Source organism: Echiichthys vipera, assembly GCF_963691815.1.
Source record: "Echiichthys vipera genome assembly, chromosome: 12".
Lineage (NCBI taxonomy): Eukaryota > Metazoa > Chordata > Actinopteri > Perciformes > Trachinidae > Echiichthys > Echiichthys vipera.
In genome coordinates, this window is record NC_139837.1 from 11413152 (window position 1) to 11478550 (window position 65399).

General features: G+C 41.1%; 1 protein-coding gene across 1 annotated transcript; it reads left to right on the forward strand.

The window, feature by feature from the left end:
• The first annotated feature begins 4358 nt into the window (after nucleotides 1-4358).
• Nucleotides 4359-58633, forward strand: cdin1 (CDAN1 interacting nuclease 1). The gene is made up of 12 exons (XM_083923775.1): nucleotides 4359-4418; nucleotides 4701-4838; nucleotides 14641-14686; nucleotides 15648-15712; nucleotides 16541-16601; nucleotides 19703-19775; nucleotides 27073-27152; nucleotides 27545-27594; nucleotides 29132-29199; nucleotides 30721-30786; nucleotides 31033-31138; nucleotides 57437-58633. The coding sequence occupies exons 2-12, from the start codon at nucleotides 4738-4740 to the stop codon at nucleotides 57570-57572; spliced, it is 852 nt and encodes a 283-aa protein (XP_083779901.1). The 5' UTR covers nucleotides 4359-4418; nucleotides 4701-4737; the 3' UTR covers nucleotides 57573-58633.
• Nucleotides 58634-65399: the final 6766 nt, after the last annotated feature.

Here is a 65399-nt window from a genome sequence, read left to right on the forward strand (position 1 = left end):
GCCAGTGGTGAGATTACAGCTTTGTGAAATTGTGCTTCATTTTGAACTTGCATCACGCCTCAACCCAATTATCTGCAGTTAAAATGGCTTAGTGAGGCTCCAAACTGTGACTGAAGCGAAAAAGTACAGACAAACCAAAAAGTTTTCACCATAAATAAAAGTGATTATTTTCTCAAAATGTTCTAAAAGGCTAAAAGGCTGGACTTCTATTGGATGCATCATTCACACCAAATCTTATTACATTTGGATGATATTAATTCATCTTAAAAGTGTATTCATATACTGGAAAATGATACATTTAAAATATTCAAGTATTTATAAAAAAACACAATTCTTTTTAAAAAAAACTTAAATTGTAAATTTGTAGAGTAATACACGTGACACAATGATTTCATTTTTCATCAGGCCAGTGTAATTAGTGCTAACTAAAATAAGAAATGGGGGACAGGAGAAGGGAGGGAGGAGAAGGAGCGCTGGGTAATCAGGAGAAAATGTTTTTTTCCCTCTCCCTCGGCCAAACCGTTATTGGGTTATCCTTGATTGACGCAGCGTTAACGCTCTGGCCAAATCGAAGCAGATCCAGCAACCTAGGCCGAACGGCAGCATGTGCAGCCACCTCGGACATGCAAATTGCACCCAGGCAACCCGTTGACTATGATTAATGAGCCTGGGCTGCAGCCTTTGTTTCCGCTTGCAGCCGTTTAGAGTGAAATACAATCCCAAAATATTATCAATCCTCTCTTAATCCAGTAAATTTGTTCACATCGCACGTGTTGTTTTGAGCAATTTACAGCCAAATGTGTGCATGCGTGTGTGTGTGTATGTTATGGGGGTGAGCACAATTGCATTTAATTACATGTCCTGTAATTAAATTCATTAAAGGATAATAAAATAAATGGAAGAAACAGCTTTGAAAGCTAGGGTGAAACACATGTGTCTTGTCTCCCATGATGTAAAATATGGATGTGGGATTTTCAGGGGCAGCCATGCTGTTCAGGGGGGAATGCATGAATCCGATACCTTGCTAATACTACAGGCATTTCCTGGTTATGGCTTGCCTCATGTTTAAACTGTGATTTTTAGAGCAGAGATCCCAGACTCCCTGAAGATTGGAGAGCAATTCTGTGGTGCAGAGGAGTGAAGTCACTGACTTCACAAATGGAAAAAAGAGAAACATTATGACAGTAATGCTGACGATCTAGTGTAACAAAACGCTCTCTATGTATTGTGAGTAATATCACTGGATATGGTAAGGAGGGACTAATGTGCCAGACATGGGAGGGCTTGCAATTTCCTTAAACTGTGTGATGAGTAAAGGAAATTACACAACCTCACAAATCTTACATTCATCGACTGAAGATGCTGTCGATAAAAAGCTATTTCTCACGCGCACACACTTTCCCCCCTGCACAGCCGCACACTTTCCCACTGCTGCAAGCAAAATGTAAATGTTTTCCAGGCATTAAGGTATATAAGTGCCATTAGTGGCACAGTGCTTAGCACTACAATGGTGTGCCGAGAGCAGTGGAGCAGAGATCAGTGCAGCGTCTCCTGGATATCAGAGGGAGACATCCTTTGTAAATTCATCTCCCACTGTGAGCAGGCTTCACAGCTGGTTAACGGCACTGTGTGTACCGCTGCCCTGTTTACATGCAGCCTCCAAAGCACTCATCTTTCCCCCTGCATCCTTTCCTTGTATCCCCTCCATCGCCTCACTCTCTCCTTCAGCTCTCATCACAGTGGCCATCAAAGATGCGCACAAACTGATTCAACGCAAGGGTGTGTGTGTGCGCACACAGGAGTACATACACACACAAGTAGACACCTACATACAACAAAATCTCTGATCCCTTAGCTTTTGGAGCCATTACAGTACACTGCCTTCGAACCCCTTCTCTGATTTTTATCTTTTTATACCATCACATTACACTGATCCTTTTATACCTATTACACACGCAGCTCCCTAACCAAACCCCCTGATCCTCTGATACCTAGATGAGTAAACTGCTCCTCCTGCCCCTGACCTCAGCCCTTTGTAGCAATCAGACCAGACTTCCTCAGAGGCCCTGATCTTATCTGGCCATACCAATCCCACTACACAGCTCCCTTTTGTAGCCACCACAGAGCACTGAGCCCTTTCAGATCCAGGGACTGTGCCGGTGAACACACAGCCCGAGACCTCAGCTCATCTCAGACATCATACTACACTGCCCAACAACAATGAGCTCCATTTTCTGATGCACCACAGGTCAGATAGAGCCTTTCTGCTCACCGATGCATTGTTCACCCACAATGGAGGAAACCAGCAATGTTGTTACCACAGAATGGTTTTTATGTCATCATAGGCTTACAGACAATAATGCCAATTTGAGTTGAGATGTTTGCACATTTTAAGGCTAATTATTTGTGGAGATGAGTATGTTGTTTTAATAAAAAATAGAAAAATGTGAAACTCACCATAAAATGACTCCCTGCATGTGTCTGAAAAGAAAGAAGGTTCAGTAGGAAAATCTATTAGGGTAGTCTGAGGTTTAGCACTGTTCAGAGACTAATTACTCAGCAATGCCATTGTAAAATTATATTGATCTCAGGGGATGTATTTGACAAATTAGGTCTTAAAGATTTTAGTCCTATCTAAGTATCGTCTAAGATCAACACACCAGACGGAAACAAATATACGGTTCAGAGGGAGATAAAGAAACAAAATCAATCATTAATTGATCATTGACAATTTTCCCTCAAATATCAATTTGTAACCATAAGACAGGTATTTCCATCATAACGTTTTGGCGCTACAAATGTTACAACTGTAGTCAGAGCAAATATGTGTCCTTTAAATTCTACATTATTCTTGTATGTTTTACGGATCTTTTCTTCAGTACATCCTCAGCCTAATTTACATATTTCTGCCGAGGGCATTTTAAGCACTACCTTCACTGGTGAGGTGAAAGGTGTTGATGATTCTGGGGACTTGAGGCTGAGGATAGCCCCAAAAAATCCTGCAGGATGTAGAAAATAATTAAGGTAAGCCCAGACCAATATTCTCTGCAAATGTAAAAGAATACAATACATACACATTAATAATGTGTCAGGATATGGTCAACGTTTTCTTTCATTTCATATTCCGATAACAATATCCTATCACAATATAGCATATTTTCTGGTAGTAATGAATAGTCTACATGAAATAACCTCACAGTACAGTATACTCCTGTGTGAATTAAACTTGATAAATGGAAAGTGGTTCCTGATTTTATTTTAACTTAGTGCAAAAAAAACATAATGTGCAAGGATCAGAACGTAAAGTGTCGTCTGAATGACGTACATATTGCCATAACGCAGTTTGGCTGTTGGTTTTTCAACATTGCTATAGAAACAGTATAATATAAAATGTATACAAAGGATATCTTTGTATTGTTTTGATGATATATGTTATCATATTGCCCAGCTTTAATGTGTCATTGCAGTAGAATTTGGTAGACTTAAAAAAAATATTGTAACCACTGCGCTTAATTGGAAACGAATCAGTTTTATCAGCAGTTTCAATTGTTGTATTTTGGAGTTGTAGTTCAATAAAATAAATTCATGATGAGAACACTTTTAACAGTTTTAACAGGGCCTGGATGGATGCAGAATATTGTTAATATTTCTTGTTAAGCTCCATGAAGGGGAAGATCAGGTTTTGCTTGGTAATCACAACATTTAATTGATTTAGAATGTATATCTAAATGCGTTTCAAGTTGCATTGGACTGTAAGCTGCATTACCAACTCCACATACAAATGTGACTATTATCAAAGCAAAAACATGTCTTTTGAGGAGGCACCATCTTCCAAAGCAAGCTGTTTGCAGCTTATTTTGTATATTTTGTCATCAGTGAGAGCAAAATTTTTATGCACAGCAAGCAATAAACTAAACTAAACTAAACTGTCTTTAAAGCTCGGTAAATTACCGACAGAGATTGCAGTGAGTAGCTGTAAAATAATGTACTCTACATACACATTCAGAGGCGCTCCATCATCTCTCCTTCTCTGTGACTCTACTTCTCAGTCACGCTCCCTTCCTCTCAAAAATACAACTTTTCATTTCATCATTTTCATTTTTTTCTTCGTTCTTTCGGACTTGTGAGCAGTCAACAAGCGCTTTAGATGTGCCCACTACTCATTTCAAGTTACCTGTCTTTTCTATCGCTTGTATTTGCCGAGAGTACAGTGATGCTTCGGGGATGCAGTGTGAGCAGCAGCACCTTATTCTAGCTGAACTCCGCCTTCGTGCTGCCAAGTGACCAATCACCTGGAGGTATACTCAGTTCCGCGGTTGAATCGACCAATCAGCGCGCTGCTCACAGAAAAGTCTCCTCTTCAACTTCCTAGCGGGAAGCCACTATCGGGAAGTGTCCACAGGCAGCAGGGATAACTGGTAAACAAACCTTTTTACGTGTTTTTTTTTTTATTGCTCTATAGTCAATGTGACAATGTGTTGCATACGATAGTCATTCAGTAATCTTTCGAGGATGAGGCGACATGTTTTATGTTGTGATATGCGTTTGGTGTGTCGGGCTAGTGTCTAACATAAAGCTAAGTTTGGTTAGCAGTGCGGGTGCAGCTGTTTTTGACAGCTGTCAGTCACCTCACGTTGTTTACCTGTCAAAATAAAGAGCATCCGTTAATCCAACTCTCGCTTTGTGTTTGTAATTTACAGATAGATACAGTCATACAGCCATACTAATCAAACAACAATGAGGCTATCCCGAGCTGAATATAAAGAGATTGTGAGATGCACTGATCAACTGAGACCCACCCGCCAATGTATGAAGATGCTGAAGGAAAGATTTCCGAAGTAAGGACTTTTTTTTTTTTTTTTTTTAGCTTTCTTACATCTGTGGATGTACTGTGTGTATATTTTGTAGGTGTTTGGGTGTCTATAACATAGAGTGAAATGGCTGTGCACAAGCATTTTTTTTTTTTACCATACTTTGAATATTGTGAATCAATGATTCATGTCTGAAATGCACTAATATGTAATGTGTTTACATAATAATTTATATACACGAGCACACAATGCAGTGCTGACTATACCATATGTCTATCAACTCCACATAACAGCATCATTTATCCCTGTGTGTTGTTTTAATGTTTTGTTTTTTTGTATCTCCTATTATTAGACATTTATAACCCCATTTAATTCACCACTTATGGTCACTAATTAATTCCACACAGGTTTCTGTATAGGCTTCCACCACAGCATTAGCCAATGTTTTGCCATGCAGCGCCTGCACATCCAGAAATCGAAGAGAGAGGTTAATGGTTGTGTTTGCCTTTCTCCTTGACACTGAGGGCCCTCACTTTATTGAACGTAACATGTGTAATCCCCCAAGGCCACCAGGACACCATGGCTGATCCCGCCGAGGTCACTTACAAAGTCGAATGTACTTGGAGCTTCCTACTTTCATTGTGCCCTAATCACCAATCTAGAAGAAGGTATCAGGTCCCCAAAGGGGACATGGCGGAGCTTGGGCTTGCCTTTGTTCTCACTGTCAGCATTTTATAGAATATGTCATGCGTATAAAGTACATCCAATATCCTGTATGTTTAGGCAACAACACTAGGAGGTCCTTCTCATGTTTATTTTGAGTTTCCTCTCTCCTTTTGGTTTCCTTATCCAAACTGTCTTTAACAAACAGTCCAAATACCACCTTTTCAAAAAGTGGTAATGGTGGGTGTAATAATTAAAGGAAAACATTGGGCCGTTTTCATTCCAATAATTCTGCACGATCTCTCTCTCTCTCTCTCCCGGAGGTGCTGGCTCTTTTGTTTAGTCTTGCTGGTTATTGTTATTATTTCGTTCACCATAACCAATCTTAGGGAGGCCCGTGCTCTTTAAAATCCCTGAGTCTCGTCACTGGGTCTGACAGACAGGCACGGCAGCAGTGTTTTCACAGCCTGCGAAATTATTCTGGTTGTCCAATCAGCTGAGCTGGGCTCTGGAGGGTTAGTGATTGGACTGGCAGGAAATCAGGCTCTTAAGACATAACATATCGACTAGGCCATCCATCATCTCTTAGCATGCGCTCAGGCACGGCAGTCAGCCACCCCCGCCCCACACCCCTCCTGTCCCCTCGGACTGTGTGGGAGCCCTGCCACTGCGTAAATATTGGCCAGGCTGGGGCTGGCAGGAGGGGGAGTTGGAGAGGGGGGGATTAGGGGTTTGTTGTGGACAAGCCTGCACTCTATCTCTCTGACTATAATACTCAGAGAGATAGAGAAAACAGGTATCTGGATATCAAATCATTTCACATCACACTGGGTCGATTTCCAAATCATGCGAGCGATGTTGAGTGAACTGTAGATTTATGTGTTGTGTAGCAACGTCATGGCAGAGGCTGTGGTACTTTTTTTAGGGACATGTGCCATATTTTTGTTTCAGTATTCACACCTATTATTTTGTTATGTGATCATATTTATAATTTGTAATATATAACTACTTATATTTTTACACTGAGTTTTGTAGCATCTGCTAAATCAATATAAGGAAATGTTTAACAGAAAATAAACGCTGATAGTAATTAGTTTCAATTAGGGTTGGACTATAATTCAGTATTATCTGTTACTGACTCAAATGAAATCCTATTGTGATGATGCTGTGGTACCATGTTATCATTTAGTTACATTTCGCTGACTAAATTAGCTCAGCTAAGTTTCCTAGCAAGTTTTAATTAAAACGTAATACTGAAAGGACTTATTGGATACTCTGTAATGTGCAACAATTTTCTGCACGGCATCATAGTGTTAAACATATTTTTTATTATTTACATGCAATTTTCCATATGATGTAAATTCATTTTAGAAAAAATATTTTCCTTGATATCCTGATATTATCCTGATCAGCTATATTGCCCATTTTTTCTTTTGGAATTAAGACATAACAATTGAGTTCTTATGGCACAATGTAGATGTAGATTAATATGGATAGCCATTATCCTCAAATCTCTGAATGCCATTGAGTTCAAAATCATTTCATAATCATTGCTTTCCAATTGAAACTTTAAGGGAGGAAAATTTCAAGTTCTAACAAAATGATTGTTAAAGGCCATTTCAAGGTAATTTCCACGGAAGGTCTGTCATTCTTTCTCTTGTACTTTGAGTATGGGTAGTGGGAGGAGAGAGGGAGTGTCCCATAGACAGACAGAAAGAGAGAGATTGCAATGTAGAGTCCCTCATCTGTAACGGCTGCATAACACAGATGTTGGGAGTCATCTGTCAGCCTGGCCTCTCTTGCCGGGCCCGAGCTGCTCTGGGGGGAAAAGAATTGGACACGGTGCTGTCACTTTTTACCCCCACTCACAATGGAGGCACATGCAAATATCAACCCCCATTCTTGCCCTCTCTTCCTTGCCCTCCTCTTAGCCAGCCGTGGTGTCCTGCCTAGTATCTGGACCGCGACTAGGCAGCGAGGGGGGGGTTGTAGGGCTCAGCGCAGGTCGGTGCAGGGAAAAGTGTGACTTCAGTCCCATCAGGTCCCTCTCTTGCCACGTATTAGAATTGGAAATGATGGGCCGCTCTCTGAGGCCTTGCCTGGCTTCCCTAGGGTCTGGAGGGGTACCCGGTCTTTCCACCCTTTGTCCCCAGAGAGAGTCTGTGTAGGAAGGGCGAGAAAAAGAGGGAGGGAATGTGAGAGTCCTCTGTGTCCTTCTGTGCTGTATTATGAATGAATTTGGATGTAATGATTACCCCCCCTCTCTTTAAAATGCCATTCAGCTCACTCCTCATATGGCTTTCACAGTCATGAAAGTAGGAGGGTGTGCAGGAAGGGGCAGATGCCTCTCTTTTTTGATAATGCTTAAAGAGTAAAGTGGGAAGCTTCCCTTCCCTCTAAACACAGCCACTGCCTCTCTCTCGCTCTCTCTTTTACTCTCTCTCACACACACACACACACACACACACACACACACACACATACATACACACAGCTCCCTGGTGAGGAGTCCCTGAACGTTTTTCGAATCGGGCCCTAATGTGCCGTTTTCATCAGCACTGAGGCGGGCTGCAATATGGTGCTGGGGCTCGCTCTGGGAATATGAATGTTGATTAAGCATGCGTTCAGCCTTTTGAAATTCTGAAGAAGTGTCAGAATAATGGATGTTGAGCAAATGTCAAGCATTTGTTAATTTCTGTTATTTGGGGTTTATCTAGCATGATCTTTGGAAGGAAAGCGTGAGACAGGGTTGTTGTGCCATGTGCCATTGATATGGTGATTTCTTGGCTACAGACACTTTGTTTTTGATGGTAATATCTAGGCTCAGGACGAAGCTTAGGGACTCGCTCATTGATTATTTATTGTGGCTGTAGTGCTTATCTCTTTTTTTAACACGCCGTTAAAGCTAAGGATTTGGTAACAGGCACGATGCATTAAACTGGCAGCTCTTTTTACATGTAGTTTAACTTCATAGCTCCAGAACTCAACAAAAAGCTTGACAGATTATGATTTTTTTTTTCAGCAGAATCCATGTATTTATAAAAAATCCTTTTTTATTATTCCTTTTATTTATCTGTCAGTATTTTACAATGTTAATTTTCGTGAAATGTTATCTTCTTAGGACTCACACTAAGGCTTGGCAACATATCGATATTATATCTATATCGTGATATGACACTATATTGTCGTAATATGATAAAAGTGTTTTTCTGAATTTACCAGACTGTTCTAGCTGTTCTATTATTTGCCATTAACCGCTTAGTTATCATTATTTTCCAAAAATCTCATCTGTAAATATTTTGTGAAAGCACCAGTCGCAAAACCTACAATATCTTTGCAACTTCGATAACTTAATTAGAAAATCAAATAACATTTTTACAAATCAAAAAATGCATTTTTTCCTTCACCAAACCCATCTTAAAACCAGAAAATTCACATTTTTATTTCCAGTTCAAAAACCTTTACTAAAGATCGCTTAGATCGAGGATTGTAAAGATAAACACATGCCTTCAAAGGTGAGAGGGGATCTAAAGATGTAACTCATACTACCGAAGTTTTACGTACAGTATATAACATGTGTAGGCAGTGCTGGTGCTATATGTCCCAGTTGGAGTGTTTCTACATTTAACTGTGATCTCCACTTTAGTCTCTGTGGAATCAACGGAGTTGCTCTGTTGTAGCTCTTGTGAAGGTAGAATTCTAGCCTGAAAGTGGCAATGACATTACCCAGGGACTGATCGAGTGCAGAGCCTGTGGGGGCAGCCCTGACAGCCTCTGGTGCACGGCCTCACACTTCTGGTCGCCCATATTGAACAAAACACAAACTGGCAGTTGGGGCTTAGGGGTACAACCCTTGAAGGCTGAGAGGCTGGCAAACTAATTCCACAGCTTTATGTGGTTAGATGAGCATTGGAAGGGTGAAGGGATGAATGAAGTGTAAGCAGAGAGGAGAGATGCAGAAAGAAGAGAAGGTGTGCTGAGTTTACAACTTCATGTCAGGCTAAGGAGTTCATGAATAATAGATGCAATCAATTACTTGATTAGGAAGCACAGGAAAGACTATTTCCTCTTCATATCTTAGGGACGTTATAAGCACACTATAGATTGTAGAGTCTTTTCGGCTCATTGGGCTAAAAACACTGAGGTGAGCAGCCTTTTGTTAGGTGATTATAAGGGACATTATCTTCATGGTTAAAAATGTTTGTTATTGGATTGGTACACAAAATAAAATGTTAATAAGGGATAGGCAAATTATTGTCACAGGAATATGAGCTATTGTGAGTAAGGCTAACATGTTGTGCACTGTATTTGGTGGTAACATCAGGGTTGCCCCTCAAAAGCCAAAGGCACACAGAAAGACCCTACATGTACAGCGTAGAGCAGCATAGTTCAGCTGGGCAGCTATGGTAGAATCTCTTGCCCTAGGTTCTCTTTTCATACTGGGATCAATTGCAGAAGAAGAATGAAGCAAATTGCCCACAATGGTACAAGTTCCCCAGCCACGCTTGGGGGGAGTAGGCAATTGGTCAGTATAATGTGTTTCTTTGCCAGACCAGTGGACCCTCGCCACTTGACAGATAACATGGACCTCATTTTCAATTTCCACGAGAATTTGCAGGAGCAGCGATGACAATAATTACAATATAACAATGGCAGCGCATGATAATAGTTATAACATGTTTTGTCACACACAGTCATGAAGATCCCCAGCTTTCAGGGGGAATCACAATTAGGTTGGTGATTGTGGGATCTTTCCCGTTCTTTTTGCCACCATTATATAACAGTTCTGACATCTCAGGGCACCTCGGTAGATAGAAACGTTAGGATTGTAATAAAGTGAAGAGGGCTGTGTAGGTTTTTTGTCTATTAGGACAATTGTAGACAGTGAGATGCCCTGTTGTGCTTCTGCTAAAGCCATTTCTGTCCACAGTCCCCCGCAGGCTTGTAGGTCTGTATGGCCTTCTGCAGAGAGAGTTTGGAGAGGGGCCGCTATTCGTAAATGTAATGGAATGTACTGTGAGTCAGGCTTTTGTTAAATCTTTCTTTAGTTCTTCAGCAATTTCTCATGCTCGCGTACTACAAAAAAATATAATTAAAGTTATAACACATCTGAAGCTTCAGTAAATACCATACATGACTGTTGTTACATTAAGTGTAATAGGAAGAAGGCTTTACAGTTGTTTTATGGGGGGGGAGTAAAACTAATTTGAACTGTAAACACGTGTGCTCATTGCGCAAGTATTTGTATGAAGCTGCGTGACGCCCTGAGATTTGTGTTTGTTTCTATCTCCTGTCAAAATATATCACATTTATACATTAACGTGTAAAGATTTTTTTTGGTACACATTTGTTTTGCTGCTGATGACGGTAGGCTTAGCTGAGAAACAGATGTTAGCATTTTGCCTATCAGCATGTGTAATTAGTGGCATTTGCATATCCAGAGGGTTTAACCCACATTCAGCTGTTTTTCACTTTAAAAAATATTGATCCATAGAAAAGTCAGTGCGTGATATATTATTATCAGCAATCCTGCTTGAACAAAATGATACATACAGATATAAATCCTAACTATATTTGTGGAGCATTGGCTGATAATTAAAGTAATTAAGGTGTGGATAACAATAGAAAAAGGTATTAAAACTAAGCAGTATGTCCATACACTTTGTGAGAGTAAATCATTTCATCCATTCGTTGCCATTAGTAAAAATATGTGCTACGCCTTAATTAGCCAGTTCCATGCCCTGAAGAGTCGCACCATGCAACACTCTCTGCATGCAGATCCACCAAATGCTAAGTACTGTCGCAGCATATGATACCAATGCCATTAGCCAGGTGGTTTCATTACCTAAATTACAGCTATTGTTTATAATTAATTATTTGTAAATAGGAAGATTCTGAATATAATTGATAGCTTGAATTTCCCCCATCTCCTATTAATTAGGTTGATGTGGATTTCTAGGCTTTTCGCTCCTGCTTTTCCCTGTATGCTTAAGACACTGATACACTCTGAATGCACGAGGAGCTAAGGCAATTCAACACTCATACATGGATTTGTCAGATTCATAACCAGTGGATAGCCTAACTTAATAGAGCCTAAAGTACTGACCAGACAGGCATACCAGTTCAGTGACAAAGTGAAAGTCCCTAATTGTTTTTAATTTAATCTGCTGCTTTACTATTTTGGGTGCCAGTGCATATTAATGTTCTGTCTGCTGTTGTAAGGAAGGGTAATTAGGTTGAGAGTGAATGATTCCCTAACCACTCTTCTGTCTCCCAACCTTCTGTTTCCCCATGTTCTAAATTATATCCAAGAGGGAGGGATTTTTAGTTTTTTCTTCTCACGTAAAAAGGTCAATTTAAAGATGCCCTGCAGTGTCACAGACCCATGTTGAAATGTATTTTGAAATATTTTCATGGTTTCCTTAACAAAAAGAAATAGAAATAATTAATTGATGAACTTAGCTGTATACACAGGTATGCATTAATAGATAATATTTGTTTGTTCATGTGCACATACTGTTTGGGTTCTCCCAACCTGTCATAGCCAGAAAGTAGTTTTAGGATTAACTTTGAGAAGAAAGTTGTCTAATCTAACAATTTTTTTTAAATAAATGACATTCACATAAAAATCGTGTTACCTTGTTGTCTTTTTTCTACTTTATATTATGTCATATCATACCATTATTAAGTGTTTCATACAAAACCCATCCTTTTGCTGCAGTGATCATGCACAATAGGAATGAAATGCTGCTCATTAGCTTTGTTTAAAGCCAAAAAGGCAGAGTGGAATGAATCTGGTTCATGGAATAGCTTTTTTGTATCAGTTTATTTATTTGTGTAATCAGTCAGACAGGACAGGGTCCTTCAAATGCTGGTATCATGAGAAAATGTGGTAGATGTATTACAGCTACTGTGCAGCAGGCAGATCAGATCTTCATTATAAGACTGCACTTAGCTCCATATTTTAGCACGAAGTGAGCATACTGTGCCCAGGAGAGCACAGATTGGATATACATTAATAGTAAAGTCTGCTATAACTTACGATTAATGTCTGTTAAATGAAAAACGGGGGGGGGGGGGGATTATACAATATGAGCACAGTGTAAAACTTGACAGACTATAAAACGCAGACAACTCTTGGTTTGGATCCAGCTATCTGCCCTCATCTCTTTAAATTACTCTCATTATTTTTAGCTTTTTTCAAATCTTAAAATATGTGATCTTGTTTCGGTTCATACTTAAGTTATTTTCAGCGTCTGTGATGCTTTTGTCCAGTTTTGATGTCAGCAAAAACTGAATGAGGTAATAAAAAAAACAAAAGTTCTCAAAGTTCTTAGTGTTTTTCAAACGGATATGTTTTCCCAGATATTTAGAGCAGTTTATGTCCCTTTAAAGTTAACAGGGTATAGATTTAGCAATTAGGCAGTAATCATGCTCATTATAGAGAGTAATCCATTTAAAACCTAACAGATGTCTGTTCCAACAGGGGGATCGTGATGGTCCCATGCCAACAATAAGGCTGTAATGTTGTTGAAATGCTCAGGTGCAAGGTTGAAGTGTGGAAGAATTTTTTTTTCCCTCCCTTAAGTGTCCACATGTTGACAGTTGACCATTTAATGGCCCACTTAATTGCAGTGGCCCTTCCATCCCCAAGCATCATTGTAAATTAATGCTGAGATAGCAGTATTTTTTGAGGGTTCCCCCTTATTCTGCTTTACTTCAAACATTTGTTCATTCTTTTTTGCAACTGTAACTTTGCAGTTGACGAGACTCATCTGTGTGATGATGGGTTGAGCCCCAGAGAGTTTAAATAGTTGAGAATTTGCTGTTTTCCAGCCAAAGCAGTAAAAAAATTTAAAACTGGCATCTGGAGAGCCCAAGGTGATGTATTTGGTGGCATGAGTCATTGCAAACTGCTAAACTATTCCAGTGGTTAAAATGCTTTTATTAAGATATGGCCACAGATCGAGGCTCCAGACGGAAATCGATGTTTGAGATTCCTTTGTTTACATGTCACGTGGTTATTTTGTGGTTTATAGTGATTGATGTTGAAGGCCTATGTGGCCTCAATGTTTCAATGCAGATTGGAAGCTGCTTCTGCTTCTTGTCAGTATTTACATACCATTCTCAGGTGACTTGTAACGAAAAGTCCATTAAATTTAACAATCAAGTGTACTGAGAGCAGTATATGGAGACACAAAACCACAGGAGACCCTCACGGAGCTGGTTGTGTATGTCCTTGTGTGCATGCATCTTCTACATTTGTATTAGTATGTTTTTTTCATTTATATGCAGGGTGGAGGTATGTATCATCCAATTAGAATAATATCTGTCACCACTTTAAATATCTTCAACCCAAAGGATGCTGTGGGGGTTGGGGAGGAGTATCGAAGGAGCTGTGATTTCCCCCCCTGGAGCTGCCTGTTTTCCAGGTTTGCCTCTCTGCCAGGTGTTTGACATTGACTAGAGCTGGAGATGAATGTAACTTATGGCAACCCATGGAATTGACCGACTCCTGGGAGTCCAAGCTTCCTGCAGTGAAAGTTTCCATTTTCAAAGCCCATCAGTTGCGTTGGGAGGGCTCCAGAAAGGCCCATATGCCAGCTCTGACAGTGAAGCAGAAAAAACTTTCTCCTATCTATATTCCTACACCACTCACACAGAGACACACTCTCACATTTCTTCAACCCCTTTGTAAAGACACATCTACCAAACCAGGAAGTGTAATTAACAGTGGATGCTGTGTTTCTTTTAAGCAATTAGCTTTGAATCCCATCAGTTATTTGCATAAATGTCATTAATTTAGTTCGGTTATGAGTAAGGGTTCCTTACAACAGCAGAAACTGCGCTTCAATTAAGAACAGTTTAGTGTTCAGCACTCTTACTGGAGAGAGAGGAGATGTTTTGTATGAATGAGTGAAAGAAAAAAAGGTATATTTTTCTCATCTCTCATACCACACACAACCTCCCCCTTCCTTCTGCCCCCACACCGTCGTGGAAGGAATCCTTTGTCAGAGGTGTTCATCTGGAACAACTTTGCCACACTTGTTTTCATGTTCTTTTAGATTACAGGGCAGCTGGCCCCTGCTTTGAAGCTCCCCCTCTCCCTTTGTCTATGTGCAATGCACTCTGGTAATTAACTTTGTCCTTCTTTTATTTGTTCCAGTCACTCGCAGTCCACTCTTCTGAGCATCTTCTCCCTGGAGTACCAGGTTAGAAGTTTTCTTCCTTTGTGAGCCCTGACAGGTGCCTAATTGAATGATGAATGTCCCTTTATTTCTTTGTAATTGAACTGCCAGCTCTCTGATTGGTTTGGAGAATGCCCCCCACCCCCACCATACCCCGTTTATTTCTCCACCTCCTCCTCCTCACGTTCACGTTGAGGGCCCTTGCCTGCCTGAGCCTCAGTGGATGTCTGCCAAGCCTTCCCATCCATCTGTCTAATAACATCTAGCCCCTGCTTATTTGGTGGACCTGTAATAAATTATGCTAAACCATTATTATTCTGACAATAATAATTTCCCCGTGTAGTGCGGCTGCGTGTGCTAAATGTTTGCTGACTCGCACTGTCACTGCTGCTTTCCACGGCTGACAGCGGATGATGATAAATGGCCGCTGCCGCCAGTGGCAGAAGGCAGCACAGGCAGAAAATGGAGTCATTTATCATCCCCCTGACAGGTGTCAGTCACACTGCCTGTCTCTGTGGAATTACATTTTCTGTGTGTAGTAGTTTTTAAATAAGTTGTTTTTTAACCAATGCTCTTCCTCTTTTATCCCCTGTCCTCCTCCTTCTTGCCAAAGATGGCAATTGAATTGCATGGAAATGTCAGGGTGTGGAACGTGGAATAGGGTCATTGTTTGATTGAAAAAAGGGAAATGAATATGAGGTTTGAGTGAGTGGGATAGAGGGGGATGGTGGTTTGAACAAGGTTGCCTTGGCACACTTTGACCCCCAGCAAACTTATTGAAATTAAATTGCTGTGACCCAAGATCTCTTGCGGTTTTTTATATACAATAGAGCATGAAAGAAGAGCAAAGGTTGAACAAGTTTGCATTTCATTCAGGTGGACTGGAAAAAATTTAAGTTCTTTCCTCCTAATTATGGAAATAATGGAAATGTATGGAAATTATTATTGTTACATTATTGTTACATCGATGTTCTCTTTGCGACAGAAACGAACCAAAAGAACAATCTCAAAGCACCATGCACCAGATGTTATTGAAAGCCACTACCAAAGGTACTGCACTACTTTATTGCACTCATCTCTCCTATCTAGGACCCTCTCTTTATCTTCCCCTCATCTCTATCACTATTTTTCTTATTCACTTGTTCTGTATGTCTTCCACTGTTGTGTGCCTTCTTTGTCTTCCCCATTCTGTAACTGAGGAAGGGACTTGCCAAAGACAGAGAGTAGGTGGGCCACCATGACAGATATAATCTCCCCAAAACAAATCACCACCCTCAGGATTCATTCCAGACCTCCACTTGCACCTGCTAAGCTAAAGCCCTGCTCTCCATGTCAAATTGAAAGTAGAAGAATAAACAAATAATCAGCCATTGGACATTTGCCTTACACAGGCTTATGACGGTGTGATTATCTGTAATTGAATATGAATACGGATGAATTAAAAGAAAAAAAATTTGAAAAACAGGCTGTAGGGGGGAAACCCCTTTGAATATTGCAATTAGCCTTTATCTAGCATATTAAGCCATTGTTCTGGGGAAAACAAGGCTGGATAATGCACTTCTAATCCACTTACAACAACAAACCTCAGAGATGATCTGGGTAAGATCAGAGGGAGCTGCAATTTTAGCTGGCGAGGGAAAAAAGGCTTTTTGGGCGGCAGGGGTTAACTAACTATCACTATCATCTGGCTTCAAGGAAATTTGAAGCCCTTCAAGCAGTGCTGTTTAACCGCACCGCGCCTGCCATATGCCACCTAGGGCAAAGTCATCAGGGACATTAGCATGTCTTGGCTAGCCTGGTCTAGTCCCCTCTGCCCTTCTGTCTGCCTTTGAGGGCCATGTTCGTTTTTCACTGCTGTTGTTCTTTGTTATAATGAAGGTATCTGAGTGAAGCCAAGGCACATCCCAAAGCTCCCGTCCTGCTGGAGTTGGCCAATGAGGTAATCATTTAACCTTTTAGTTTATTCTCCCCCCTGCCTCTATTTTTTCTTATCTTTGAAAAGTAAAAAAAAAAAAAAATCTATAAATGGATGGATAGAAATTGGCTGCAGTTTTTCATTTTCTCCCTTGTCTGTTAGTCATTATGAAAATTGGTAAATTGGTCCGCTCCATTATCAATTATTTAATGTAATTAGCTCTCACCTCCATTAAGCAGATGTGAAAATACCTTTTGTGTTTTATTATGTAATTTTCCAAATTGCACTTCAGGCAGAGTTGCCACAAACTGCGGACAGGTGAGGGCTGGGTCACTGGTTAATTCTTCTCTTCATCACTTGTTTACTTTGGGAGGTCAGTGTAGGACTTGCTTGTACTCTGGTTGATGTAGGAGCAAATGGTACTCCTACATAAAATGATACGTGTGCTTGTTATAAAATGGACTTAAATTATTCACATGATTAAGTTTTTGCATTTCACAGAAGTGAAAATTAATCTACTTTGTTTTACCAAGTGGCCAACAGTGTTTCTTACATTTCTGTACCTAGTCATAAAGTTAGAACTTCTGTAGTACCCAAGAGTCAACCAACAGTTCCTATACAATTAACAAAATGCAGCTACAAGCAGTTAATCTGGCTGAATTACTCTAGAATTGATACAATTAGGTTTTCGATTATTAGGTGATTTTTTTAGGCCAAATACTGATTTATTATTAATTTTCAGTCATTAGGTTACATTGTTAGTCTTGCACTTTCCTCCTATTTTGATTTTTCGAATAGGCTGTGCAACCTTTTTAAACATTTAAATGCACATTTAAATTTTTATTGGTGCTTACACTTGGCAACAAGATTTGAGGGTTTCTTAATCTAAAATCAGAGTAGTTCACATGCATCAGTGGCACCTCAAAGCTAACTGCCATTATTCATTCTCTATTTAATTGACACATGATTTTTTTTCTCCTAAGGATTAAATTCAGCTCAGAGATAACTGTCTATGAACCATTTAACTGTCATTTTAATATGCTACTTAACATTTAAACCAAGCACTCATGGTCTCCCAGACCGCTAATTGATGTAGTTTCATCCCTTTATGAGACAATATATCTCCAACACAGGGAAATGATTAACAATGATGAAAACTATTCATGAATTTCTTTTTTTTTTGCCCCAAGAAGTCTGAATGAAGGACGGTTCTAAAATCGACATTCACTGTTTTTTTTGCATGCTTTATATGGAGCTTTATGTAAAGGTTACTTAAACACAAAGGGTCTAGGACAGGTGCAGTTGTTCTGTTCTATATGTGACACTCATTAGCTTTGGGGGATAATAAAACTGGAATTTTTTTTTTTACTGAACAATAATTGTTTTCTGCAGGAATTCAGGGTTCCGTGAATCTTAGTCACATGTTAGACTCATGAAGGGCTGCAGTCTGACGTGAAAATGTAGATGGCCTCATGATTAATATGAAAATTAGGGAGATGCAAGTACCTGAACTAATCAGGTGGTCCTTATTCAGGCTGGGCCAGCATTGGTAATGTTGCCATTTTTCATGTGTCAGCCCTGATGTAGGTTACCAGGATTCTGATGCTCTCTCATTATCCAAAGGTGTGAATGGAAAGCATGCCAATAAGCACAAAGAGGAAAGGATTGAGAGAAGAAAGGGAGAGAAAATGAGAAGTATTGGGAAGAGGAAAAGGGAGCTGCAGTGGCTGCAAGCTACAAATGTGAAGTTTGAAATGCTATCAGAGGTCTTAATGAAGATACAAACTCTGTGCTCACCACTTAAGTATTATAGACATGTTTGGCCTTTTTAAAAAGCTGCCTTCTTAGTGCAATATTATGGGGATGTTAACAAATACTACTGCAGGTAAAAAGACATTGTTTAGACAGAAGCCTCTCTGCTCCCAGCGTTACCAGGAAGCATCAGAGAAAAGATGAAACACACCATTCTCAGTACAGGCTGAGGGCAAATTCACTTTTGGTCCCCAATTATGCTAACAAGAGAGAAAATGATCTTTAGCGGCAAGAACGTTGTCTTTCATAACGGTTCAGCTAGGAATTGCTAGTCTTCAAGCAATGTTTTAATTCCCTACTGAAGAGGCTATGAAATTTAGCACTGAATTACTTGATATTTGAGGTCAAAGTGTCTTTTTTTTTTTTAATGAATTTGCCCCATCTGCTTGGTTTACCTTTTAAAAGATTTTAAACATGCTTTTAACATTTACAACCTTTTAGGGATAATGCATGTTAATTGAACTGGATAATAAAATAAATAATAGCGATAGGTTTTTCATTTTATACCATTTTAACACTTTCATGTTTTCATGTCATTTCTAATGTGTGGAAAGGCAATGTGCTTATACGAATATGGTCAGATATACACCTTCAGTATTGATCATTAGTGCTCCCTTACCTGTCAGGGTATCTCCCTGAATTCAAACCAAAAACATTGCACACCTCTCAAGGTGTCTCTGTGTTCAAAGGGTGCTGCAGCCATAGGTGCTATCCTTCCTATTAAGGGCTGCATTCCCACAGTCCCTCCGGTGTGTCCTGTTGGTTTCTAAAGTTTCGCCTTGGTGATCATCCTATGAATAAAGCTCTCCATTGTCTCACGCTCAGGCATAGTGTGTGCTGCTTTTTCATATGAGATGAGAGACTATGCTTGTCTGTTTGATAGGGGCGAAGCCAATTCAGCTGTAGCTTGGCTGTGTAATTGGTGAACCCTTGTTCCTGTGGGAAAGGTTATTGCAGAGCAACGCTTTCAAAGACCAATTTGCACAGGGATTGACGAAAGTTAGGTCAAGGTTTGGAAACGCAATAATATCATTTAGAGCCATTACAATCATTATTATCTATGTGACATCAGCCAAAGGTAGACCGGCCATGTAATTTCAGCGCTGTAATTCTTAGGCTCTTTGAAATATGTTCGCACATTCAACTGGATATGTGGGATTTAGTCTGATGGTTTGTAAATGGAGTGATTCTCCAGAGAGGAATAACATTTCCTCTATACCTTGAAGTAGCATTAACTCCCCATTGACGCCTGTTTTTTTTTTTTTATTAAGGCAAATTCTCTTTTTTGTTGTTATTGTTCAATCTATGTAAAGGTGGATCTGTCTCCTGCACTGATGGCTCGTATCATCCTGGACAGGTTCCTTCAGGGCCTGGAGGGTGGAATGCGTGAGTAACACTTTTCCATTTCCCACTCTGTCCTTTCTATCATTCCCCTCCATCAGTCTTAATTGTAGCACTTTGTCTTTTGAATCCCTTTCTGTTTGAGTCCCAATTCGAGTTCTAGCTGCTGTATTTTCAGCCTGTCCAAGCCTAATGAGAGACAGACCACATTTAGTACTAGCAGCATCCCAGGGCACAGGACTGGCAATTAAGCACTGGGAGGACCACCCACCTCTCAACTGCAGTGTGGATCAATTGTAGCTCACCTCATCAGTGTTATTTATAACACCCCTGATTTCTTTCCTCACCCTCCTTCATTCCCCCAATGCATCCATCTACCCCCTACCTTCTCTTCTTCCCTCATCCCCTTCTCTTTCTCCATCCATACTGGGGTCCTCTGAGGAAATTGAGTTTAGGAAAGTGTGGCAGAAAAAGCAAACCATTCCTAGGTAGCGCTGATGGACATGCTGCGATGCAAATATTTTTGTTGAACATGTCAAAGAGATTGTCCAGAAATAGTGGGAATAATTACCCATGTACATTCTGGTTAGTTTTTGTTTTTTTCTTTCTCTCTAGAACTTTCTTACGTCATCTCCTGAAATATTTTTTTGGGCACAAATTTTGGCATAATTTGTGGGTACACCTTTTTATATGTGACAATGGGTAATTCATGCAAACATATTTTCTCAGGAACTCCTAATATCACATGCAAACATTATTCCATAACATTTCAATAGGCCTGTATCCTGAGGACTGTGTAGTCTGTGCTTTGAGAGTGAATCGCATCGTGTCAAAAAGACGTGATTCCAATTTAATCAAGAAAGAGATTAAAGTGGATGTGTGTTATTTTCAACTTCGCCACAGCACAGCCATTTGTCAAAGTCAAAGATGTGATTGCTTTGGACCCACCGTTATCCACTGCCTGTCAAAATACTAGTCTGAGCAGCTTGTAGAACAGGGCATTCATCCAGGAGAAGCACTCCGTCTCAGATAATAGCACACTGCATCCCTCCATCTCCATACAGTGAAAACATGCCTTATTATTGCTCAGAATAGATTTGGAGCGGATGAAGCTTCCTGGATGATCGTTGTTTAATTTCAAAACAGTATTGTAAGCGTGTCGCATCTCAGTGTTTGCAGTGGTTCTTTTTTCTTGTAGGAAGTGATTTCACATAAGCTTGATTGGCTGTTACAGGATAATCATACTTTGGATCCAAATCAGCCTAACTAAGCCTGCATGGTAATTTAGATCAGATTAGCATCTACTGTTTTATCTGATAAAATAATTTGACTCCTACTAGTTGTATCAATATCACACATTTCCCAATGATGATGTCCTTATACTGTACCTTCCCACTGTTGCCAGCTGTGAAGTCAGTTGCTGTGAGGGTGACTTCTGCTTTGACAGAGCTCCTCTGCAATCTCCTCATGACCTGTTTGGCCTTTGCAAATTAATTGCTGTCCACATGCGCTGTGCAGTCAAATCCTCCAATCTCCCTGTGTGTATATTAGACTCCAGTAATGTGTTTCCATTATTATACAATGCAAGGATAATTGTCTTTGCTCGCAATTAGCTAGCAGGTTGGTTCAGTGCTATTGTCAGGTATATCCGTCTTGCCCCCCTCCAGCCCCAGACTGTGCTCCAGTGTGCATGTGTGTGTGTTTGTGTGTTTTTGTCAGACTCCAGAGGGAGGGAGGGAGGGCAGGCACATTGCAAAGATCAATAGACTTCTATATAAGGGACATTACCCCCAACTGGGTGAGTGGCTTGCCTTTGCCCAGCACCATCGTTTTTTTTTATTCCCCTCCTCTGTCCCTTTGCATTTAAGAGACACAGGAATGGGGCCTTTGGGACTGTGGAATATATGTACAATCACTAGTGCTGGATCAATACAGAGTTTTAAATTGTTTTCTGTCCCTTCCTTGTTTTGTTTTGCTCGCTTGTTGTTGCCCCCCAACACCACCTTCTCCCCCAAACCTTCCCACTAGCTACACACACCACCACCACACCTCAACATGATGACACCACCAACAGGCTTCACTTGCAGCAGAAGTATTGGAGAGAGCATCAGTCAAGCAGAATGAAAGACTATCTGGTGGCGCTTGTAAATAAATCGATATATTCAAAGCAGTTTTATCACGTATTGAATATTATATCAACATCCATAATGCTCCTTGTCTCATGAAAACAGACTGGGCAGTATGGAAGGAAAGGTCACATGTGCACTCTTACACTGTTTATATCCACTATTTTAAGGTCACTGAAAGCTGTGCTTGATTTTTTGGGGAAAATACAACATTCTGAACATGTTGAGACATCTTCATGTACATTCCTCTTACAGGTTTGTTGGTTATGGACTAACATATCAAAAACAGAAGCTGAATGTGACGATTAAGTACATAAGGCACAAGTAAGGCACTGTATAGAATATTTGTATGAAAAGAGTTAGATGACAATGAAACAGAAACACAAATAAGGCTGCAAAATGTGTTGTCATAACAGTTTAATCAGTCATCGTGATGTCATCTAATTGTTTTTTATGTATTCAAATTGATTAGAACAATTGAATATTATACATTTTTACTATTATTTATTTCTAAGTACAACTGCCCCAAGTTTTTTCATATTAGAATGATCGAACTACGTGCGATTATATATCAAAGTGTATATATAATGACAATAAAGTTGAATTGCTTTGAACTGAACCTAACCAAACCAAAGATTCACTTTTATTGATATGAAGTGAAGAAAAGCAGTGGAAAACATTACATTTGAAAGCCAGAAACAAGCAGACACTTGAGACATTGAAATTGCTTGCTTAAAAACTGAAATGCAATGAATCAAAATAATGACATAACACATGTACTAACTACTGCAACAAAAATTACATTTTAAAACATTACGTTGATGAAAAAGATGTTTGACATGGACAGATATAATAAACTGGATTAAACCTACATCGTGTGTGCACAGTGTGTCTCAGGCCTCTGATAAATTCTGTAAATAGTCAAGTATATCGTGAACTGCCATATTGTCATTTCAGCTCTGTGTCAGTAGATACTACCTCGTATTGCCTCACATTGGGGGAGCTCCTGCTCCTTCTTTTCCCTCTCCTGCTATCTCTTCATCTCTCTCTCTATTCCTCCTTTGACAGGAGTTGATGTGCTTCTAGATTTAGACATACTTTTTTGAGGAGGCAATTTTGCTAGCTATTTGACCTTTTCCATTTTCCCAAGGCCCAGCTCCAGATTAGATTGCTACTCCATGTTTTGTAACTATGTGATTCGACCGCCTTTAAGATTTATTGTCACATTCCTTTACAGAAGCCTTGTACGCAAGGTTATAAATGTCCTGCGTTTGATGTTAACACTGTAAGAATGTTAGCGTCTACCATGATCTTTTGGTCCCTTGACAGAATTCATAATAGCTTCAGTGTTTTGCAGATCAGACGTGTTGATAACTGAATATTGCATTATGTTCTATCCAGTGAAATCTTAACTTTGGTATCCACTATGCTTGTTATGGTTCCTCCTCTTGTCTTCAAGTGCTCCTCTTCTTTCTCTCACTTCTCCACTGTGGTAGTGATGGCGTTTATATGCAGCCTTTTTTTTCAAATAATGAGAGCAAGGGCACTTCATTAGCAGGAAGGGAGGGAGAGAGTAAGGAGGCAAAGGCAGGATGAGTGTATCTGTGCGTGTGTGTATGTGTGTGTGTATGCAGGGAAGGGGTGGGTGCAAAAAGGAGGTAAGCAGCAGCGTGGCACTTCACTTGACAAGTATACTAATTACTCCTTTTCAGCAGAGAAGCTCCAGTCAGCCTCTGCCACAGTCTAATGGCCTGACCTAGGAAGCCTCTCTCAATAGCAAAGCCTACCCAGATCTACTATTACTACAGCTACACACACACACACACACACACACACACACACACACACACACACACACAGAATTGTAGAGTCTCATCTCACTGCTATCAGGGAGAATCAGGTGGAAGCAGATCAGTTCTGCCCCAGTAACCTCTTCAGGGACTGGGCTCCTCCTGCACAGGAGATACCACCTCATATCATCAACTAGCACCTACACGCCACCACAGATACTTTTAAAAAAACACATTTGGCCCTTCCTCTCATCTCCCACTCGCTCTCTCTCGCTTTCCCATCTTCTGTTTTTTTTTCAATACGGGAGGATAAATTTAAAAGGAGTAAATTGGAAAATCAAATGAGGGCTTTAGGCAGCCGCAGAGATTTGCAGAGCTGTCGGCCAGCGTCGCAGAGCCTCATCCATCATGTCCCACAAGTAGTCAATTCCTCTAGTATCTGTAAATGTTTTCAGATATTAGCCAATTTATATGCTCCGAGATTCATCATGGAAAATCAGCTTTAGCGGCGCACATTATCAGGACCTGTCTCTCCCTTGCTCCATGAAGTTTGATGAACGAGTGCCCCTCCACAGCTCAATGGCTTGTGCATGGGGAGTGTGGGGTGTGTGTGTGTGTGTGTGTGTGTGTGGGAGGGGGGGGGGCTTTATAGAGGAAATGGGTAAGCGCACCCCCACCCGTGGAAAAAAGTGGGTTTTTAATTAATAAACAAACTTGCAGAGGAGCTCATCAGTGTCAGGGGCAATAACAATCGTCATCCGTTATTGTTTATTATGGTCCTCCCTCAACAAATGTTGCTATCTAATGAGGTTTCTGAACATTTTTTGTGCTTAAGATAATGACTTTTTCACCCTCGTGGAGAAAGGAAGAGTTGTTACAAATGACACAAATACGCAATAAGAAATCAAGCCAAGGTTATATTGCTGTTACCTTGCTTTATATAGTTTATCATGTTTTGGAGTTGCATATGAAAAACAGGCTTGTGATTTGTTTACACTGGTTGTTTTCTTTAGAAAATCCCAATGGAGGTGTAGCGTTTCACATCTATTATTCCCCTCTTCTCTGTTCTTTTCTGTTCAGATGTTGACGGTGTGATATGGTGCCTTAGTCAGAATTTATACCAACATGGGACAATTACAGTAAATTTGGTGAATGTTTACAAGGTGCAAAGTCGTGCTGCAGGGCTTTGTTCTCTGTGTCTGGTGTTCTTCAGATTATGCTTTTTATTTTCCTGCATGTGTTTTATGTGTGTATCTCTGTGTGCCTTGAGTGTGTGTATTTAAAGAGCATGGCGTGTGTGAATATGTGTGCGTGTGTGTGGCAGAGAGGAGCTCAGGGTGTCATAGAGGAGTGCTGCCGTGCAAGGCGGGGGCGTCTTTAATAAATGTATGCTGATGTTGGAGGCTGCAACGATGCGAGGGATGCAAGGGCCCTGTTGTTATTTACTGCTGTGTTTGTGCACAGCAGCGAATCCTGGGCCTGCAAATGGCATTACAGCCTGTGATGAATGAGCATTAGGGTAAACTCATTTTAAAAGCATCCTGATTTATTAGCGGCCTGGCCTTCCATTTTCATCAGGTCAATGCTTGGCTGAAATTCCACAATGTCAGCGCCAAGGTCACCTCTTTATGGCTATTTTTAACCCCATCCCTCAAAACGAGCAGAAGGAAGGGATCATAACACTTATTATGGTCATCTACCAAAAAAATATCAAAGGGCAGGAGCGACGAAAACAGAGAGAAGCCTAGTCTTGGAAGTGTGTTTGTGTGTGTTATGTGAGAGACCAAAATGTGGTGGTGGTCAACCCCCAATTATGAGCGCTAGTAAGACAAGAGCTTTAATGGCTGCTGTTTGCCTTCGGGGAGCTTTATTACACACTACTGTTTTGCAGAAGCAGCGTCAAATCTATAAAACGACCATTAGGAAGAGGGAAAAAATCAATCAAAATGCCATTAAAGTGGAATAAGTTGCCAATATTGCTGATGTGGTTGCGGGTCCTTTGATTTTCCTTCAGATTATTAGGCACAGTCGAGTAGTGACTTTGTTAAGGGAAACCAGTGTTGTTGGGGAGTAATATGTCTCCTGGCTTCATAAAGTTTGCTGCCTCATATTTCCCGCTTTATTGATTATCCATTATCATTTGTCATGAGGTGTCCTAACTCAAGGGGAAAATATAACCCTCTTTCTTCACCGCCGCCTGCACTGCACAGGAGCATGGTATGGATCTGCGTGTGAAGGTACCAATCTCTGAGAAAAATGAGCAAAGAAATAAAGCACAGCCCTGTGCCTTGCAGCTCTAAGAGGGAGTGTGAGGTTATGGGGTGGGCTGGGGGAGTACCGTGGCTGGAGGAGACTGAAACAGAGAGGAGGTAGTAAAAAAAACGAGAGAGGTTGCAGAGGAAGATGGAGACAAAGAAGAAGAAACAGAAAGAGAGGAGGGAGTGCTGAATAGGCTTTGTTCTTCTTCCACCCTCCTCCCTCTTGATTTCATCATATGGTAGATGAGGGATCACAGCACTGTTTGTCCCTTCTGTGATAGTTTTCTCAATGAGTAATGCAAAAGAACACAACAGGACTTTAAAAGAAGGGTCTTAAGGGTTTCTAAATGTTCTTTTAAATGTATTTCTATTAATGAAATACATTTGAGATAAGCCTGATTATCCAGTCGATGTTTGTAAATGTTCATTCAAGTCTTTTGCATTTTTTTAACGTCCTTTTTTATACTTTTCTGTAAATCTTCAAATAAGCTGTCTTGTTTTAACAGTTATATACTGTGCACATTTTATTAGATGAGCTTTGAGATCTCTGTGCAGTGTTGGTACAGGCACTATCCATGCCTGAAATGTGAATAGAAACATTCCTTGTATTGTCTGCAATGCCGCAAGTCTGTCAGGACCATGTATCACTAAAATGGTGTGCCTCAACCATTTCGTCACACAATGATACAATCCATTTAATCCAAATCTTTTTAAGAAATGATTTAAGGAATTTTTTTGCTGTTGCAGTACCAGCGAATCAATCCAGCAGGCTTTCCTTTCTGATTTATAATGTTAGTAGAGCAAGAATGGGGATGAGAGATGCAGAATAGTCAGCGTTCATAACATAGATAAACTACATGGGGCTCCTGTGCTCTGGACTGAAACATTTATCCATAGAAAATCTGTATAGACACCAAGCAGCCATCTAATGGACTAGTGTGGAAATACTGCACTAACAGTGGCATGGTGAATTACAGTATGTCAAGCCTGTCTTTTGTCTGTATATCATAACAGTTTGCTCTCAATTCAGTGTAGCAATTAGGCTATGTTTCTTTAATATTTGCAGGTTACATTAGCTAAAATGTTTGATGTAATTTGCATATTAATATTTATGTATTTTTATGTAACTGTTGCTCTCCCTCTTTTGCCTTTTCTGTCCCGTTCTCAGCCTCTAAAACAGTCCTCAACAGCATGCTTAAGGAGCCGTCTCTAATTCCAGACCAAAAGTTGGCTAATAACATCTACCAAGTAAGTGTTAATAATGAATAGTTTAGACTGAACTCATGTAAATTGTTTTGTGTCACTGAATAATACAGTATATACTCATAATTATTCCAATTACTAGAATTATATTTTATATTCTCTTATAAAGTTTGTTGCCCTTTTCCATGTAACAAACCTCCTTAGGTTTAGTGAGTTTCTAAGTATTATTGTACCCACCTGGCTGACAGACGGCATCAGACGCTCATGTTTGCTGATGAGGTCACGTGAGAGCCGGCGGTCATGCCTGCCAATCTGCCAGCATCTCCTGTGTTTTCTCCTTTCTCAGCGCTGTACGGGCTTCCTTCCCTCACCTCCCTTCCACCCACCCACCAACCCTTTTTTTCGCACGCCATAATATTTCTTCCCCCTCTTTTCAGTGCACAATAAATGACTGCTGTTATGGACCGCTGGTAGACTGCATCAAACAGTATCCTATCCCATAAAATTTTAAGCCTGAAATTGACGAGGAGCTATTGAAGGGGATGAGATGTGTCTGGCTTCACCTGACATAAAAGTTCTGCTTCACAGAGGAAGTGTTTCATCCTGCCTGCCATCCCACTATCACTGGTACAGTCAGCGGCTGGAAGGCGATGGAGGGAAGAGGAGGAGGAGAGGATTGGCTGATCTAAATGCATCTCCACTTTGGTATTTTATTTCACCCGCATTTTATGATCGTTATAAAATAATAATAAAATATCTTACATGTTGATTTTTTTAAATTTAAATTTAGTTCTGATAGTTCTTATGACGTTCAGCACCATGGAGAGTTCGTGAGAGGCACATTAGTCCAATTTGAACTATTCTTTTTCATTCCACTTCCATTAGTTTTGTTTTATTTATTTCTAATTCAGTTGTATTGCTTATATTTCCAGTATTTCCCTTCATTATCCCAAAACAAACCCCTTTATCTAACAGGGGCTTGGCCTTCACTATAGGTGTAGAATTGGAGCTATTTAGGGGAGTTAGCAGCTGGGTAGCAGACCAACTATTTCCTAGGGGTGGAGACTTATTTGAATGAGTGTACATGGGTACATCTGTATGTTATTGTGTCTGTCCACGCTTCCGTGTGTGGTGGTGGGGCTGGGTTGTTCTGTTCATAGCCAGTCAACCCTGTCCCACCCTAACCCTCCTTCCACATCCCCCCTTTTTACCTTTTCTTTGGCTGCCCTCTCGTCATTGTCAACTTATAGTCAGTTACTCCGCCACAGAGAGTTCATTATAACCGCCCCACTATGTGCTTTGAAAGAGCTCCATCCTCACATGAATAGCTCTCAATATCCATGTATGTATGTATTAATTAGAATCCATTTTGAGATATTAGTGTTTGTTGAGGGCAGTATAATGACATAAGAACTTTTCTCTCTCTCTCTTGGAAAAAGCTTTGTGTGTATGATATCTGGCCTCTGTAAATGCAGGACTCCTTTCCAGGGCATCAACCAGCTTGCATCCTGATGTAAAATGGCAGTTATTCTAAAAGCATTTTTCTTCAAAGTTTTTAGAGGAATGAGTGGAGCAGCCAGTGCAGGCGCTCTGTGCATTTTGCCAAATTGGCATTTGTTTCTTCCTCATTTAGGTAATGCACTTTAGAGATTTGTTGTGAAAGCAGATTAAGGTTGACCTGAAGACTCTGATTGGATCCTCTCTGTACATCGGGAAAAAGAAAAGTGGCTTTCACTTTGCATAGTAAGCCAATAGTAGAGAAAAGCAGATTCTTAACTTTAACTGATGTCAAGCAGACACATGCACAGTTGAGCTTACATCACCTCACGTCTGTGGACCACACTGTTTTTTTGTGGTTTCCATAGTAACCAAACCAAACCAAGACCTAAAACCATAGTATTTCGTGTGTGTTCTCATAAATATCCCTTTTTATTAGTTTCATGTTATTATTTTAGTGTTTCAATAGACATATTATATTAAATACTGCTATTGCTATACGTTGGAATCCTTGACTCTTTTCTCAGCGCTATTGGCCAAGAGCACGAGGTGCTGCTCTGTGACAAACTGAAGGAGAGGAACCTGTCCTTTCTAGGTAAGGCATTTCTTGATCCTCTCATCATAGTTCAAAAGTCAATCTGGTCATAGCAGCAAAGCCTTTTTGGAAGCCTGGTAAAGGAGGACCTGGACATAGCTGGGGGAATGGATGTTATCTCTTATTGATTTGCTAACAACAAGGAACTCTTATCAAATTTCCTTGGCTGCTTATGTACCACCATACAATGAACGTTTATAGAATAAAAGCTAAAAAGGTAGATTTTGTTAGTTTTAATGTTCGGTCGTCTCAGGTTGCTGTTCAGTTGTTTTTGAATTGAATGAAAAAGGCAAGTTTCTGTTTACATGAATATTATGTTGGTACCATTGAGGGATTTTCTCTCATAGGTAGTTTGGTGCATTTAATGTTCAGAAAAAAAGAAACCCCTCATATGTGGTTTTTTTCTTTCTAATATTTTAACCAATTATATTTACAGCATGTTCTCTTAATATCTTCTACCTTCCTAACACCATTATATTGTTCCAACAATATTAAATCAAGTTAGAGTGTCCAGGTGTGAAATTGTGAAATTTTTAACCCTCCCTTCCTCCCATCACCATCCCCTAGGTCAGATGAGTAATGAAGGATAAAAGTCATTCCCACTGTCATTAAGACCATATCATTTATTTGAACCTGGACTGCTGACCTTTCTCCAGAGCTGTACAGAGGACTGTTCTAAAACTGTCAGAGTTCGGGCGGCACGAGGGCCACTTGGGCAACATCACCCCCATCTGATAAATGGATTGGAAATAAATTACCCAACAACAGGGATGGTCCATTAATTTTAATCAAAAGTGATGTAAAAAGGCGATCATAGCCACATGACAATGTCAACAGCCCAGTAGATATGAAAAGGGGCTTCCATCCCACCGCATCTACACCCACATTACCACACCCAGGATGCCCCTCTGTACCACAGGCTTCTGGTAGCCTCTCTGACCTCACCTCTTTCTCTCTCCTTGGCTGATGCTACCTCCTCACCACCACTGACACCGCCACCCTGCATTGCTCCTCAATTTCCTTCCATGCCCCATTAGTTGAGCTTGGCTGGAGACAAAGAGGCAGGCCCTTGGAACTGAATGACCTGGTCAGCCTGAGATTTAATGGAGAAATCAGGTGTTGTAGGGATAATGGCCGAAGCGCACCAGAAGTCAAGGACAATGACTGCGGCCTGTGCAGGCAGGGGTCAGGCTTACAGAGGCTATAATGCCAACCTTGTCCCCTTGCTGTATATTTTATAAAGCTCTGCCAAACGGCAAACTGGAGAGCAGCTCTGTAACAGGGCTTTACAGGTTTTTGTGCAGCGACAGCGAATACGTGGCAGATGTAGTTAATGGTTTTACTGCGCTTGCTGTCCTTTACTGTTATTTCTTCTGCCTTGCTAACACTAAGGGGTTTTGTTTCTAGAACCTTGGTGAAGGCTGTGGGGTTACCTGCCTGTGACTGATGCAACATAACTTTTTTTTGTTTAAGAGTAAAACCTATTTTAGATATTAAAATCCTGCACTTTATCTCTTGTAGATGAAAACCAACTCAGAGTTATGGGCTACGACAAGACGCCTGATATCATCCTGGAAGTCCCCATCGGTTAGTATTTACATACATAATACAACATTTTTTCATCTCAAATATGTTATCTTGTTAAGTTTAGCTACCTTGTTTCAAAGAGGATTGTGCAGTTGCCAAAACATTGTCAAGTTAACGGCACATTTTCTTAGATTTTTGTGAATGACAGGGAAAAAAATAAGAAAATGTCACCTGTCCCCGCTGGATCTTGTTTGTGTGGCTTTCTTGTCACTGGTTCTCTGAGTAGTGCTCTCTGTTTCTGAAAAGCCGTAGAGGGACACATTGTACACTGGATTGAGAGCAAAGCCTCATTCGGAGACGACTACAGTCATCGCACCTATCTCAATGAACAGTTCTGGAGCTACTGGAACAGGTGAGTCTTCCCTTTACCTCTTTTGTAGTCTATTTTCATTCAGTATGCTTATCCAAATTAACCATATAATGTTGCAACTCGTGTTTTCCAGTTTGCGTACAGTTTATAACTTCTCCTTTTTAACCACAAACCACAATCAGCTTTTCGCAGTATTACAAAGGCAGCTCATATCTCTGTCTAACAACGCTAACCACTTCCTCCCTGGCATAGGCCACACTGACCCCACACTTCCATATGGTACATTTGTACATCACACTGCTTCCACTTCCACTCCTGTCATTGGAGCCTTTTACAATCTGAAGGGTCTGCCTGTGAGCTTGATTGTGTACCAGAGTACACACATTGTTTTGGAAGGGAAGCTGGGAAATGGGGGATTAATTTATTGCATCTGTTGTCATGAGAACCTTTTGGACAGGAATGGACCCTAGTGGTCTGACCCTGGGGGAACAGAGGTGTGTGTATGTGTATGCATATGAATGCGTGTACCTCAATGCTAGTAAATGAATATGGTTCATACAATTCAAACTTATTTCATTGTCATGACACATGAATCATGAGGTTTACAGGGGCATTGTATTTGGTCATGCAAGTTATAAAGCCTGATCATGTGTCCCAGCCATTGAATAAATTAAATTTCTCCCCAATTAAATGCCAGAAAAAACAGATTGACTATTAGCACCTGTCATACAAAGTGTCATCAGCCGTTATCCAAACATTTTGCACAATACTCTTACCTAGGCTTAATTTCAAAAGGCACATACAGAGAGAAGGGCTCTTCACATCCCTGCCTCCCTTGGTGCAGGGTTCCACTCACCAAGTTGAAAACTTGCCCACACTGCCTCAATTCGCCTCGTTGCGGCCCCGGCCCCCCTCAGCCGTGACGGCCAGCTGACATATTGTGACATTGTGCTTGAGCGCCAGGAGGTTCCAAACCCCAAAGCACAGCTGGACTCTCTTTGTTTTTGTTTTCTTAGTGCATGTGCTGTGCAATATGAGATTTCTGGATCTATCAAGGCCACAACACAGGGGAAGCTGTTTATCATGAATGAATGTTCATGTATGGTTTTGTATGCATTGTTCTCCAACCTAAAACAACCCTTCTATTATCAGCCTATCAGTGATTAGATAGCAAAAATATACATACATATATATATATATGTGTGTGTGTGTGTATTTTAAATGTCTATATTTGCTATTTTGGGCCTTTTTAAGGTGGCTAAAGTACGTTTTGCTGCAGCTGCTGCCTGTCTGCTTCTCCAAACTGGCAGCATGCCTACCGTCATCTACTGTGGGTAATACACTGACTATGGATAAGTACCTCATGCAACCCCACTTCAAAAAAGCCAAACCATCCCTTTAAGGATGAAATAAAGGAAACATTTTCTTATTTTAAGTCTGTGAAGACTGAAAAGGAGATTATGGTTCAACATTAAGAGAATGTTACCCTTGCCTATAGACGTCTGACTTACTGATTCCACTCAGAAGCTGCCAACAAAGCAATCATTTGATTTTAAGGGAAGATGACTTATCCAATATCATTGAGCAGTTAAAATGCAGGAGATGAGGTCAAGGTCATAATCAATGGTGTGTTTTATATTCTCAGAGTAACATAGTTACTATTTGGAAATGGCCTGCTTCCAGAAGACAAAAGCTCTGTCATTATATATATTATATTATATTATATATATATATATATATATATATATATATATATATATATATATATATATATATATATACACACACATATATATATATACACATATATATATATATATATATATATATATACACATATATATATATATATATATATATATATATATATATATATATATATATATATATATATGTTGCCGTCAGGAACTAAAGGTCACTGAGGTGTGGATTTAAAAACCGCCAATCTTTGATGGTTACTTTATTTGTTAGGCCTCATTAAATATTGTTAAGAAAGTTGGGGACAATAAAAAGCTTTGCTTAAGCTCCAGAACATTCCCATACAACGTTTAATGAGAAAGTACTTAAATGGCCACTGACTCACTCAGTCAAACTTAAAATAATGCAATAAATAACAAAGAGAGCTCATTTGATTAGCATGACATGAAGATCAGATGTCTCATAAATATTTCACTGTGTAAGTCAATCTTCTTTCTTAGTTTGGATTGCAGAAAGTGGTATTAATCTGTGTTTGGTCTTCTTCTTTGGTACTCGTTGCATTAGTTTACAGCAGGGCAAAATATCAGAATACTAACAGGCTGATTGGAGAGTAAGAGTTAGTCTGAGCCTTACATGTTTGCCCACGGGTATCTTTCATTGATATTCACTGGGGCGGCCTTGTCTGAGTGTATTAAGGAACTGTCAGAGTAGATCCTGTCATGTCAGCCAGCAGCCTGGTCAGATAAACAATGTTGTGTCAAAAAAGAAAAAAAATGTCATTCCTTTCAGACCCTACCTTTTCCAGCACCCTTGTAATTTTTAATTGACATTTACTGCTGACATTTGAAAATGTGCCTCATCTTTCTCTTATTGTTAGACCTATATGCATTACCGTCTGAGGTACAAGGTTTGTTTGTGTTAGCAGTGAATCTGGGGTCAGCGCTTTGTAGTAGTGAAAACATAAACCAATAGAGAAATAGGGTACAGGAGGGTGATGGGGTGACATCATCCTGCTTTCACTTCTCATTAGTAGGTTTCAGTTTATGAGACGGGCCTTGAAGGGCTGATGTTTAGGGTGTATGTCCATTCCTTCATTCCTCAAAGTCACATTTCAGTGCTTGACTTTAAACCTTTTGGTTTTCTTTTTGACTGCCCTTGGAGTCACACAGCAGTGTTTGTAATTACTTCATTGGCCCTGATTGACATTTCCAGTGATTTGCTTATTTTTCAAGAATTCCCTCTTTGCTTTAACTGAGCTGCTTCACCTATTGCTTGTGTTAATTGTTCTTGTTTTGCCCCCAAGCATTGCAGAGTGAGCTATGGGGACATGTTTTTATAGACTGAAAGAAAAAACATAACTAATGTTCCCTCCAAAGCCCTCACCAACTGCATTTATCATCCAAACAATAGTTTTGCCAACACACTAACCCCATAATGAACCCCTCTCCAGTGGAGTGAGGGGTAATGACGCTTCACCTACTGCTCCCAAGAAAAAAATATTTAAAAAAAAAAGAAAAAAATGGAGAGAAAAACGGTCTTCTTGCAGAATCAAACGGCGTGTTCAGGCCCAGTGCCTGGATGAGATGGCGAAGCAGCAGCTATTGGTGTCTTTCAGCCATCAATCTTAGCTGGTGGCGTTCCAGAGCCGGCGAGCCCTCTGCTCTGACGGATGTTCAGATAATTGAGTTATCCATCTCGCCCAACTATCAGAGTTGCATAAAAATTATTCACCTGCTGGTGAATATTAAACACATAATGAGCCTCTTGTGTGTTTTAGGAGAAGTGAGTAAGGTTAAACACAGCATGTAATGAAATATGGACCCTCATGTGGTGCCACCTTAACTGCCCCTCCTTGATTATAGTGCACTTAAATCAATTATGGTTGGCAAAGTTCCTCATAACTCTCAGAGCAGCAACTGAAGTTCTGCTCTCTTATCTGTCTGATTAGTTTAGCTCATCAAATGCAGTACTAAATCCCAAATGCATTAATATAATGGCAACTATTTACTAACTAACTATGGATTTGGAAATCGTGTAAAAATACAGATTTGAGTTTTTGTCTAATTTTGACCATGCTACTGCGTTTGTCCCTGTGAGGTTCACTTACTTAATATGTTGTTGTCAGTCTGTGGAATCCTTTGTAAAAAGCTGTGTATTTGGAATGGAGGATAATAGATACCAGAGAAATGCTGAATGCTTGATGGGTGGATGGATAAATAGATGGATCTATAGATCGTTGATTGTCTTCAATGTATCACAGCTTGTACAGAAATCCAAAAGAAATCAAAACATTACATTATTTCACATCACAGCACAGTCACAAATCAAACACCTGACAAAAACGGCCACAAGGGTTCCTGTTAGATTGATATAATGGTCGTCGTTTATATTTTTATTTGTCTAGTCTTTCCTTGTTTCATGGCCTTTAAGCATCTCTTTATCTGAGAGTCCACTCATTTTGAAGACTATAAGGCATCTTTGTGGTCCTTAATTGCCCTCCATGCAGCAGTTGTGTACCAGGAAAGATTCGGCAGTGTAAATCAGAATATACTCTTTACCAAAAAATAATTTTCAGCAACAACACTACTTTCCACTGTAGTATAGCAGATTTAAAGATAAAATGTAGAGTTAAATAAATAGATTCAGAGCCCGTTCTTCTCTTCAATGTTTCCTATTCTACCTCCCCCATTCCAGCCAATCCAACACAATGGACAGCCTGTGTGGAAATGAGCATGGACACCGGCGAGCCCCCCTCCCAAAGTAAATCAGCTGTGAGATTCGTAAACTGCAAATGTGTCAGAGTTGAAAATGTTAGCACTCTTAATGGAGGCTTGAAAAGGTTAGATCTGATAAAAAGCTGTCAGCCGTCTACAAAAAAATGATTTATAGCAATATAATGGGACAGTATGCCTCATTTCTCCCTCATATGAAATGGGGGTTAAGACTTTTGGGTTTGCTATCATACATCATCTGGCTTGACCACTTGGAAATTTGTTGAGACTTGAATGCACACACATGCATTATATTTCATCTGGCTCTTTGTTTTCATCATTTTGAAAGTCGTGCCATGTTGTAATGTAGATCATTATGTCCTCCCATAATTACAAGCAGAAAATTCTCATGCTCCAATAGTGCATCTCGATTTCCATTCACATGTGTTTTGGCACAAATAAGATTATTGCTTTTCCTTTGTTGCAACACTTTTTTTGCACGCACATAACGGGAAATAAAACTACAATTAATAAGTAAGTCATCATTTTGTAGACTCTCACCAGACGGTTCCTATAAAATCACTAATCCGCTCGCTGACACATTGGCTAATGAGTAGACAAAAATCTGATTTATTAGTTGACACAGCTGCAATTAGGCATCTTGAGTTCTTTGTGAACTTTTTCCAATTATATCTGCAGCTTTATGTTGTAGATTTCACAACTAAAATTGTTATATTCTCAGAGCCGTCAATCCATTTGCGAGAATTAATTAATTTTTTGATTTAAGATTGTACATTGTCGGCTTTTTTTAATGGACATGTCCATCATTTTTTGTTGAACTTTTCAAAGCAGTAAGGATGGGAATGCTTAATTAAAGAGGTGATGTGTTGTAGAAAACCAATATTGAATTTAACTGATTTTACCTTTTATCTTTAAATTTTTTTTTACTGTGTGCCTAGATCCTGAGATGTGCAGTTTGCTATTATGCGTATGACTTGTGAATAGGAATAAAGGCATTTTCTTATATTTAGAAATGCTTGCATGGCATATAGTTTATTTAATGCAATAGTAGTAGCATAGTATAAGCAGCGGCAGCAAGGCCATCATAGAGCTAGAGCAGATAGGGGATGTCACCTGAGAGAGGGCGCCCACAGGCCGTGGCTGCTGCTGATCCAATGAGGCTGGACATTACAGGGCCATCCCTGAGGACCGGTACTGGCGCTTTTGGGGTGACAATGTGACACGTCCGAGACCTTTATCCTGCTACACTTTACCTTACCTCCCATCAGAGATGTGCACAATCAAAGGTGGAAAAAAAATCTTCATTGCAATAGTGGCCTTCAAAGAATACCTGATTGGAATCATAAGGACTCAATATGTGAGTAGCTGCATTACTGCACCTGCCAGCAGGGTGTTAAGTTTCATATACAAGCCTTTCTATTGGGATGTTGATAAGGTTGCTTTCCAAGGTAACAGGGTTTTAAGGTTGTTGACTTTTTATTTACTTAATATGCATGGAAAATTCTAGCTAGAGCTTAATTTCCACTGGGTTTTTTTTCTTCAAAATACAAATATCAGTTTTCCTGTAAAAGCGCAAGCGCCTCTGACATTGCCTTCCTCCTATTTATAGTTATAGATACCCCATGCGGTGCAGGAACGTGGCCTCTTTTATTGTTTCCTTTGTTATGACATCCTCTCGTAGAATATTCCACAGGCAGAGAAATAGCTATCCACAGTGGTTGTTCCTTTAGGGCTTTGCAAGTGTTTGTTTTAGGGCACATCAGCACACAGAAGTGCAATGCTGGCCCCCAAAGCACAAGCAACTTGGAATATTAATGGCAAATGACAAGTCGGCTCTGATGCTTCAAGGATTTCATGCTTTTAAGGATGCACATTTGGGTGCATTGTTTAAGGCGTCTTGGGTGTAATCCGCACTCTCAGGTCTCAAGCAGCCTCAGGATTTAGCTCTCTGGTTCAACTTCCATGTCTCCTATTTATTTTTGTAGGGTTGTATGTGTGCATTATCCAAATTTGTCATTTACCATTGAGTGTGAGAGCTGCTTTGACACGGCCGCTGTGTGTTTAAACGAGGAGCGGGACAGAAAGCGGCACCCCAGCGATATATATCCCTCCTCCTGTCTTTCTGCTCGCCTGTGACACTTTGAGGCGGAGAAGAAAGCCTCGAGTGAAATGAGGTGCAAGCATGTCTACTCCATGAATTCCTGTTTTGCCATGGAACTTTTTTCAAAGATTAACGTACATTTTTTGTCAGCTTTCACGATGTATGTCATCAGACTTACAAAGACACCCCACCCCGCCCCCCCACCCGACCATTTTCTCGACCTCACTGCCTTTTTCCCCTTCTTCTTTTTCCTCCACAGTGACCTCCTGGGTTTCATTCCAGGAAAAAGTCAGCAGCATTTGTCAAAAGCCCAGAGAGTGGTGGGCAAGGATTAGAATGGCTCTTTGTAAAACTCAATCTAACGGGAGAAATTCGATGGCTGTCTGACCCCGAATAGACATTCAGGCCCATTACATTCAATGTGACGTAAAACTTTCAGTGATATTTTCTTGACACGGAGATAACCTAGACAAATAGATTTTATAGCCAATACACGGAGCTTGCTGTGCATCACACACAGGCTTGTGGGCATGCGTACTGCTGCTGGATATCTTTACATCCGTAGTAAGTTACAGAGAGATTACGGGGGAAATAGGAAGATAATAATAGGATACTCTGTTATCATACAATGTTGTGCTCTTGTATTGCTGAATATTTTTGCTGAATCTATCCTAAAGGATAAGTAATTTAAGAGGATTATTATAACGGCATTCTCCCCACATACACACACGTTTAAGCTCAGTAGACATAAAGCTTTAACACAAATTTTTAATGCTTTCAACAACCTTTGGTTCAGGAGACCTTTTTAAGTATTTCATTACATGCACCTCCACAGCTGCTTCAAAGGCATCTTAACTGCCCAACTAAAGGGCTTAATTGTGTCTTAACCTCTCCGTAGAGCGGGATGAGGGAGGCCAGGAGTCATCAGATGATTCCTCCAGTGTCCTCCCAGGGCCTAAGGAGAGCGCTGGACCATGAGACCTCTGGCCTGTCACAGGAAATTAATGTGACTAAGAAAAAGAAAAAAAAACATATTCTTTACTGGTTAAAAAAAAAGATCCCAATTGATTGGAAACAATGTGATCTTTTATTCTTATATCAACCAATATGGTCCTTACATCTTGTTTTTAAGGAATGACATTTAGTATAAAGAGGTTTTTTTTATTTTTCCATGGTTCACATGGATACAGGAGGAATGCAAATTTCAGTTCTGGATGTACAATTTCATGACATGGCAAGTGTTTAACAGCTTTTTGGTGGGGGGATTAAGATTTCCTTGGGTTTTTTTTTTTTCTTGATTTATTGATTTTGTTGGGTTGACTTGTCTCACTGTGAGTAGCATTGCTCCATGTTTCATACGGGCTACTGGTGCTCATCTTTAATGGTATACCTCTAGATTTAATTGAATCTTTTAAGAGCTACTTGGATTTAAATCAGCGGTGTTTTACATGCTACAAATTAATGGTTTAGTTTAGCCACTTTATCTTTGCTGTAATTTATATGCCGGTCAGCATTGTCTTGTGTTTTTCTGGGCACAAAAAACAGTAAACACTTTCTATTTTAGACCAAAAATAACAACATTATTTTACCAAATGACAGCTAAGGAAACAATGCTTCATATTTCTGCCTTTGTGTTTAAAGAGCAGCTCTGTGTGTACCAGATAATGTGCTGGTACCCATGGTCCGTGGAGGCCCATCAGTCACTGTGTAGAGCTGGTCGCTTGTGATAAGTGGTTCCTTATAGATAATCTAGACAGTGGGCTTCTTTTTATAGGCCCACTGTCCCTCACATAACCTTGTTTGTTTTTTTACCATCCATGCTTTATTTCTTTTCCCAGCGATTTCACCTTCTTGTTTATCCTCCTCCTCTGTGCATTTAGATATTTTTTTAGTCATGTAAAACCCAACAATTAGCGATTAAATTTATTTGTAAACAATGGTACAAATATATATCTATATAGACACATACATACAGTATTCTTGCATACACATTTGTGGTACTATATCCTGGCTCAATTTGACCTCTGTGTGTACAGACTGCACAAAGATCCTGATTTTAAAAAAAGCTTTTGGTGATTTATAATAAAACCTTTCATATTCTGAACCAAGACGGCAAGGTTATTCTCATTTGCAATAATGCATTTACTAAAATGAGAGGATTTTGGAGAAAATCAAAAAAGATATAAACAAGTCTGTAAAAGCCAGCACCACCAAAACACCAATCAGCCTCTGTATCCATTCCACAGTAAGTTATGTGAAAAGCAGAAATGCTGTTCTGAATCTGCACCCATCATTTTACATTTAGGATTTTCCGTTCACCATCTGACCTCATCCATCTCCGTTGATATATGGTTTGATTTGTTTGTTTCACTGTGTAAGACCTGTATCTGATTGTACCACATGACAGTCATTTTGACTGACGTACCGTAAGTAACTGAATTTAAACACCAGATGAAGAGGTATTTGTTTTTGTGAACTTTTGCTTTATATTTCAGTATTAATTCACTTCACTGCATCGTTGCCAGAAACTCTGAAAAAGATACAAGCACATCTGAGTCTTTCCTCACCGGCCTGGCATTTGTTAAAGAGCTTCGTCAGGACCCTTGTCCCCCATCTTTGTTCCCAGGCAGCCCTCTCCCTCTCCCGTCTCTGGTTTGAGTTTCACGTCTCGCGGCGGTCTGATTGCCTGATAGCTTAAACATCTCTGCCTGCCTATCCCTTAGTGGGAGTGTGTAATCAAAGACACATGAGGAGCCTGAGTCCAAGTGCTGACCTTCTGATTTTGCTCATCAATTCTGAGGGTTAATGTACAAGATCTATTAGGTCAACAGATTTGTCTCTGCAAGCTCTGTCAGGTCTATAAATAATTGGGGAAAAAATTGCATTTGGCCATTGAACCCTATTAAAACTTCTTAGAATAAATGTGCACTCAATATGACTGCTAATATATATATATACGTATTTCCATTCTCTTGTGTTATTAATGTTTTTTTCGCTATTATGCATTTTAAATGAGCACCATTAACCAAACCTATGTGACAAGGGCTTAAGGAGTTAACAGGGTAACGATATGATCCGAATTCCAACTCTCTGTCCGCTGTCGATGTAACGTTTCATCATAGGCGGGAAGTTGAAACAGCGATACCCAATCCTTTTCCTTTTGGACTGATGCAAGATAACAGAGGCATACATTTCCGAACAAGTGAAATATAAACTCTGCACAGAGTTTTGGGGCTTTGAGACGCCCCCTTTGAACGGCCGCCACGGAGATGTCGGAGAAATCTATTTCTCATTTTGAGTGATCTCTCCATCAGCTGGCGCGTTCGCACGATGAATCTTCCCCCATGTTAAACCCGGAATCTGTCTCTTCAATGACGGCTGTATGCTTAAAATGACCACTCTTATTTTTTGTAACGGGTGTCTGTGTGTCATGGAGGTTACAGGAGAAAGGGCAGAATAGAGCTGTCTGGCGAAAGGCCTCTGATAGAAAGTGCCACTTCAATTTGAGCACAGCTGCAGTTAAGCCTGGCCTGGCTTACTGTCCGGCCCGACACTTCACATTCTCTTCTTCTGCAACTGGAATGGATGTGAAAACTATTAACTTTAGACGGAGTTTTGGTCTGACCAGTTCTGATCCTTTCCCCTTATTCATGGCATATCCTCAGCTTGTTTTGTCAGGATTGCACAGACTGACAAAGACTGTATCAGACACCATTTACATTTTGTTTACTTTAGTTTGCTGACTCTTTGAAATAGTTTTTTTTTTTTAAGCTTGTGCACACTGTCAATTTTAGAACTAAGTTTTTAACTGCAAAAAATATTATCACATTATATATACTGTATACTGTGGTGCACCGTTAAATTACATCTGACCTTACTTTTTATATCACTTTTCCACTGGAGATGCCATTGGGCTACTAACTACACATCTCCTAATTTGGTGATGAGGGGGTTTAACGCTTTGAGGAACTCTATCCCCAGAGCTGCTGACAGTCCTCAGCCCCCCTGAATCTCTGCTAAGGATGGAGCTTGCGGTTAGAGAAAAGCCTACTGGCTCTGTTTTTTAAATATTCGTCGTGGTTTGAATTAGAAAGAGGATAAATTCTCTATATAATGATCACAAAACATTTAGCTTCAGCTGCTCGGTTGAAACAGAACACGTTTGAGTACAACTTTGAACTACTCTTCCTTTTTTTTTCTCCCACAGCCGTTTTGTTTTCAAATTGTAGCGCTGAGTTCATGGGAAACTCACTCAGAGGTTACCTGCGCCCCCGAAAAGTGATGGAAAAAAAGGATTACGGCCGCAAGAATGTTTTTACAGTTAGTTGAAATATTACTAACCTTGTCAAATGTCATTTTGAATGAGAAAGCAAACATATTTTAATCAGGAGTTTAAAAGGCAGGGCTTTTTCAAACTGTGACTCTAGGAGAAAGGGGTCAGCTAATTGCAACGTTTGATGTCATGTTTGGTCTCTCTCTCCATTTTGATGCGACGGCCTGGAAACAGGCTCACTCTTCCACTTTGCTCTCCATGTCTCTCACTCTCTCTCTATGTCACACTCACACTTTATCACACACACATAGTCAAATGAAAAACTACTGAAAGGTCCAAGAGTTCCCAGTGCTGTAATCTTCATTAAGTCGTTGCTTCTACTTCCTGTCAGCCCTCAACTTCAACCTCCAACCTCTCCTCTCCTGCATCATTGAAATTTTGGCCTTTCCACTCAGACCTGACAGTGCTCAGATGTAAGGATCTGATTCATAATTTTGTGAATGAATTTGTATTGGCGTGCCATTGTATTAAGAGTGGAGTATGTCAGTTTTCAGCCTTAAATCCATCTCCCAGTTTCCTTAAAAATATGAAAACATACGTTCAAGCTCTCCCACTGTCCTACGAACAACAGGTTAATCTTCCAAACACAGAGTCCCAAATCTCTTTGGTTCTTATAATTACTGTTTTACTGGGGGGAAGTGGGATATACATTGTAGATTATGTTTGACAAGGTGGGGTTAGTGGTTTTGTCGTGGCTTGTCTTTAGTTATTACTCATACTTCCTCCTGCCATAGATAAGGTCTGCTGGTGAACATACCAAGGTGAGCACTGGCGCAGGGCCCTTATCGTCCAGCATTGATTTAGGGCAAGAACCCAGTGACAGAGGTCATTGTGCAGCAAAGTTATCCATCATTCAGGTTTGATTTCTGCTCTGACCTGTCTCCAAGTTGTCTACACGTAGGCAAGTCACAAGGAGTAGAGGCCCCAGGGGAGTTGGACTGATGGAAGGTGTGATGTCGACGGCTCATTGAGGAGCTCTGTATAAATGTTAATCATTTTTATGATAGAAGTTATTACAGGTTGAGGTTGGTATTTAAGAACAACATTAGATATCATCTATAATTAAGGTAACAGTGTAAACTTAAAGTGTGGAATCCACAAACTATTTGTCCTTTATTTAAAGCTTTGGATGCTTATGAAAAAATGTACCCTTGAATTTGTTTTCCCCATCACTAGCTGATTCTTTCCACTGTTTATTTTGCCACTCACAGAATTCTCCATGTGTCCTAGACAGTACGTGTTTGAGACGCTCACATTTTTCCCCTCGATTTTAAAATTCAAGGTAGTTCTCAGCCTGTGGTAAATAAATTTACAATCATAAACACAGTTTTCCCTCTTTGCAGTTGTGTTTTTTCAGATGTCTGAAGATGGCCATTTATTGCTGTTAATGTTCGTGGCCTCCGTGGCTAGACTTGTAACCTTTGGCTTTAGTGCTCTATTTATCCTGGCTTTAGAATGGGGAGCTTGTACTTTCAAATATGCTATGAGTCGTATTATTGATTTGTCATGGAGATTATTTATTGCGCTTTTTTTCACTAACTTCTGCAAAAGTTGGAAGCTGTCAGAGATTCTCCTGGAGTGATTGCATATACATGTGCATGTAAATGTCTGTAAACTGGTTGTGCTGAATCCTGAGGAAAAATAAATTTCTGTAGAATCTAAAGGCCTCTGTAGTTATGCTGAAATAGCTATAGGTACAGTGGTGGTACTGCTCACTCACTTTACCAGAGGATAACTTAAGTAGCTAATTACACTTCAGTCTGTAATCAAATCCATGTCAGGTTGTCTGAGAACCTGGATTTGTGTGGTGGATTTCAGTTAAATAAAGAGGCGGCTTAAACATTTTATGGTTCTCTCCTCAAATTAAAGTTTATTTCCGCAATCCCCTCTAAAATGTGTCATATCCCATTACGCAAATTTGGATATGGTAAATTAGCGAGGAGAGTGCTTACACTATGAATATGTTGACTTTTTTGTGCTGTGTGCAAAGGGTTAGCTTGCTGGGGGTTGGGGTGTCTTTAACTCTAAAAACTTGTCTTGAATTTTCTCCCCCTCGCAAGATGATGTGTTTTTGCAATTCAAATATTTGCTCATTCTCTTCTCCATTGCAAAGCTCCCTTTGAAGCGGAAGAGTTCTATCAGGACCAATGACAGTGTGAGTGTGCAGCGTGACAGCGCAAGAGGCAGTGCTGGACTATTTCTAACCGAATATTTAAATAGCAAGGAAATCCAAAATCAAAAATATATGCAAATGACGGCATGTTTTGCATGCTGATATTTTTATGATGCGGGGCTTGCATATTCAGGTGGTGTTCAGTACGTGCCTAGCTTTAGCAACATTAATCAGAATTACTATGTCTTCACCACATCCTTGATCTCCCTCTAAACAAACATTCCTGGGGGTGGAAGGCCTGCAATTTGGCAGATTTACTTTTAATGAAAGCTCTGCTTAATGTTTTTATGGACTGTTTTAAGTGGGAAGACATACTTAAGGCCTTAGGCTTCATACAAAAGTGTGTAAGCCCGAATCTCAAAATACTTCCTTTTTAATGTGATTTTTCCCTAATGCACATTATGGAATACCTAACTACCTGATCTCATTTGCATTAACCACAGCTATATATATGTGCCTTCTTCATGTTATATGGGAAGCCTCTATTCACTTAATTGAAGATTATAGATGTACGTATTGTATTGAGCATATGCACCATGAGTTGTGCATGGGTGCGTAGGGAAATCTATGTGTTTATGCAGTGAGCAAAATAGCAAGACAAAGCCCTCGGAATGGGCCATTGGCCTGACTGTGCTCCTGAAGGTATAGAAAATACAGTATAAAATAATTAATTGAATTGTCATTTGTATGAGCAGCGCTTGCTCTCTGCACCCTATAATTCCAACCTCTTTCTCCCCCTTCCCCTCACCACATTTTCCCCTTCTTTTTTTTTCTAAACAGCAATTAATCTCATTTTTAGTCCAATTTCCAGCCCTCTGCTGGAGTCAGAGCGAGTCCCCTGTTTTGTTCCTATTTGGCTAGGTTCCTCTGCATAGTCATTAAGGGCCCAATTAATGTCACCCTTTAGCTGAAGAGTGCTCATTTTTATTGGGGAGCTGACAGTCACCGCCATGAGTGCCGCAGTGTAATATGCATTAATTGCCCCGTAACACTGGTAATTACCAGTTCTTCAAGCCTCTCAGTAAACTGTCATGCCCAGACACGACTGCTTTGAAATAGATTACTCATTAGGGGGACCTGCCCTGTTTTCCAATGGATGCTCGCTGGGTTGGCATAAAGATGAAAAAAAATCTGGTGCTTGAACAAATAGTTGCCAAGAGCAATTTCCTATTACAACTTCCCGGTGACGGCTTTTCTCTTTCCGTCTTCCTTTTTTTCCCCTCAGATGGCGTTCTAGCCATCACTTGAGGTAAAGATCAGAAGTAGAGTTAAATGTCCATCACGGATCTCGCTGATAGCAGTTGGTTTGTCTGCTTGCCCCAGTTTGACTCCTTGAATGAAAATGTGCCTTAGGATTTCACCATTCAGCATATTACCTTGTTTTTAACTGAAATCTTCAGCGTTGATTGTATTTTCTTCTTGCCTCTATACAACACTGCCCTGAATGCCCAAGGACGGGTATACAAGCGCTGCATTGGAAATTGTCAGCATTGTTGCTGAACGTGGGTCATTTCAGAGCCTCTGTACATAAGATCAAGGCAGCGTTGATGTGAAGTTCTTGTTCAAATATTGATGCTAACTTTGCTCAGGTCTTGTGTTTGCAAACTGTGGAATCTCTGTTCTAAACATTAGCTTGTGCTTCACGGTTCCTGAAACGTGCCCTGCGTACCTGCAGAGAAAGAAATTGATAGTGAATGCAAATAGATGCATTTAAAGAAACGGTTAGAGGACAAAAGGAAGGGATGTAGTGTGGGTGTCACCGTTGTTGCTGCGATAACATATTATAAAGGAGAGACCAAATCAAACAATGTTAGCTATCGCACATCCTTTCCACAGAAAGGTGTTGGCCTGTTTAGTCACGCTAGGGACAATATTTAGATTTCACCACAGCTCTGTAAACGCTCCAAGTGTGCACTGGGCCGATTCCTCTCTGGTCCCTGTTCTTTTGTTTTTCCAAAAGCACTTTTGTGTCATTACACATTTACCGTAGAAAGGAGAAGAACAGAATGTGAAGTCCAGGGAAAAAGCCTCTCACACACACACTGTTAGAAAACCCACGCATGCACGCACACACAGAGCTTCTCAAAGGTGCTGCTTTTGTTTTATCTCCCTTATAGCACCTGCTTCAGGCAATCTGCTCCCACTCGTCTCAAATGAATTTTGTCACGGCCTTTCAGATTCTCAGCCTGCGATGCGCTAATGAAAGGAGATAGTACAATTTGAACTGACCAGGTAGCAGCCAGCAGTGCACAGCTGAGAGCACGGGCTGAGGACACACCCCTCCTTGAAACAAAAGGCAAGTCAACCGTCCACTGATATACCCATTACCCTTCTCATTAATACCCTGCAGACCTCGGCGTGTGAGTGTGTGTATGTGCGTTTGGTGTGCCTGTGCGTGCGTCTATCTGTTTGTGTTGGTCGAGCACTTATCGAATTGTTTATGACAGCCCTAATTGGGCTAATTGAAGACATTAAGATTACCTGTCAGCCGTGTGTATCCAGACTCCATATCTGTCTGACAACTCCTGACAAGTGAGGGACCCCGTAGCATCCGTCATGATGGAGCATTCCCAGGCCATAATAGGGACAATAGGGGCCTATCTAATTTGATGTGGACAGCCTTAGATGCACAGATCAGCCTCCCTCTCTCTCTGTGTGTGTGTGTGTGTGTGTGTGTGTGTGTGTGTGTGTGTGTGTGTGTGTGTGTGTGTGTGTGTGTGTGTGTGTGTGTGTGTGTGTGTGTGTGTGTGTGTGTGTGTGTGTGTGTGTGTGTGTGTGTGTGTGTGTGTGTGTGTGTGTGTGTGTGTGTGTGTGTGTGTGTGTGTGTGTGTGTGTGTACGTGTGTGTGTTATAAGCCAGAGTTGGGGGCTTTTTGCATGGCCAGGCTAATGGAGTCCCCCTTGGCAATGTGACAAAGCGATGAGGCAGTCTGAGGGGAGAAGCAAAAGGGTTCTTCAAGTGTTTAAGGACATGAGAGGGAAGGTGCTCGGGGTGAGGGCCTTCACAGATTGAGTGACAAGACATGAGCGCTGACATCTGTGTGTCTGTGTGGTTGTGGACGATCACCCACGCCCCTTTATCAGAGTACCACCCAAGCTTTTGGACCAAATTTTAAAACAGGCCCACTTTAGTTGACTTTTGCATATGTGCATGTTCTGTCAATCAGTTACAGAACAGCATCATATTAGTCTTTATTTTTCTCAAACACTTTCAATGGGGATGTAACGTAGTTTTTTGCGGGGTTTTTTGTCCTTCTCTGATCTGAGATGCGGATATTCATAGGTCAGGGTTGCCAGATCTTAAGCAGAGCTAAGTCCTATCTTCTTAGGCTTAAGGAATGTGCCTCTGCATATCTGTATCAACCTAACCTCCCTCCTTTTCCTCCTCTTGTGTGGGCATTGTGTGGGGTTTTGCAGCGTCGTCGCTATGACAGATCAACGCTGTCAGCCCAGGAGATCCCTCTGTTTGTTTGTTCTCCTCCAAAAGGGGTTAAACTGTCAAGTTGACAACTCACAAGACCTTTAGACTCCAGCACTACCGCCTCTTCTCGTCTCATTCGCTGTACACCCCCCCCCCCCCCCCCCCCCATCCACCTTCATCCCCAAACGAGTGAAAATCAATACCAGATTGCCTGAGGACCACTGTTTGGTGTGGGCCTGACCCCTAGATGTCCCTCTCTCTGCTTCTTTCATTACATGTAGCCCAGTATTTAACTTCCATCCTCATCCCTCGCCTAATTAGTTTCGATAAGCTCAGAGTTTCCCTCCCTCTCTCTCTCTCCCTCTCTCTGTCTCTCTCTCTCTCCCTCCTCTCTTACATGTGCACCCCCACACGAGCACGTCAAACACACATGGACATTTAGCTTTCTTGGCCTTTGAAGGGACACTCTGGGCTGGGAGTAATAAAAAGACAAATCCCAACACGCGCACAGAAGCCCCCAGCGATTCTTGAACTAGGATTATTTTTTTGTTTGCATAGCAAATTTTTTAAAACTACAATGAAATTAGATTTGCACCCCAGATCATCAGTGAAAACATTGGGGATATCCTGTGTTGTCCAAAGCTAATGGCGCTCTGTGGGGGTCCTGTTAGAGAGACTGCACCCTCATGTCTGTGGTTTTCCACTAGGCCTGCTAGTTGGCTCGTGTCTCTGTTGAGTTGTCCAGTCACAGAGTGGCCATTGATATTATGGAGAAAATGATAGTTGACCCTTTTTAAATTTCCTATTACTAAACCTATTAGCACAAACACTGAAAACAGCTCCAGTGGTTTGTCCGCTAGAGGAGGTCTGTGAGTTTTTATGTACCACCCACATGTCCAGGTGCCGCCACTGTGCCGGCTGGCCCGTGGACCACTGACAAGCCCCAACGACATGTCGACCCCCCCTGCTCTGCTCCCCCCCAGGGGCTAAAATTACCCTCAGGAATGTAAACAGACTGCCGAGTAAGCACACAGCTTTCTGTGGCCCTTCGCCCGTGTCCGTCTCTACACATACACCCCCTCCAAAACTGGGACAGTTCCATTTTGGACTCAGAGGCCAAGGCTGATGATGAGGATACCTTTAACCTGGCTTCGGCTGTTCTTCTGTTTACCTAACAGGACTAATACAGTGTTTCTCTGCCTGGTGATGATAATCATATTGGCGAACTGCAAATGTTCTATGTTGTTCAGATGTTTTTTGTCTTTTTTCTTTTTTTTAACTCTTTCTCCTCAAATCTTCTTTCCCATATTCATTGTAGCAGACAGATGGGCTTTCACACCAATTCATTAGGTGTGTGGGGTAGCTGTAAGCGGTGGAGGCTGGGTGAAGAAGTTCACTGAGCCGGGTGCTGACATGTTGATTTAGTGGTGGTAACACGACTGCACTTCCAAAGGTGCTGACTTGGACGAAAGCCAGGCCTCTTTTTTCTCCCAGGGAGACATTAGAGGCCTCACTCTAATTTTGGGGCAGGGTTCTACTCATGGACGCAGAGGCCAGGAGGCCCCACACAACAAACATTCACACCTGCTTTTCCATGCCTAACTTTTGATTCAGCCCTCACTGAAGTGGCAGAAGAATTTAAGATGTACCCTATAGTCTTGATCCTGAGCAGGACACTGACAGAGTGGATAGAATGGGTTTTTCAGGATTGAAATACAAGTGCCGATGCAAAATATATAACAATTATGAGTGACACAGACAATATACAAAGTGCATTTGTAAAAACATCACCTACAATTAAACAACCGTATCTATTCAAATCTGATGAAAACAGAATATTTCCCTACTTTATAAAAAACTAAATAATGTATGTTTAAAAATACAGTACTAACTCTGTTTTATGTAGGTCCTTTTGCATTGCATTTGTGGATGTTCATATGTTTGTTTCAAGCAAGATGTGAAACAGCCAAGTATCAGACACACATCCTATGGCCTCACATATAAACATGATATCACCCATACATATACACACATAACACTGTTCCGCTGCTGGACACACCAGGTTTGCAGGCGCCCGGTCAGGCTGACGCTGCCATCGAAAGGCCAGATAGGGTTACAGTGCAAACTGTTGTTGATTAGGGCCTTGCCTGTAGTGGGGGGATCATCCTAAATTGAAAACACATTAGCCGCCAGGGTTAAGGGCAGGATTAGGACCAGGGCTGCGTGGGGCGAGAAGCAGCAGCAGACACAAAATGGCCGTCCCTCTGCCTGCCTTTGACTGTGTTTCCCCAGAGACAGGTGGCAATTATCGACCAGGGCTGCTGGGAGTTCACAATAACAGGTTAAAGGAGCATGTATCCCCTTGACGCTGTAGTCCTCTCCGTCTGCAGAGGCTCCCAACCCCCAGCCTGCTCACCGGCCACCACAGGGAGCTTCCTGTCTCCAAGCAGAACATATAGACATGGCAACTCATCAAAGGCCAGAGGGACTCTCTGGACAGATCTTCAAATTAGCACTGCGGCCAGTGTTCGGCTTTGGAGACTAATAAGCCTCATCTGAAAACAGTAAAAGCCTTCGAGATGTTTTTTTCTAATGTTATTTGAACTTCCCATGTCAGATATAATAAAGGCCATCTAAATCATGTGCAGCGCGTACTTTTAAAATGTATTCACACATATGGATTATTACCTGCTCATGACTTCACTACAGTACTTGCATAGAGACACCATTTGAAGCCATCGCCATAATAGAATTTAATAATATCAGCATCAAGTGTTAATGAATACCCACTCAGTGTGTCATAACTGAAGAGATCAAGCCATTTTCATGATGTAGAGGGTCATTATAGAGGATGGGAGTCGATATCTGAGAGAAGATCAGGTGAGCTCTGACCGACTGAATGTTAACCCTTACACAGCCAGGGAATAACGCAGAGAGAGTGTTCTTATTATTACATTCGTATTAAAAAGGCTGAAGTTAAACGGGATACTGTTTGTAAAAGAGGAACGATGCGCAGAAAGTTTCTCCTGAAGAATAAGTCGTTCCATAACTCCAGCCTGACTTTAATACGGATCTGTCATCGGTAGGTTGTTTTGTCGTGCGCAGTGTCCTCGATACTGTTTGGACCAACTTCTGAACACTAAACAGACAAAGCCAAAGCCAGACCACACCTTGTTTGGTTTTGCTCCACATCCAAAGCAGACCGGAGTGTGTCAAAGCGCGTTGGACCGTGACGCTGTAGATCTTAGAGGGGACCAGCACACATTACACACACAACGCACACTTGTCCCTCAGATATGTGTTGCTAATGCGGTCGGCGACATGCTCAGTTAAGGGACTTAATGAGTTCCAAACACTGATTGGGACTCCTCCCTTTGGCTGGAGGATGTTTGGGAAGCATGTTATTGTACAAACGGATCCTAACCAGGACCAAATGGCGTTGTGAGGCGGCACTCTCAATGTCTTGCTATTGTTCTATCAAAATAGAAATGAGGCTGATGTTTATTAGCTTGAGTTCCCATTCACATAATCATGTGTTAGCTATGTTATCAATCAGCTGATTGATATAGAGTCTGTCAGATTGTGTTTGTGTGAGGAGATAAGATTTAGTTTAATGTGAGAAGGTGGCTGAGTTGATAGGAGGTCGTGAGGGAGACTGAGGTCAGAGAAAGTGATAATTCGTTAGTGGGAGATAAGACTGCGGAGTCTCATAGCACAGTAATGTTTGGGGGAACTTAAAGGTGTTAGGAGTTAAAGGTGATCAATAAGATTACAAGAATAAATGATTTCTACTATTTGTCATTCAGGATAAAAAGTCAGATAACTTGCATGCAAAGCTTAGATGAATTGGTATGATTAAAATCCTTATTATAGTGTGTTTTATCCACAAATGAGTGGATTTTGATGAGAATCATATGTCTTTAGAATCAGCAATATATTGTTAGAATACTGTACTGTGTCATGATTTGAGGATATATTACATTAAGTACAGAATGTTGTTTTTGTTCAGGCTGCATTACATTCAAATTATTTGAGTTTATGAATTTATTTAAAGTGAAATTGACATCAAATACCTATTTGTCACCAAATGCACATTATTATTATTATTATTATTATTATTATTATTATTATTATTATTATCATCATCATCATTATTTTTATTTCTTTCATTGTTTTATTTGTTTTCATTGTTTCTTGTGTTTAAATATCTTGAAAGCACCAACAGTTATCTCCCAAATGCTGTTACATCATAGATACAAAACGAAATTTGATTTGGTCAGTATCACATAGCCTTATTTGACAGGTAGCCATTTTGTTAAAAATAAATAAATTTGAGTTTGGATGGTATTCTCCCTGATGTTACATTTGGTGCGGCCTCCACCTTCTCATGCAAATATTAGAGGTGGTGTGTCTTGCAATAAAGTGTATCACGGTGTTCCTGAACTAAAGATAGCGTTGACTAGTTTTGTGGTGGGTCAGAGAGCTGAGGGCATATCCTGCCAAAGAGGTTAGAGCGGTTGCTATGGTTGCCAGATAACGCAGTCTCCGTTCTGGTGTTGGTATCATGCATCAGTGAGCGTAAATTATCTCCTGGTGCAACGGGCAACTCACAACACACCAACTCGACCTGACCTCCCACACCCTTCATACTCACACATTACACCTCCACACCTCTGTGTTAAAACCAACACTACACTACACAAACATACATACACGTATAACACGCTCTCTTCCTGCAACAGGGATAAAGACCAAACCTCATCCGCGCCACGTTCCATTTCCAAACCCCATCGACAGAAAACATAAAAACGTCGGGGAGAATTACACCTGGCGGAAGATGTTTTATTTTTTATTGCCCTCTATTCCACTTTAATTACGATGCTTGTGTGGGCTTGGGCGACTCATTTAACATACGGCCGTGTGCTCTGTCTTGCCTTGTATTTGTGTTTTACATACCTGAGCAGAATTGAACTTTTCCTTTGCCACAAAAATGAAGGGGGTTGTGGAGAGAGAAAAGAAGGTGTTCTATTCTTAGCTCTAGTCATGTTAATAACTTGTCTCTGGGAGGTTAACTCTTCCATTCAACTCCTGTTATTTATGGCCAGGAGGATGTATAGTTAGTAGCAAAGGGATTATTTACCTCCCTGTTCGTAGACACCCCTCCGGGCAGAGCCAGCCTTTAAATATCCTATTTGTGTGCACAGAAGCTTGCGTTATCAGGGGGTCTTCATCATAAGGCTGGCTGACTTGCTACAAACAGCTACTGCAAGGCCATTAAAATACACATGCTGGATGTACAGCGATATGCGGGGCCATATCACCTGGCATGCAGGCCCTGGGTCACTGCCTCCCTCTAAAACTCCACGCGTTCAAACGCATCACGCAACCATTATCTGACCCTGTAAATAAACTCCTGTAGGCAGCTGAATATAGCCTGGACCAACACGCCCTCATACCTCAAGGACATACTAGGTCAATTGTCAATGATTCATAAAACGACATCTATTATTGTTATATTTAAAATTGTTAGACATGGTAGCCGTTTCAAATACGTGACCGTAACATGTGACCGTAACATGTGATCGTAACATGTGACCGTAACATGTGATCGTGGCGCAGTTGCAGTTTTAATCACATGATTGTTCTATGAAACGTAACGGTCACATTTTTACACATGTAGCTAATGTTGTGAAACAGAACTATTTAAGTTTAGGCAACAAATATTTGTGGTTAGGGTTAGGAAAAAGTAATTGATTGGCATAAAAGGTGTTACGTTCGTAACAACATCACATCCGTTACAAAGTCACCGGGGACTTTTAGTTTCACACAGGACCTGAACCCCAGTCTCCTGGGTGAAAGTCCTGTGTTTGTTTGACCCATCCACCACCCCAACCTTCTTCACCACCCGAACTTTGGAGCTGCTATACCGTCACTTTCCTTCCACGTTCATTCCTTTGTTTGCTCCCACGATAATTACTTCTGCCGCTAGAGGTTGCGGCCTAACAACAAATGTAAATATGGGTCGTTATAAGCTGCTTGCACAATCGAGCAATACAGCCATTTCATCAATGAGGATGGTCATCACGGACTCAGCTACGTACATAGTTCGTCTGTCTCCAACACAGAGACTTTAAGTCGTCTATACTTCTCACCCCCATCACTCTCAATGTTTTCTGTCTTAAAAGAAGTTGAGCAGGTTCCATACCTGCATTTCAGGGAGCAGAGAAAAGACTGACTAAAGCAAATGTTTGGCAGGGCTTTAGTGGGCCTACCTTGTGACCTGATGTATGGATGCTGAAAACAAAGAGGTCTTTGTGGGGAAAGCTCAGAGACATAGAGTTCATGCTCAGGTAGAGGCTTACGCTGTCTAAATCATTGCTGGGGCGTTTGTTTAAAAATGGGTCTGCGCGGTATGTAAAATGAAGTGATGGTGTTTTAAAGTCGAACGTAAATTCATCTTGATTTTATTGATAATTCATCATGTCGTGTAATGTGCTTTGGCAGAAGGGCTGGGCCCACCCGTTTTTTAGTAAAGCTTTTTCTCACCAAATGTGGCAGATCAAATTAACCTTGATCTGTTTGTTAGGTTGAGATGTTAAACGGCGAGTTTTTTCCTGAGAGGCCGTCTGACCTCCAGCAACCTCAGAAAATGAGAAGGGCATAAATAAAATCAAGAGAGCAAGTTTGCACATTCTTTCAAAGGTACAGTTTGTATTTTACTTTATTAGATTTCGCAGTTCATATTTTTACTGGTGCTGTGTGTATGCATGGGTCGTGTCCATTTGAGATGCAGAGATTTAATTCGGTGTTCTAGCTCTGTGTGCGGCTTGGCTGCTTGTCTTTCTGTGTGTGTGTGTGTGTGTGTGTGTGTGTGTGTGTGTGTGCGTGCGTGTGTGCGTGCGTGTGTGTGCGTGTGTGTGCGTGTTTGTGCGTGTGTGTGTGTGTGTGCGTGTCCGTGCGTGTCCGTGTGCGTGTGTGTATGTGCATGTGCAGGCAGACACTAATAACACTACCCGCTCCTTCTTTCGAGGTTTTTTGTTCCTGAATGCCTTGCTCTCATTAAGCTGCCATAGCGAGCTGCTTGGCACCTGCTTTAAATGCGACCACCACCCGCTCATTAACACTAACGAAAGCGTGGCTGGAAGCCGCGATCTACGCCCAGGCTCTTCAATTGGCCCCCTCGCTGAAATTAGCTACGTTTCACAAACAATTTCACCAACTCGTTATAGAGTTAGGTGTTTATTGGAAGATGGCTGACTTAGAGGTGGTATGTGTAATAAGCACACGCCAGGTTAAGATGAGCCAGCCCACATAATAAACCATAATTTGCCGACAAATTCCAACTGAACTTACATTCACTTCCTCGGGCGTTATAACACACAAACTTCAGAGAGAGGGGCTGTAAAGTATACATGTGGCATTATATACTGTATATTTATAATTGCTTTTTACAGTGTCTGAATGCTGCTTGGAACGCTTTCTTCTCATGCTGTAGCCATCAGGATAAGTCTTGGCCTCCTGACCGTTCCCTTCCCCCTCAGTGTTATTGTTTGTATTCCCAGTCTCAGATTTTTACCTCAAGCTCCCTGTAGTATTGACTTGGATTAATTCTGTGTAGGATTCAAAGTCCATTTATTTTCTTTACGGTATGGAAAGGCCTTGGTGACACGGCTCCCCTGTGTTTATAATTTTGCTTGTTTCAATTTGTGCTCGGCCTCCCCTGACAGACCCGCGACATGATGTATCGTATACTGCTGCCTTATCTGTTGATGTACAGTTTTAACCTTTCCAGAAGGTTGCCTCTCTCCACTCTGTGCAGACCGCTCTCCCTTTTTCTCCCCTTTTTCAGCCTCACCTCCCCATCCAGTGCACAGGAAATACATACAGAAACGGACACGGCGGTTGAATAAAAAGAAGAGCATAACCCCTTTTCCAAAGTCATCTAATGTAAATGTTTAGGTTTTGTTTCCATAACATTTCCATATAAAGAATTGGCAGCCATGTGCAGCGGTGGACCATAGAAACAGGAGAGAATTTAGGGGGCTCGTAGTTTTGTGCAGTGCTGAGAGGCTGAGCTATGTGTGTGACATGGTGGTGAACTTTCAGTGTGCATCTGTAGGCTTTCTCCAGGGCTGTTAGCTTTGGCCTGTTTGCTCATAGATACAGGACCGTAAATCACACACTGTAAAATGTAGAATCCGGGGATGGGGTGCAGAAGCATGTACTGCTGCAAGGGCCTCTTTGAGGGAGCTTTGTGTGTGTGTGTGTGTGTGTGTGTGTGTGTGTGTGTGTGTGTGTGTGTGTGTGTGTGTGTGTGTGTGTGTGTGTGTGTGTGTGTGTGTGTGTGTGTGTGTGTGTGTGTGTGTGTGTGTGTGTGTGTGTGTGTGTGTGTGTGTGTGTGTGTGTGTGTGTGTGTGTGTGTGTGTGTGTTTTTTGTGCATTTGTCTGTCTCCATACAAGTACTGTATGTAAAACATGCGCTACCTCAAGGCTCAGTCAACAGTACACATTCATAGTTGGCAATGTCACAGCAACTGATTCTTACACTCACATTTATAATTTATGCGGTTGGAATACCTTGTCGAAGTTGTAAGGGTCAAACATCTAGATATTTATAATAAGCGTATATGTTATAACCATATAACAAAGACTACAGATCATATTATTAAAATAACACCATAGGATGTTTGAGTATGTATTTTATATGAAATGATTGATCACAGGTTCATGGTTTTATGCACTTTACCTTGGAGCTGAACTTCTGTTGCTCTCCGTGGCCCTTTGGCTAGCTTCCTGTCTAGGTCTCCGGAGGCCCCACAACATTGTTAACTGTCTGACGATAAAGTGTCTGGGACCAGAGCACTGTCAGCCCCCTTGAATCTGGTCTTGCATGTGGGGGCGTGAGCTGCTCTCCGTTCAGAGTTCAACTGTGACATGTCTTTATGCATGGCAGCTAATGTTCAAAGAATAGGTATGATCTATATGAGGCAGAGAGGGGCCGCGGGTGGCTCTTTGGGGCATAATAAATAGCTTGAAAGATGATTTATTACCTTTGTGAGGAGAAGTAGTGAAATAACGTTTCACATGCCGGTGAAAAACTCCTTAATTTTAATTGTTTCTGCACCTTTTAACAGATCTTCAGGTTTACAGTAGCTACAGTGTCTATAAGACACAATAGCAGCAAAATGATGAGAGGGAAAGAACAAAAGATAGAAGAAAGGAGGAAAAAAGTCTTGTATTTAAATAGTCTGAACTTGTCTTCTCAGTTGCTTGGCAAGTCTTTATTTATAGCTTTTAGGTACTGCAGTGCTGGCCAACTGAGGCAAAGTTGCTTTGGCTTTCAAAGTGAATGAAACAGCTGGACACTGTTGGATTGGCTAACATTAGACGCCAGATGCAGTGTGTTTAAGTCCCAGTCTTTGTGTTGAACTCTGTGTGCTCTGCTATGTGCCAGAGGCTTCTGATGACAGGAACCGGAGGCCTTGGTGTAGACAGAGCTTTGTTTTTTCTCAGATTATTGTTATTTCACTGCCACTGTAATGTGATCAAGTGTGTATCACCCTGTCAGAAAGATCTTAATCTTCCTGGTGGCTTTTTTTTTCATTTGATTCAGCACAAGTTTCCTGGATGGTGATCAAAGGAAAATACCTAAGAGACCTTATCACTCAAAGATCAATCTTACTTGTGTCCCATCTTTCTATCACTTCACTTACTTATTCCTGCTTTTTTTTGTTTTTCCTTCCAAATCCAAAGTCAATAGACGTAAACATTTTTTGAAGATATGAATTTAAAACGCATTCATAGCTACTTTAGAAATCTCAGACATGTCAGCAATGATGTATTAACAAAAGACAGGCTTTGTTTCTTTTGTTTTGCACTGCAGGTTTGGTCCAGGCCTTGTGATCTACTGGTATGGTTTCATAGGAGAGTTGGACTGCCAGAGAGACAGAGGTATCCTGCTCAAAGACTGTTTTCCGACAGACATTGTCACCCTGTGCCATGCCGCCCAGCAGGCCTGACTGCCACAACAGCCAGAATAAAGACAAAAGAGTGAGGAAAGGAAAAAAATATATAAATGGAAAGAAAGAGAGAGGAAGGCAAGGAGGCGGGAAGTGTAGGAACAGGGGTGGATACCTAGATCCGGAAGCAATTTGGCTTTCCTGCAGTGTGAGACGACTGCAAAAAAAATCTGCCCTGAACTCCACCTGACCCTCTGTCTCTGTCTGTCTCTCCCTTCCTCTTTTTCACTGCCCCAAAGCTACCACATGTAAACACACACCATCTTTCTGTATATCTGACAGCACAGGGTCAGATTCATACCTGTGTGCGAAATCACCGAGACCTTCCTGGTTGCGATCAGCTCCTGGCCCCTGGCCCCTGGATGGCCTCTCGTAACGGACAGCCAGGGTGAGAGCCTGGGCCAAAGCAGGACATAAGGCCCTTCCTTATCATACCCAAAGCCCTGGCCTTTGTCACTCCTTCCTCCTCCACTCCATAGGCAGATAAGAGAGGTGCGGTCCGGGGGCTGGGTGGACGCCTGTCTCTCACCTGCGTCACTCAGTGCCCTCTCAGTCACTCTCCAGGGGGGTAAACAGGATCATTTCTGATTAAAGATGGCCTCATTGTGACCTTTTTCACTTCACAAAATCTATTTAGGATGTATTTTTCTTATTTTACCACAGTAGGTTGAAGCAGGGGTTCACATTGGGACTAAATTACATTAAATTACTAAATATCTCTTTAATTCAGTAAGTCTAAATAAACTATAAATCTTCACATTTAGGGTACAATTTCTCACTCAGGTCCCACAGGTGTGTTTTCCAGCTTGACTGGCTTTCATCATCGATGTGTTGAATATTTTTCCCATTAAATGGTTTATCGTCTACAAAACATCAGAAAATCACAAAAAAAAGTTCATCACACTTTCCTAACCAACAGTCCAAAACCCAAAGATATTCATATTTACAGTCATATAAATAAATACTCACATATGAGAAGCTTGTTTGGCATCATCTGCTATACAAATCAAAATGATTCATCGGTAATCTAAATTGGTGGTGATTCATTTTCTGATTTTTTTTATACATTTTCTGTCTTTCTATCAACTGATTGATTAAGCGATTAATAATTTCAGCACCAGGATTGTAAAAGACAAAAAACATTCAATTTTGTTACATTCTATCCCACATTTTACATGATCATTTAAAAGAACGTTTGTGTACTGTGTCATTTTGTATATGTTTATTGTTAATAAATAAGTTTTGATAAATGATTTTTGATAATGTTCTTGTCATTAATATTTATGTTTAAGCAATGTGAGTGCCTTCAGGTACGTACAGTAGAAACACCTGATTTCCATGTAAAGGTGTGCGACTATCCAGCAGTTGTCTGTTACACTTCTTTACGACCTCGGTTCCTTTTATGAGCAGATACCAATGGAAGAAACACAGCCGGGCTAGGGGAACCAGAAGTGAACATAAAGTTGAGTGATGCTTTTAGAGGCAGATATGCACTGCCTATAGGGGGTCCCTGTTCTGTCCTCTTCTTTATGGCACAAAAAACGTTAAGAGGAAAGAAAGTGAAAGGGCGAAGAACCTGCCACCAACTCAGAAAATGCATCTTATAACAAGAGGTATGTATTGTTCCCCCTGAGTGTTACAGTATTGAAACGGAGTAAAGAGAATTTGTATCCTAATACACACATCTTTGAATACAGAGAATGTGTTGCCATCCATCGCCTGCAGAGTGACGAATCAAAGCAGACCTCAGGTGAAAGGTATAGTGATATGAATTAAAAGTCCCGTATCATGCTCATTTTAAGGTTCATACTGGTATTTTGGGGTTTATACTATATTATACTGGAAAAGACATGGAAACCTCACTTATTACAGTACTGGACAATGATGTTCTCCTTGTCTTCACTATAGTTCTGTTACTGAGGAGAACTCCCCCATATAGAATAGAAATAAGCGCTTATATGTTTGTTCTGCACCACTCACGCAGTTAGATAGATATGGTATGTGGAGGTTAAATACCACTAAAGTGTTACTTGATTTGTTACCCTTAAACCTCTAACCCTCAGCCGGCTCCCATCTAGGCCTTGATCCCTCCATGAGGAGGCCAGTGGGTCACAGCGGGGTCACCAGGCGGCCACGGCTTCCTCTGTCAGGCCCCCCTGCTCCATGTGGTACAAAACAACTGTCCCCATGTGTCCAGTTAAACTCAGCCCTATTGCCTGGCCATGGAATGCTTAGACATCAGTTTATGGCTCCTGTTGGACACAAAAACAGAGCTATTTTACTCAGGGAGGGAAAATTCTCTATTGAGCAAGAACAGAAAAAATGGAAAACAGCAGATTCAGTTCCTCTCAAGTTTCAAGCCTTCCTGCCATTGTTTTTCAAGATGGCTGTCGCACAAGAGGAGCCAGGGTCAACTCCTATAAATTAGGTTCTGCACACAATGCAAACTAAATACAGCTTTTTTAAGATCTACTTCAAAGATCAGGGCCGGCATCGGCGTCAGCTGACAGTATTTCCATGATGTGGGTGCAAATATAGAAAAAAAAACTTCCATCTGATGAATTTTAAGAGCCAGACATCTTTATTATGTGTTTTCCTTGCCCTTGTATCCCACCTCTTTTTAGATTCATTGTTCTTGTCACAACAATGGAGCTCTCGAGTGCTCTCCAAATAAGGCCAGTTTGGAGAGGTCGTTTCCTGGGGCCAGGAACACCAGTGTTGTGGAGAAATTTGATCCTCAAGAGGCATCCAGTAACAATAAACAGTATTTTTTTTTCATTTTCATAGATAATTTGACTTGCAGTAATATAGAGCATGAGGATAACTGATCATCTATTTTGGTCGAAAAAATTGAAAGTATATTCCCATGCTATAATATTGTCAAAAAACTGCATGCACAACTATTAAGTTACACATTTTATTCAGTATTGTAATATTGGTTACAACTCTTAGATCTGTGACTCCCATGTGTCAGATTAGGTTGATGCATCCACTCTGTCTGGCCTGGGCCTGCAGGCTATTGGAAGTCCACTATCCACTCAGATGTACATCTTGGCCCAATCTCTTCAAGATCCTGCTGTTTTATGTCTCTCCGGCCAAGCTGCTAGAAAGACCACTGAGACACATGGAATGAGAAAGAAGGACAGAACCAGAGACAGACTGAAGGGTAGGTTCTATCCCTCCAGCAGACCACCAAACGGACTTCCTCCACACTCCTGTGTTATTTATGTGAAGAGAGCTCTGGCCTGTTTCTGCCCCAGGCAGCATAGTGCTTTTAGTAGGGTTCCTCTCAGCCTCCCTCAGCCAGCAAGACATCACAGGGTGGAAATAAATAAAAAGTTATCCTGGAAGAGTCAGAGCAGCCAGTTTGAAATTAAAAAAAAGATTTTTTTTTTAAAGAGGGCTTGAATAGCAGCACTGGGAAAAAGCAGCCTCTCTACCCTGAGCTGAGGCAGATACGCAGAGATTTCATTTTTATTTTTAGAAGGCTCTGCCTGCTAATCAGAGGCTGTTATTTAAAAACAACAATGGATCATGAGAAAAATGGTCTGGGGGATTTTAAATGGCAAAGCAGTGCATGTTTGATTGACAGGATGGAGGGCAGATGGTATGTTTGAGGGAAACTGAACAACTATGACATGTTAACTCAGGGGGTTGGTGGTGGGGAAAATGTGGGGGCTAGTTTAGTTTAGTGATGTATGAGTCATGAGTGGTAGTGCAGGTCAAGCAGAGATACGGCCGAGAGCTTTTAAAAAACAAAAATTTCAGAGCTCTGAACACCCTGTAAAAATCACTCATGACACTGATGTGACATGGGATCACATGCACCCAGGGCTTAGCCATAGAAATATTTCATTTCTGACAGCCCTAAATGAGCAACTTGAGTCACTTTCTCTTAAAAGGAACAGCAAGGCAGTGGAAACCTAAATATCTTAGATGGTAGACCGTGTTAAACACTGAGGTGTTGACTGGGCTTCTTGCTAATTGAGGTATTCCATTTAGAGCCAAGCTCTCATTTGTAAAAACAGTGGCGCTTGCCATGTAACCAACGCCTTCAAATACATCCAGGAAGCATATTTGGAGTTCCTTCCAGTGAGATCTGATACACCATGTGTCTGTGGCCATTGCTGAGGCCTGTGAGGGACCTGAGTTTAGCTAAGATGTCAAACATCAAACACATTTTACAGTGGCTATTTTTGTTTGTCAGCTTTGATTCATCCCCATTGTTCTAACATTTATTGTCATGGATTAAAAAAAAGGAGGAGATTGACACTGCAGAGGAGCATGGGGGAGTTTGGAGTTAAAAAGGTATGTCAGGGAAATGGAAGGAGCGTGCGCTTTGTGGTTATTGGAACCACAGGGGTGACAGCCTGCATGGAGGCTTGCCTGCTCTGGCATCGGCAAACCGGAAAGGTCAGCCCCCCCTAAGTGGCATTTGGACTGTGACAGAAGTGACCCAGAAACTGTGTCATCTCCTGTTCTCAGCAAGGGGTCCAGAGGCGGCCCGATAACATTCACAGGTACAGGTACAGGCCAGTAGAGAGAACAGCAGGGTAGAGGAGAGGTAGAGGAGGAAAGAGACAGCAAGAGAGGAGGAGGTAGATGTATGAGCACTAGTGACATCCTAAAAGATTAGAGCTGTGTGGTAGGAAAATATGACTGAGGAGGTAGTCAGGAGGGGAAAAAGGTTAGTTGCACGAGGCTGGAGACAAAATTTGATTGAGTCAAAACAAACCCTGCCTCAGCCTTTCCCCCTGTCCTCTATTTGTGAGCATGATTGCCTGATGACAGCTGTCGCAAGTGTTATTATGAAATAAGTGCACTTAGGAGGAGGTGGGGCTACTCTACACAGCGTAGCTATTATGAGATGCATCAAGCTCAGGTTTTGATTGGGGCTGGGAGCAAAGCTTGATTCCAGGGCATAATAAGAGCCTCTAATCCAGTTGATCTGGCCCTGCACACTGTTCATTCAGAAATACCCTTGCATTTGTGAAAACAAGCCTCACAATCATTTATCACACCGCACTAAATCCCAGCCTTAAATCCTGATGCAGAGATGAGACGACTTGCCCATTATGCACAGACTCAAGCTTAATTTTGTAAATATTTGAAAGAGCAGATGTGATTGGTTAGTGTGTTCAATTGTTGCCACTGGCAACAAAATATATCTGTGCAGGGAAATGGTGAAGGGCAGGGATGGAAGCAGACGTTTAGCCGGAGGAGTCGAGAAAAGAAAGAAGCAGAGAGGGAAAGAGAGGAAGACTGGACTAAACTTTTTTTTTTGTGATGCTTTACGAGTATTTTGTTGGGCCTTCCTCTGTGCTGAGCAATTAAGTGTTTGGCTGAAAGCACGGTGCCAGCTCCAGTGCTCCTCAGCTAGAGAAATGTGGGCCATTTATCACTTTTACAACTCATTTTCACCCCCCAAAACACTCCCCTCTTGGGCTGGATACAACCTCGCTGCTGCCATGTCCTTGAGTTCCTGGTGACAGGTAAATATACACTTCCATCCAAACACATGTCCCACGTCGTCTATATTTGACTTATGGGAGGTCAGCCTGCAAGGGAATCGATGTTGCAGTTCATTTTTAGAGGCTTGATGATGTCATGTTGCGGTGTACTGTGGGGTTATGGGTCCATGAACCTGTTGCTGCAAGAAAGCAACAGTCACCACACAGCTGTCTTGACTCAGCGAGGGGTGCATGAGACAATGCGTGTGTTGCGGTGAATTTCACCCAAACACTAGAAAAACTTGAATGAACCGAATCTTACACACTCTTCTACTGTAACTTCAGCACATCACTCCACTGACAACTCCCCAGTCCCACAGGGATCATCGCCAGGTCAAACAAGAGGGGACGAATGAATGGAGCGATGTGTCATTCAAATGCAATGGATCACTTGAACTCCATTGCCCTGTTGTAATGACCCTGTGTAAAGGACCCGTAATGTGGTTTTCCCATTGGGTTTTGAGAGAAACCCTATGCCTGGCCATTCAGGTGCGCCAATAAAGTGCTTTTCACTTTCCGAGGACTTCCTGTCTCCAGTGGCGTTCTCCATTAACTCCTCACAGACAGACAAGAGCCTTTCTATTGGCCCAGACACTCTTTATCGCAGCAGTTATTCCCCCCAGGTACGGCGCTACCTGGCCCCCAGATAAGATAGGAAGCCGGCTGCCTGTCATTATTGGCAGATGAAGGCTATCTGAATATTGACAACAGTTTACACTCCTTGTTGAGAAACACAGTTGGACTTGTGAGACAGTGGCACACAGGGCTTTTATTGTGTGGAGGAGATATGAAAGCCCAGGTTCCCTGCGGACACACACACACACACACACACACACACACACACACACACACACACACACACACACACACACACACACACACACACACACACACACACACACACACACAGACAGACACACACACACACCTAGATAGCCTTGTGTCCCCAGCCTGTACCTCCCTCCTGCTCCTCCTCCTGCTCCTCTTCAGTTGGCTACTATTTATTCCCACCAGCTGTAGATGTGCTAAAAAAGTTCTTGACACCAGCTATTGCTTTTCATCACTGCAGCTTCCGACTGCTAACAGGGACAGATCTTTTCCTGCCACTCTCAGGCTGTGTGCACTGGAGGAAATGCTCTCATAACACATAGAAACGCACACATCAAAGTGATCACAGGGAGATAGAAGTATAAAACGGGTTTCTTATGAAACTTCAAATCATCATCATTTGGGTATTTTTTTAAAGTGATGCTGCACGATGCTGTTTCTCTTTGACTGCTTCGTGGATGTGTTTACATTATTATTATTTTTTTGTTTTGTAATCAGAAGAGACATTCAGCGCCTCCATTTCCCGACGTATAGGCTTCACATCTTGGACGTTTCATAAATTGATTTTGCCCTTTTGAGATAGGTTATCTACGAAACCACACGTGATCAGTCTATGCCAAAAAAATGCACTTGTATTATTATTTTTTTAATGATATTTAGAAGATTACTTCCTGCTTTCGGGTCAATCAATTGGAAGTGCTTATCGCCTGATGTTGCTTCTTGTAGGTTTCCCCGGAAATGAAATTTTGAAATTTTTGAAAGTTTCCACTTTTAGACAGACGAAAGAAACTGTCTTGGTTTCTTTAAAAAAAAAAAAAATCGAATGTCAATACAAATAAGTCTAATTTAATTTCCGAACGACATGAGTGTAATTCGTTTCTTTAATTTAATAGAATCCTAAAAATGTGTTTTTAAAAATGGATGACACATTTTAGGTATTAAAAAAATAGCCCGTCTGCTATTATTATTATTATTATTATTATTATTATTATTATTATTATTATTATTATTATTATTATCATTCTAAACTTTTGGCAGCCGGTTGTTGTTTGTTTTGTAGAATGATGTTATACTAATCATTATTAATGCAGTCTAGCTACATAATGAAGTGGACCACCTCTGTGTCTCCTTGATATTTCCTCCAGAGGAAACGCAAGTCTGTAACTCCATCCCAGTGACACTCTCTCCCCTCTCCTCCTCCCTCCCCCGTCTTTTCCGTATAGACCTCTATGCCATTACATTGTTTTGAAAAATAAGGAGAGGTTTTAACTGCCATCCGAGACGATAATGGTTACCGATTCTATACTTTCAGTCATAATCTTCAAGTGGGCCGTGATTAATGATGTCAGTGTGAGTCGGGTCCTTCAGGCCCCTGGCTGGATGACTTCAGCCTTGCTGCCCTGCTTCTACAGGCTCTCTCTCCCTCTCTCTCTCTCTCTCTCTCTCTCTCTCTCTCTCTCTCTCTCTCTCTCTCTCTCCCCCTCTCTCT

Bases quoted from the DNA above. Each gene is read 5' to 3' on its own strand.
- cdin1 (XM_083923775.1), top strand. From the start codon at position 4,738: ATGAGGCTATCCCGAGCTGAATATAAAGAGATTGTGAGATGCACTGAT. The intron at 27,595-29,131 runs GTATCCTATCCC...CTCTTTTCTCAG, and splicing joins CTGGTAGACTGCATCAAACA to CGCTATTGGCCAAGAGCACG. The intron at 30,787-31,032 runs GTTAGTATTTAC...GTTTCTGAAAAG, and splicing joins CATCCTGGAAGTCCCCATCG to CCGTAGAGGGACACATTGTA.